Here is a 72089-nt window from a genome sequence, read left to right as displayed (position 1 = left end):
TTAGAAATTCCTTACACAGAGTAGGTGCTTAATGATCCTTTTTTATTGGTTATCAATTGTTTTTATCTCTACAAGAATTCAGTACAGAGCATGATCTTAAAATATATTGCCAAATCAATGGATAAATCTGGGTTAGGGGTGAGGCATTTTCAGTATGATTTGGGGGATATAAATGAGAGTCCTACTTATTTCAAAATCAAATGTTATTGCATTTAAACTAAGTATTAAATATTTTATATTCATATTATTACAATAATGCTAATTTGCCATAATGCTTAAAAATTCCACCACTGATATTACATTTTTTGCATGAAGAGGTGGATTATTAAATAGGCAGCCCCTTTCTCTCTTTTTTTTTCCTTCTTCCCATTTCCTTTTCCTTTCCCTTTCCTCTTTTCTCTTTCTTATCTAATCTCTTCCTCTCCAGGGAATGCCACTACAAAAATACTAATATCCTCTAACAACACAATTCATCTCTCTTATTATAGACAAGGGTCTATTTTGATGAACAGTACATATAAAATAAATTTGATTGAAATAAAATGAAAGAGAGAACTTCCACCGGGGCACTGGATGCTTGATAGGGAGAGTCAGAAAACTATAGCAAGGAGAGCATTGGAATAGTGGCAGGAAAGGCAAAAAAGACCAACTTTGACTGAGTCACAGTTTTTCCAAGAGCTAACACTGGGTAAAGATTATCAACACAGATGGTGCATCATGTAAAAGTCACAGGAAAAAATACTAGATTCCAGATTTAGTAAAGGAAAGTGAAATGAAAAATCGAGTATATTTTTAAACAGGAAAATGTGTTTTCCTATGTTCTTCTGACAAAATTGGCTAGTTAAAAAGTAAACCTACACTTATAACCTCTTTTATCAGCTTTACCAATAACTTCGTTAAAAGATAATCAAATTATATATAGTCATTTGTGAGTACACAAATCCATATTAACCACAAATCTCCCAGGTCTTTAATAAAGAAAAATAAAAGATGACCAAATTTAATTTAATAAAGGCATCAATAAATTTTCTATTGCCTGCCTTGGATTATAACAACATAAAAAATTATTATGCCTTATATTAGCCCAAGGTTGCCTAAAATGTAAATTACTAAATTACATAGAATATTTTGAAACAAAATCGTTTTTACTTGATTATCAAAAAATACCTCTAAGTCCTTTGCTGCAATTGCTTAAATCAAAACTTTAATAGCCCCATCTTAGAAATGTCCATAGGAAAAAAAATTAAAAAAAACTTCTTATAGACATAAAATAACATTTCATTGTTGAAAGATAGTACAGAAAAAAATACAGTAACATTTAATTTGTATTACTAAAACTCTTTGACAATGCATATCATATCTTCTGTATAGTAGAAATAACACAGTAAAATAATGTGATCATCCTTCCATCCTCCCTTTCTCCTTTTCCCTCATTTCTTTTCTTTTTCCTTCCCTCCCTCTCTATCACTGTCTCTCTGTCCATCTGTCTCGGTCTGTCTCTGTTGCCTATGGAACTAGAGTAAACCTGACTTAGCAATGGATACTGGAAAATTCAAATTATATTCTTATGTTTGCCATTTTTTCCCTGCGTGTCTGTAAGATATTTTATCCTTTTTTTAGACTGCTAATAAGATTATAAAATGCTTTTTAATCTTTAGAAAAAATGAGGTTTTCAGAAATAAAATATTTTAAAATAAAAAAATCTTTAAATTTTGAAAAGTACAAATTATTTCATATAACCCAGATTGAAATAATCAAGAAGCAGAAACAGGAATAAGGAATGTAACACAGGGTATTTGTGTGTGTGTCTGTGTCTGTGTGTCTGTGTGTGTGTCTGAGAGAGAGGTGGAAGAGAAAAAGGGGGGGGGAGTGGGATAGGGAGAGAGAGAGTTTACGTGTTAAATCACAAAGGAGTATGTAAAGAGAAATCTCATTCACTTGAGGACCCAAATTACAATGAAATTGGATATAACATTCTCAGGTGCCTACTTTCTATAGCAAATAATTTGGATCAAAACTAAATTTATTTTTTTTCACTTTGAGAAACTGATTTCTTCAATTATTTGTATCCCCTAAAATCTTATTGATGTCACAGGTTGTGTGAGAGAAACAAACAACTTTATGTTAGAACCCACCCCTAGAGCAGGAACTCACAAAGTTTTAAACTCTACCTACAAAGTCTCCTCACTCTTATCTGATCCTTCATAAAAAGTAAGAGATAGAAGAATGTAAGGGGAAATGTCTGAAACACTAAAGATTAAAGAGGAAGAATCCTTAATAAAAACACAAAGGACAAGTAGAAAAACTACCTAGAATCTACAAAGTGGAAGGAAGAATGACTACTAAATCATCAAAGATGTTATAACCTCTCTTAACAAATTATATAACACAAAGGAAATGAACCAAAGTACCTAATAAAACAGGGAATACTGTGGACTGACAAAAGAAGCATAGGACAACAAAAATGTTAAGAAAGGCTTAAAAGGAAAGTAAATACTTAAACGAGGAAATTAGAAATTAATGTATATTCAATTTCATGACTATCAAGGCAGAAATTAAAAGTGTAAACAGAGAAAATGAACTCACATTGGAAAATTGTCCTAAAGAAGTGAAAGGCAGAATAGTAGATAGAGAATACAAAAATATTGAATTTAAAGAAACCTGATAAAAGACAAAGAACCACAACATTAAAAGGACACATGACAAATTGATTCACCCTGCTGACAGTAGAACATGAAGAATTAAAAAAAAAAAAACCTTAATACCACAATGGAGGAATGCTTACAAGAACACTGCCCCAAACTTTGGATTAGAGAAAATAAAGCATTAAGAAAAAAAGCTAAACAAAACCAAAAGAATTGCTAGATTGTTTCTAGGGGAAACACACACACACATACACACACTTCAAATGTCAAGAAATAGTGGTTAAATTGTTAAATTTAATAATTCTGATGACAAAAATGTTTTAAAAAATTAGTCTGGAGAAAGACCTTCAAGTATAAAGGAAATCAAATTTGAATAGCACAAGACTATTCACGTCCACTAGAAACAATAAAAGGTAATAGAGTAGCACATTCCAAAAAGGAAAGGAGCTCAGACTGCAACCTGAACAGATATATCCTGAAAACCTGAACCTAATAAACAAAATAGAAACAATTTATGTTCAATGCAAGGGAAGTAGTTGCAATATTCCTGTAGAGGCCAGTGGGGAGGAGACATATAACAGTATTCAACTTGCAGACACCCAAAACAACCGAAACACAAGGAAGGTAAGTAAGTACAAGTATCCACAAAGGGGACAAATAATTAAGTAAATTCATGTTTAAAGACTTTTTTTTTTTAAAGAAAAAGAAGAGATGGATTTATGGGTTTTTTGGTTGTTTTTTTAAGGAAAAAAATGTGTGTGCAGTCTCAAAGCTGGAAGCTAGAAGAATAAAAAAAAAAAAAAGACTTGAATGTCCACTCAGAGGAGACTGAAGAGCTCTCCAATATCTTGCCACCAATGCTCCACCCCTCATGCAGGGCAGGGCACTGAATTCAACCAATAAGGAGGGAGCCCCTAATCAATGAGTTTGGGGTCTTGCATTATAGATGTAAGTAGAAGGAGCAGATGAGGCAGCTAGATGACTCAATAGATCTAGTTCTGAGTCTAGAATCAGAAAGACCTGAGTTCAAATCTGGCCTCAAACATTTACTAGATGTGTGACCTGGACAAGTCATTTAATCAGCGCCTCAATCCACTGGAAAGGAAATGGCAAACCATTCAAGGATCTGGCCAAGAAAACACAACTGGAGTCAAATGATGGAACAACCAAAGGAGGAGCAGAACTAAAGCACCACAGACTAAACCCCACTAGTGAATATAAATAATTAAATGCATTCAGTGGGACTAAACTGCAGAGGAAAAGGATGTATAAATGAGAATGAAGAGCAAATTGAGAGAGAAATGGTGATTTTTCCTTTTCAAGTCCAGGGGGAAAACAGCAAAGTAATCAGAACTCCTATAATCTCTCAAGGAAACATGGGACTACAGGAAACATCAGAGGCATCAGAAGGGAAAGCCTGAATTTCAGAGAAAAAAAGGGGAGATGTTAAATGCAGTGGTGGGGAGTATATTCCACTGATGAACATTCCCATTGTAGAAGGAATATGTATCTGTCATGAAAATTGGTACCTCATGATGGCTTTGAGTAGGGGAAATGGGAAATTACCTTCCCTGTGAGGGTTTTGCCTGCATAGACAACACTGTAGCACAGGGCAAATGACATGCAAATTGCTGGGGGCAGCTAGCACCCAAAAGGGTTGAGAAAAAACCTGGAAAGATAGATGAAATGAAAAGGCCAATAAGAATAAATATGATTGGGGGAAGAAATAGGGTATAAATAGGCACCATAACAGACCCCATAGAACATAATAAATAGAACCAAGAAATTTAGCTTTTTTTTATTAAGTTATTTATTTCTGGTTTTCAACAATAACTTCCATAAGTTGTAAATTTTCTCCCCCTCCCTCTCACTTCCCTCCCCAAGTTGGCTTGCATCTGATATGGGTTCTTATTAAACACATTTTTTATACATTCTTTTTAAACACATTTTCACATTAGTCATGTTGCATAGAAGAATTATAATGAATGGGGAAAACAAGAAAGAAAAGAAAAACAAAATAAAATAAAACAAAAAAAGGAAACAGTCTGCTTCATTCTGCCTTCCAACTCCATAATTCTTTCTCTGGATGTGACTAGCATTTTCTATCATGTGCTCTTTGGAATTGTTTTAAGTCATTACATTGCTGAGAAGGGCAAAGTTTATCAAAATCAGTCCTCATACACTGTGGCTGTTATTGTGTACAATGTTCTCTTGGTTCTGCTCCCCTCACTCAGCATCAGTTCATATAAGTCTTTACAGGTTTCTATGAAGTCTTCCTGTTCATCATTTCTTTTCTTTTTTTTTTTTTGCCTTTTGGAGGGCAATCAGGGTTAAGTAACTTGCCCAAGGTTACACAGCTAGTGTTTGTTTTTGTGTGCTAAGTGTCTGAGGAAGGAACCGAACTCTGGTCCTCCTGACTCCAGGGCCGGCACTTTACTCACTGCACCACCTAGCCACCCCTGTTTATCATTTCTTATAGTACAATAGTATTCCATTACATTCATATACCACAGCTTGTTTAGCCATTCCCCAATTGATTGACATTCCCTTGATTTCCAGTTCTTGGCCTCCACAAAAAGAGCTGCTATAAATATTTTTGTACATGTGGGTCCTCTCCCTATTTTTATGGTCTCTTTGGAATACATACTTAGAAGTGATATTGCTGGGTCAAAGGGAATGTACATTTTTATAACCCTTTGGGTATAGTTCCAAATTGCTCTCCAGAATGGTTAGATCAGCTCACAGCTCCACCAACAATGAATTAGTGTTCAAATATTCCCACATCCTCTCCAACATTTATATTTTCTATCTTGCCACTTTAGCCATTCTGATAGGTGTGATGTGGTTCCTGAGAGCTCTTTTGATCTGCATCTCTCTAGTCAGTAGTGATGCAGACCATTTTTATATGACTATAGATAGCTTTAATTTCTTCCTCTGAAAACTACCTGTTCATATCCTTTGACTATCAATTGGGGAATGACTTGCATTCTTATAAATTTGACTCAGATATATATATATTAGAAATGAGGCCTTTATCAGAGACATTGGTTGAAAAAATTATTTCCCAGTTTTCTGCTTCCCTCTTAATCTTGGTTGCATTGACTTTGTTTGTGCAAAAACTTTTCAATTTAATGTAATTGAAATTATCCATTTTGTATTTTATAATGTTCTCTATGTCTTATTTGGTCACAAATTCCTCCATAAATATGAAAGATAAACTATACCTTCCTCTTCAGATTTGTTTATAGTATCAGCCTTTATATATAAATCATGTTCCCATTTGGACTTTATACTGGTATATGCTGTCAGACCAGTCTATGCCCAGTTTCTGCCATACTTTTTTCCAGGTTTCCCAGCATATTTGTCAAATAATTAGTTCTTATCCCAGAATCTGGGGTCTATGGGTTTATGAAAAAATAGGTTGCTATAATCATTGACTTCTGTGTCTTGTGTAAGTAACTTATTCTACTGATCTACCCTTCTATTTCTTAGCCAGTACCAAGTGGTTTTGATGATTGCTGTTTTATAATACAATTTAAGATCTGGGATGGCTAGGCCACCTCATGAAGTATAGCTTTGATCCATCATCACTTACTTCATGCATTGATTCTTCTAAGACTGATGAATAACAGGGAAAAAAAAAGATGATAGGGCAAGATCTAGAAAGGTAATAAATAACATTGAGATTGATTAAAAGATGGTGGTCAAGCCTCAATTGTGGGATGGTGAAATAGTAATGGAATTTAAAGATCCCCCTGTATTGGCTTGGTTTTCAGATTTATTGTGTTAAAACCCAGAGCTTGTGAATCCCACTTGTGGGATGGACTTATTGACAGTGAAAAGAGAGGGCTAAACTGGGAGGAGCTGGTGATGTGAATTTAGAGAGACACAAGCAGAGAGAGAGGCAGAAGAATTTTTTTTGGAAGCAGCATCGTGGAGGCAGAAAGGGAGAGGATTGATGAGGGCCAGTTTGAACTGGCCAGGACTTTTGAGAGCTTCTACCCAGAGCTGCCAAGGACTGAGGAGACATGGCTGTTATGCTGGTACTTTGTCTGTTTTGATGTTGTTTTGCCAGATTCGTCCACTGATGAAGGACAATCCTGTTGTTGCAGAATGCCTGGAACCTTGCTGTTGGTTCAGAGCTCCTGACACTGTTCTGCAGACAGAGAGTGAATTGTGCCCACTGGTGAAAGCCAATGATGTTGTTGCAGAGGTTCTGTAAACTTGCTGTTGGTTCAGAAGCCCTGAAGAAGGATTTTCTTGTTGTATATTTCCAGAAATCTTGGAAGAGGGTTTTGCTAATGTTTTCAGGGGTCTTAGGACTGTTCTACATACAGAGAATGAATTAATGAGGACACTGGCAATGTATCTTGTGGCCTTGCTAAGCTTTGTCTCCCCAGGAACAAAGATTGCTGAGAACTTGCCTTGGGTCAAGATGAAGGAAAAACTTCTCTTTGGGTATTAAATGCTGTGCTTAAGCTTGTTGTAACTCTGGGATAGATGGCCTATTCAACTGTGATCCAAGGGTGGGGAACTTTTGACATTTTTGTGCTTTGTGATTGACTAAATGAATGTACTGACTAGGGGTGGAGTAGTACTTAGAAGAGAGTCTTTGGGATTGACTAAATGAATTATAATGTCCAGGGGTGGAGTAGTACTTGGAGATTATTGAATTACACTAGGGGAATGCTGTATTTTGAATTATGCTATATATTGATTTTCTCTGTTCTTAATTTGTCACTGAATAAAATGGAAGGCAGCTATGTTGGTATTTTGAACTTTGGGAAGTTGCCTTTGCTTGGCATTACAGATGGATCCAGAGATTAAAGAAGGAAAAAACAAGGATAGGGATGATGAGTCAGAAAATAGCATGCCAAGAATTAAGAAATAAAGAAAATTAATAATAATAATAAAAGAATAAAATAGTTTTAGCAAAAAAAATACAGAAAAAATGACACAAAAGAATCTGTAAATTTTTGTAATGTGGAGGTAGGGGGAAAAATTTAAGATAGCAAACTAGAGGAACTATTAAGGTTTAGCTCTCCAAATATTCCCCTCCAAATAACTTTAAAAATAAAGCCTCAAATCAAATTGTCGAGCAGCAGAGCAGTTTGGAGTGAGACATTTTTTTTCCACTGTAAGACAACTTAGGAGGTGAGAAGGAGAAATCTGTGACACCCAGGGTGGGGACTAGCCTAGAGGGCAAGTGGTGACATCAGCTGTTGAACTTGGCAGTGGTAACAACAGCAGTAACAGCACAAGCTCTAGCCCAGAGATGGCAATGGGACTGGGAAATAGTCAGAAAGAGATTACCAGGGATCCTAGGCATAGGACAGGGTGTCATTTAACACTCCATTGCCCATATTTGCTTCCTGGTTGCAGTTCCAAGGTAAAAAGAAGTGGGTTTTTTTTTTTGTTTGTTTGTTTCATTCTGTTTTGGTTTTGGGTTTTTTTTTTTAATCATAAGGGTGCAGGGACACTGAGGAAAACAGGGCTTTCAATCACAATGGTAAGGACCATAAAACAGACCAGGAGAACACTGAACACACCTCTTCCTTGATCATAACTCATTGGAAGAACTTAAAATTCCCAAAGCCTAGAACTAGAACTAAAAACAACAGTATAAAAAAGCCTGAAGCTTGGGACAGTATTGCCACACACACCCTTACCGTCACCCATGGTAATCTGAGCCCAACTTAAACATAAAGGTCAAAGTCAAGAAACTGGCTGGAAAAGAATTATCAAACAAAAAATAACTTGACCATAAAAAGTTATTATAGTAACAGGGAAGATCAAGACACAAAGTCAAAATAGACAAAACACCTAGAAGCACAGCCTCAAAAGAAAGAAAATTGTGAACTGAACACATGTCCAAACAGAATTCTTTACTCTCATCTAAACTGGGTCAAAGAGGGAAAAATATATTTATATGTAAATATTTAGATATAGAGACATATACATACATGTATGTGCATGTCTATACCGATATGAAGATATAGATATCAACACACACTCAGGTAAGTATAGAAATCTACCTTATTCAATAGGAGAAGAAGACAAAACATAAACAATAATAAAATAAAATACAAAAATTAAAAAAACAAAAGCATTCACAATTACATTATTATATCAATAGATGAGGGGAAGCTTTTGAAAAAGTAAAACAAACATTTATGCTAAAAAATTTTTTAAAAACTATGAAACAAAAGCTTAGAAATATTTTAACAGTATAAAAGCATCTATCTAAAACAGTGTTTCCAGTATGTGTAATCGGGAATGTTATAGGCCAGGGATGACCAGGGCATCTGGTAACTCAGTTTCAACAGTGGAACAAAATGGCATACTTACAGATCTGATGTTTATAAAAGTAGATGTCCTTAGCCACAGCTAAGATAGGATAGTAATCTGGGACATCACATTATTTCCTCTAAATTAAACTGCCCTTCTTTTGTGTTGCACATATTGGTCACCTGTGTAAATATCAGGAAGTAGACAGAGCGGATCATCACTTTTTTGTACTCCAGTAACCAGGAAGCATTTTTAAGGACTTGAGCCTTAATACCTTTTGCCAATTAAATCTTTAGGGCAGTAACTCAACTAAATAATTAATGGCAAAGCTTTAAACTAATGTCCACATCACAAGAAAACAAAACAAAGCAAAACAAGCAAAACTTATAGTTTTCCAAGTAAATACAACAGTAAAGCAAGAATGTCACACTTCCACACTAAGTGATGTAGTTCTAGAAATTATACAAATGACAATAAAGAAAAAAGAAAGAAACACAATCAATTGGTTAAGAAAAGATACATAGATATTCCTATTTTCTGATGACATAATGATTTCCTTACAAAAAAAAAACTTTAAGAGCCAATAGAGCAATGCATATTTATAATCCTTGCTATTGGGGACACTGAGGCTGTTGAGAAGATTTGAACTCAGGATTTCTGAAGTAGATGGGGTGGCCACACAAAATTCACCAAGATAGTGAGGCTCTGGGAGCAGAGGGCCAATAGGCTGCTTCAGAAGGGTACAAATGGATCCAGGTTGGAGATAAAATAAGTTGAAGCTTCTATGTCAATTGACAGGTGGGTTTGAGCCCATGAGTGGCTGGTATACAGTCGGTAAAAGATAAGGAGATGCAATTTGAAAAAAATTAAAAAATAAGAACTAAGAAATCAACAAGGAACTAATTAAGATGATTAATAGCTTCATTAAAGCTTAAGGTTAAACAAATGCAAAAAAATCCTTAAGAATTTACATGCGTGTCTAAAACAAGAAGGTAATAATAAAAAAAGATTTAAAATAACTACAAAAATGCATAACATATTTGAGAGTAAGCCAACCAAAGCAAACTCAATGTCTATATAGATATAATTTCAGAATACTTCTTTAAAAATATAGAACCTTTTTAAGTGGAACTTAAATTAAATAGTAGAGGAATAATCAGTGCTCTTAGCAGAATCACACCAATATAATAAAAATTGCAAAACTACTGAAATTAGTTTACATTTTGAGTGCTACGTAAATTTCTCAAAGGGAAACTTTACAAACTTTGATCAAATATAATGAAACTCATTTGGATAAAAAAAAATCTTTAAAAATAGGCAAATTGTGAGAGAAAAGGTACAAATGAAAGAAGAATGGTACTTCCAAACTTCAAATTATATGATAAAAAAGTAAACATCAAAAGAAAAGCAATGCAATGGACAAGGACTCAGACATAAACTAAACTCAACAATTCAGTGTTTTAGATATCCCCATACATAAATTATTTAGGAAATTCAGAGAGAGACAGAGAGAGAGAGACAGAGAGAGACAGAGACAGACAGACAGACAGACAGACAGACAGACAGACAGAGACAGACAGAGAGAGAGAGACAGAGACAGAGAGAGAGAGAGAGAAAGAGAGAGAAGGAGGGAGGGAGAGAGAGATTTCAGTTTGATAAGAACTGCAGGGAAAACTGGAAATAACTATCAGAAATTGAGTGTAAAGAAGCATCTTATACTATAAATTTGAAATGGGAAGATAAATGATCTGAATATTAAAACTTAAAATAAATTAAAAGTTATAAGAGAAGCAGCTAATGTACCTTTCTTCATAGTTACAGCTAAGAGGTAAATTCTTATACAAGCAAAGAAAAGAAATGATTGCAAAAGACAAATCAGAGAATTTAATTACATTACAATGAAAATCTTTGCATGAACAAAATTAAAGCAACTAAGATAAACCAGAAAAGAGGTTTCCTGAAGGGAAAAAATATATATATCAAATGTCTCTGGCAAGAGCCTGATGTGCAAGTCGTATAGGCAACTAGCAGAAACATATGGCCAAAACCCAGGTAAGTATAAGCATTTATTCTAATTTGCAAGAATCCAGAACACAAGCTTTAGCTGGAATCTGAAATAAAAGCTTTGGGTAGACCAAAAACTAGACCTGAGTGAGGTCTAAACTTTCCTTACAGGCTTCAGCCTTCCCTGAAGTTCCTCTGAGACCAATCTGACTGATACAGCAAGCTTTTGGGTTAGACAATTTCTGGTCACATAATCTAGGTTCAAACAATTTTAATAATTAATAAGGTATTCTGAAAAATATAATAAAATATTTTCTAATAATATATTATCAAATAATATTAATGAACTGTTTTATGCAAAGATTTGTTCAGCCATTTCCCAATTTTTGGGCATCCCTTCAATTTCCAATTCTTTTCTTTTTTTTTTTTTTAATTGTAGCTACCCTTTATTACTGCTGAGGAAACAAGATAAAAAATCCTGCTTTGAAGTCCAAAGCCAAACAGCTGATCTCTTTTTTGTTTGGTTGGTTTTTTTGTTTGTTTGTTTTTTCCATTTTTCAAATGCTTTATTAACTTCTGATATACATCATTGATTCATTTCCGCCAGATTTTGAGCTACAAATTTTCTTCCCGTGCCCCAAAATAGCAGTCCCACAGGATATCCCCTCCTCCAATCTGCTCTCTCCCATTTTTCCTCCCATACCCCTTTCAACTTTTCCTATAGGGCATAGTGGATCTCTTTGCCCCAGTGCCTGTATATCTTATTTCTCAATTACATGTAAAATAGTGTGTGTGTATACATATATATAATTTAAACATTTTATTTTAAGACTTTGAATTCCAGATTCATTCCCTTCCTCCCTTGTCACCCACCCTTACTGGGAAGATAAGCAGTTCAGAATAGGTTGTACATGTATAGCTAATGCAAAACAATAACATAGTAGATATATTGTAAAAGGCTGACTATATTTCCCTCCCTCCTCTCCAACCTCCCACTTGTTCTATTCTCTACTTTGATCCTGTCCCATTTCAAAAGTGGGTGCTTCCAACTTCCCTCCCACCCCAGCCTGCCCTCCCTTCCATCATCCCCCTTCTAATTCCCTTCCCTCCTACTCTCCTGTAGGGTGAGATACCCTATTTAGTGTGTATTTCATTCCCTTCCCAAGCCAAATTCAATGAGAATAAGGTTGACCCATTCCCTTTTGCCTTCCTATTCTTCCCCTCCATTGTAACCATTTTCCCTTGTCTCTTCTTTATGAGATAGTTTACCCCATTCTGTCTCTCCCCATCCCCTCTCATTATATTCCTCTCTCACCTTTTAATTATATCTTTTAAGTACCATCCCTTCCTATTAAATTGGTCCTATGCCCTCTATCTATGTATACCTGTAAACATATATACACACATTCACATATGTATTCATATGCCCATATATCCTCATATATATGTATATATATATATATATATATATATATATATACTTCTATTTCTTTCAACAATTTTCATACTGCCAAAAGTTTTATCAGTTACAATTATAGTTTTTCCATGTAGGAATGTTAATAGTTTAACTTTGATAAGTTCCTTATGATTTCTTTTCCCTGTTTACCTTCTCATGTTTCTCTTGCTTCTTGTATCTGAATGTGAAATTTTCTATTCAACTCTGGTTTTTTCATCAAGAATGCCTGAAAGTCCTCTATTCCACTGAATGACCATATTTTCCCCTAAAACATGATACTCAGTTTTTCTGGGTAGGTGATTCTTGGTTTTAATCCCAGCTCCTTTGACCTCCAGAATATCATATTCTAAGGCCTTCGATCCTTCAGCGTAGAAGCTGCCAGATCCTGGGTTATACTGATTGTGTTTCCACAATATTCAAATTATTTCTTCCTGGATCCTTATAATATTCTCTCCTTAATCTGGGAATTCCAGAACCTGGCTATACTATTCCTAGGAATTTTCTTTATGGGCTCTTTTTCAGGAGGTGATCACTGGATTCTTTCAACCTCTATTTTGCCCTCTGGCTCTAAGACAACAGGGCAGTTTTCTTTGATAACTTCCTGGAGGATGATTTCTATGTTCTTACTTTGATCATGACTTTCAAGTAGCCCAATATTTTTAAATTATCTCTCCTGGATCTATTTTCCAGGTCAGTGGTTTTTCCCATGAGATATTTCACCTTGCCTTCTATTCTTTCATTTGTTTGGATCAGTTTGACAGCATCTTGATTTCTGATAAAATCATTAGCTTCCATTTGCTCCAATGTAATTCTGAAGCAATGAATCTCCTCGTTGAGCTTTTGAGATTCTTTTTCCATCTGAGAAATTTGGCTTTTTAAGGCATTCTTCTCCTCATTGCCTTTTTGAGCCTCTTTCGCCCATTGAGTTAATCTATTTTTTAAGTTAGTATTTTCTTCAGTTAGGCTGTTGACTCTCATTTTGTAGTTTTCTTGCATCATTCTCATTTCTCTTCCCAGTTTTTCCTCCACTTCTCTTATCTGCTTCTTAAGGTCCTCTATGGCCTGTAACCAGGTCGTATTTTCCTTTGAAGCTTTTGGTGCAGGAATTCTGACTTCACTGTCTTCCTCCTGTTCCATGCTTTGCTACTTTTTGTCCCCAAAATAGGAGTCTAATGTTGGAATCTTCTGTCTCCTTTGTTTCCTTTGCCTAGTCATGTCATCCCTCAGTCACTTGACTCCTGGGCTTTTTGCTACAGTAGGACTCTGCCACTAGACAGGGGAGCTTTTTTCCCAAATACTGGAGTTTTCTCAGCTGCCGGAGGTATTAGATGGGTGTCCTCTCTGAGGCCTCCACATGCTCTGGCAAGCTGGACACATACCCCAGGACCTCCAGCCTAGACTGCCATCCAGATCCAAGCAGGTTAAAGCATGAGCGATTACCTCTCAGACTGGTTGCTTGGTCCCACTACACTCTGCAGGCCTGGAGCTGAAGCTGCCACATGGCACTGGCTGGCTGTGCCAGTGGCTCAGTGGCTTCTCGCCCAGGGGGCAAAAGCTGACACACTCCCACTTACTGGGTCCCAAAGTCCAGACTGCACTGACCTTTCACCTTGTCCTTTGCATTTATGTGTTGATAAATCTGGAAACGGCCACAGCTGCTGCTGATCTGGAGTCCCTCTGGCCAGCCGCTGGTCAGGCCCATCCTGGGGACAAAACCTCTATCTCATGCGGGCCTGGGCTCAGCTCCCAGAGTGCTGCACTGGCCAATTCCTGACAGGCTGCCAGGCTGTCCTTAGTTGGAGGTTAACTTCTCTGTGTCATTTTGTGGGTTCTGCAGCTCCAAAGTTTGTTCAGAGTCCCCTTTTTACATTGATTGGGGAAGGGGGAAACCGGAGCCACTCAGAGGTCGGGCTTCTACTCCGCCATCTTGAACACAGCTCCAATTTCCAATTCTTTGTCACCACAAAAAAAGCTGCTACAAATACCTTTGTACAAATAGATTATTTTCTCCTTTTTATCTCTTGGAGATACAGACCTAGCAGAGGTATTGCTATATCAAAAGGTATGCACAGTTTTATAGCTCTTAGGGCACAGTTCCAAATTGTTCTCCAGAATGGTTGAATCAATTCCCAACTCCACCAACAATGTATTAGTGTACCAATTTTCCCACATTCCCTTCAACATTTATAATTTTCTTTTTTTTTTTTTATCATATAAGTCAGTCTGATGGGTGTGAAGTGGTAGCTCGGAGTTCCTTTGATTACATTTTTCTAACTAATAGTGATTTGGAGCATTTTTTCATATGATTGTAGATAGCCTTTATTTGTCTTAAAACTACCTCTTCATATCCTTTGATCATTCATCAATTGGGGAATTATGTGTATTCCTACAAATTTGACTCAGTTCACCTTGTATCTGAGAAATGAGGTCTTTATCAGAAACACTTGCTGTAAATATATTTCCTAGCTTTCTGCTTTAATTCTAATCTTGGTTGTATTTGTTTTGTTTTTGCAAAAACTCTTTTAAGTTTTGCAAGTAATAGTCTTAAAGAGTTACATAGAGTACTAGTAAGTTAAGCCACCTGCCCAGGGCTACACAGTCAATAAGTGTCAGAAGAGTGACTTGAACCCAGGTCATAATTTTAAGGTCATTTCTCTATATATTATTCCACCTTAAGTCCTGAAAGTATAGTTTACCATGGCTATTCAGATAAGGAAATAATTAGCAACTTTAGCAAAGTTGCAAGAAACAAAGTAAACCCACATAAATCATCAGCATTTCTATATGTTATGAACAAACTCCAGAAGGAAGAAAGAGAAGAGAAATTCCATTTAAAATAACTGCAGATGAAATAAAATACTTGGAATTGTACCTGTCAAGACAAAGCCAGGAACTTTAAGAACACAATTATAGAACACTTTTCACAGAAATAAAGTCAGATCTAAATAATTGGAAAATATTAATCACTCATGGTAGGTCAAACCAAAAGAATAAATATGACAATTCTACCTAAATCAATCTGCTTATTCAGGATCATACCAATCAAACCACCAAAAATGTATAGAGCTAGAAAAAGAGGGATAACAAAGCTCACCTGGAAGAGTAAAACTGGGGGAACAGATTTACAGTAAATTTTAAAAAAGCTCAGTTCTCAAATATATAGGCACATTGTAGTTTTCCTGCCTTAAAATAGGCTCATTTTTGCTTTTGATTTGTCTGAGATTATGATTACTATATTTTCTTTTGTTTTTTGCTTTAGCTGATGCATAAGAGATTCTGCTCCAGATCCTTATTTTAACTCTCTGTCTCTTTGTTTCAAGTGTGTTTTTGGTAAACAACATATTGTTGTATTCTTGTTTCTGTTCTATTCTGTTATTCAATTCCATTTTATGGGTGAGTTCCTCCAAATCACATTTACTGTTTTGACTACTAAGAGTGTATTTTCTCTATTCTATTTTCTTCTGTTTATCCTACTTGCTCTCTCTTTTTTCCTCTGCACTTCATCTAATATCTGTTTGATATTATTGAATCCCTTATGATTTCTCTTTCATTTTTATCTCTTTATGCTTCTCTGAATTCCTGTATTTCAAAGTTTAATGTTCTATTTGACTCTGTTGTTGTTTTCATCAGCAATGCTTAAAGGTCCTCTATTTCATTAAATAACTATTTTCCATTGAAAGATTATACTAGGTTTTGCTGGGTAAGTTATTCTCAGTTCTAATGTCAGCTCCGTTGCCTTCCAGTTGATCATATAACAAGCTCTCTGCTCCTTTCTGGTATTAATGGTTAAATCTTGTGTGCTCCTGACTATGGACCCACAATATTTAAAATGTTTCTTCCTGAGTGCTTGAGGTGCCTTCTCCTTAACCTGGGAACTCTGGACTCCAGATGTTTGTATTTTTCATTATGGGATCTCCTTCAGGTTTTCAATGGAAACTTTCAATGTCTATTTTACCAAGGACATCTGCGCAGTTTGACAATTTCTTGAAAAATGATGTCAGGATCTTTCTTTAATCATGGTTTTCAGCAGTCCAATAATGCTTAAATTATCTCTCCTAGATATTTTTTTCAAGGTCATTTGGTTTACTTATACTTTCCAGTTTCTTCTTTTATTAATTCTTTTGACACCTTTTTGTTGTTTCTTGATGTCTCATGTAGTTACCTACTTCCACTTGTCCAATTGTAGTTTTTAAGGAAATATTTTCTTCAGTTAATTTTTTTAACCTTTTGTGACAAATGGAAAATTTTTACCATTGTTTCCATTTGTACCAAGTGGGAAAAAGGGCCAATTCTGTTTTTTAATTAGTTATTTTCTTCAGTATTTTTTGTCTCATTTTCGAAGCCATTTTTTTTTATAAATTTCATCATTTCCTTTAATTTCTTTGGATAATTTTCCTCAACAACTCTATTCTGATTTTGAAGATTGTTTTTTTTCCCAATTCACATTGTTCTTTGAGGCTTTGCTTGTAGATTTTTTTTTTTACTTCATTGTCTTCAGAGTCTATGTCCTGATCTTTTCTGTCACCATAGTAAATTTTTGGTCAGGTTCTTCTTTTTGTTGTTTTTTGATCATTTTCCCACCCTATAGCTTGACTTGGAACTTGATGTTAAAGTTCAGCTTATTCTTTTTTTGGGGGGGGGGAGGGACAGTGTCTCAAGCTTTAGGGTTTTTTGCTAGTTTATTTTGTTTTGTTTACACTGATGATTTCAAAGTTAGTTTGAGGGAAGGGTGAGAAGTTTTCAGTGCTTCCAATGTGGTGTGATTTGAGTCACTGCTATCTTGGTCTACACTCTAGCCCCAACCCAGCAAGGACCCCTGATCTCTAGGGATTGCAATCAATACTGCTTCTCTGGGTCCCTGATCCCTTTGGACTGTAAGTTCTACTGCCCCTTTGGGTTTCCACTCCTTCTTAACCAAAAGTGCTCCTCTCTGCCTTTAAACTATGACCCAGAAGTAGTTATAGGCAATGGAGATGTCAAACATCTAGTCTTATGTCCTATCTTTTGCTTTTTTTACCAGTTGCCAGGTCCACTATTATCTTTGGCTTGAAAGCACCCAAAGTGGCTGCTGCTTCTGTAGTCACAACCACTCCCACCTCTGCTGTTTCATTCATGTGGGTTCCGGGCCAACCTTCAATCTCTCATCACAGATCACTCTTTCTGGTCTCCTATGTTGTCTTGGCCTGGAAGAATATCTCCCTCTCATCTTTTGTTCACTCTGCCACTCTAAAATTCAATTTGATGTGTTATTTTAAAGTTATTTGGTGGGGCGGCCAGGTGGCTCAGTGAGTAAGAGCACCGGCTCCAGTGTCGGGATGACCTGGATCAAAATCCGGGCTCAGATATTCAGCACCACACCCAGAAATAACTGGCCGTGTAACCTTGAGCAAGTTACTTAACCCCGATTGCTTTAAAAAAAAAGTTATTTGTAAGAAAATGCTGGGATGCTTTCTCTAATCCACCACTTTGTCTCCACTCCTGGAAGTCCTAGGCTTTTAACTTTTTTTATTTTAATTTTAACTTCTATAATTCAAATATCTTGAAACACAATTTTTTTTATTTTCCATTTTTCATTAAATAACTAATTTAACTGAATATTCTTGCTTTTTCATATATACATATACATATATACATGCATATATCTATCTATCTGTATATATGGGAGTATACACACACAGCATATATATTTGAATTTAATTTCTTCATACCTTCCTTGGAAGAAGTGAGTATATTGTCCAGTTCTTAATTCTGAATATTGATTTTGTCATAAGTAATTCCACAGGGTCGCCTATGCAGTATGTAAAGGAACTAATCTGGAATACATCATTTTCCACTGAGAAATAATTTTGTCACATAATTATTGATCAAATGGCTATGATTTAACTTGCTCAATAGGCAGAAAATTTATATACTGATAATCATGACACAGCATTTGACTAATAAATTCTCAAACATACCACTGTGGTTTCCTATTTCTTAATGAACTTATTCTCTAAGATTGTATTTGAAAATAAATTTCTGGGAACATAGTGAACATTTGAAAACCTGTTATTTGCAACTTGATTATGTCAGATCTTCAAATTATCTATTTCCTAAATGTATAAAATGAATCCTTTAACATGCACAAAGAATTTTGTTTCAGGGTTCAGACCTCTGATTTTTGCTAGTGTTGTGAATTTCCAGTGAAGCAATATATTCTACAAATACATATCAACACTTCTTTAACTGACCGTTACAAAAGCTGCTATCAGCCCTGTGAGGGACTTGCCCAGGGTCAGAAAGCAATGTATTAGAAATGGCACTTGAACTCAGATCTTTCTGATGCTCAGGCTGGTTCTCTATACACTATGCAGAATTTTTTTTTGCTTGTTTTTATAATGTTCTTTTGTTGATGGGAATGTAAGCACTTGTGAGAAGGTAGTAAATGAATTTATGACATTAATTTTAAGTATTATTCTGTAATTTTAACATTAACTTATTAGCTTTTTTCAAGTATAACTAAAAATTTAAATACCACATTTTATACTGTGGATTTTGAAGATGGCTGCATTATGACTGACTTTATTCTGTTTCTCTCAGCCATATTTTAGAAGAGTTATTTTCTTTTATAATTAATAATTATTATGTGATATCAAGGATAGTAGAAATAAATCTATTTCCCTGGCTCTAAGAGCAAAGAGCTGTATACTTAAAGCAAAGAGCTATTGTTAGGTTTAGTGAGCAGTGGAAAATGTATTCTCTATCCAAAGAGAACAACATTTGTTAAGTGCCAACTATGTGCCAGTCAATGAGTTGTCTTTTGCAAATATTATCTCATTGGAACATCTGAATAACCCTGTGAAGTAGGTGTTATTATTATCTCCATTTTATAATTAAGGAAATCAAGGCAGGCTGAGGTTAAGTGACATGCCCGGGATCATACAACTAGTAAGTATCTGAAGTAGGGCTTAAATTAGGGTCTTCCTGACTATAGGCCCAGTACTCCATCCACTGTACCAACCAGTTGCCAAGTATAATTGATCTTATGCTCAGATCCCCCTCTCATACATTTCTAGGGACATGTAGGCTTGTCTGGGATCATGACCTGGAGAGGTCAAAGGGCAGGAAAGATAGAATACTATTTGCTCCTTATTTATATAGCACTCTGAGGCTTGACAAGCACTTTGCATGTATTTTTTATTTGATCCTTCACATGAGAATTTTTATTATTATTGTTCTCATTTTTAGAGAAAACCAAACTGAGCCTTAAAGAATTGAAATTACTTGAGTTATCTGGTGTCAGAGGTGAGATTCAAATGAAGGTCTTTCTGATACTTGGTCTAGTTCTCTTTCTGCTCTATCAAATTGCTTCCAAATTTCTTTCTGCCAGCAAAAGAGGATCTATGGTACTTACTGGTGTGATAGAATTTTGAAAATGTTCTTCCTAGCATGATTAATGTAGACTAGGTAACTCAGTCAGGCAACAAGCAAAATCATGAGCCAGGCATTGTGCTAAGTGCTGGGAATAAAAATAAAAGTAAAGGAAAAGACAGTTTGCTTTCAGGGAGCTTACATTCTAATAGGAGAAGACAATACATAAAAGGAAGCTGAAGGGGAGGTGAGGAGAAAGAAACTGGCTAAAGGAAACATGATGAAGTGAACTGCTTCACCTGAAAGGTGAGCAAGTTAGAATCAATGGTAGCTTCATACTCAGGTTCAATAATGCTAATATTTGTTGAACATCAGTGCTCAAAAGTAGCATAACTTGTGAAATCATTTATTGTATTTAAATAGTCCATGTTTAGCTCAATGTTCATTCTTATACAGATATTTTCCCTTGATGTGTGAGATTGCTCTTACTCATTCCGATTCATCTTTGGATGTGTCACAGTTAAATCTCCTGAGAACCCTACTGCATCCAATCTGAGCATAGCTTGATAATATAACCTGATCTTTCTCTAATGAACATCCACAGATATGCTGTTGCATGCTCACTCTTCAGGGAAAGTGTACTATTTTAAGCTGCTGAAGTTCAATAAAAATGTGCTCACTGTCAGCCAGAGGAAACAGGGTACTTCAGAAAAGCCATTAATATGCTTTCCTTTCAGAAATTACTTGAATAAACACTTAATAGACTAGAAAAACAATACCCAATTATAAATCATTCAAAAAAAACCCCTACAATTTAAATGAACATAAAGTTTTTTGGTTTGGACTTGGTATTTTAGGTTATCAACTTTTCTGAACTTGGAGTTTTAGACAGTAACTTAAGGCAATGGAAGGATAAATGACTTTAGTGGTTAAAAACCCTTAGTTTGTGTCAGTGACAGAATTTGAACTCAAGATTTCCTGACTCCACGGCCAACACATATGATATTGACTATGATAAGTTATATCACACACATTAAAAACATTAACATGGATTAATGTTTTCCACATACTTCTGAATTTTTTCCAATTCACCAATAAATAATTTAATTATACCCATATTCAGTTCATAAATAAGTAAAATGCTTGTGTCCACCATATAGAATTAAGTATTTGTTATGTAACAGAGACTGTGCTTGACACTAGATATACAGAGTCAAAAACACTAGTTTACATTCAACTGGATGTTGGGGGAAGGGCACCACATATGTAGATAAATAATGCAAGGTAAATACCAAGTAATTTGAGGGACAGGTAAAAGGAGGGCACTAATCACTGGGATAGGGGAACAAGAAATGCCTTCTGTAAAAAACGGGCCTACAAATCTAGTAAGAGGCAACAATTCCAAGAGGTAGAAGTGAGGAGAGATTTCCAGATATGAGACAAAGGTTATCATATAATCAATCTCATGTCAAATACATTATGTCAAATATCTATATCTAGTTTATTATCTTTCTCCATATATATAGACTCAGATATATATTTGTGTATATATATATGCTCATATATATATATACCTATGCTTATATATTAAGTAAATATATGTACATACATATATATGTATAGATATGATTTTAATGAACCTACTTCTGAATGCATTTTATCCCATTAAAATGCAATTAGAATGCATTATTAATAATTCAGCTCATGATTTGCTTAATCTATTGCTATCTTGAAGCATTTTGAAATACTAAAAATAGAGTGATCGTTGAAATGAAAAGGGCTCTTCACTCTGACACTTAATTATTAATTGTGTGAAAACCTTTCTCTGCTTCAGCTTTTCTCATCTGTAAAATGGGGGCAACATTAGAAGTCCTGTCTCACAGGATTATTGTTGGCTTTGCCAACCTTTACACAGTAGATAGACATGAACTGTGGCTGTTCAGTAATTAGTATAGAGTAACTTTCTTCAAGAAACTCCCTGTTACTGATGGTCATGACAACTGGCACAAAATGTGTTGATAAAAATTGACAAGGTGGGTCAGTGCTTAAAAAGGTATTGCTCTAGGTGGAAGGAAAAAATAATTGGAAAAAGATTTGGGAGAACAGCTGTGACTGGCCCAAAGTTACCCAGAGTAACCAAAGAGGCAGTGAAATAAAATAAATAAGCAAAGACTTTTAGGAGAAGACCAAACAAACAAATTTCCTAATACTTTTGGTATCTATACAGTCAACTAAGGTTCCATTCTTTTTCCATTATTTAGGATAATTGATCACCTGCTGGAAATCTTTTCCTCTTAAATTGCAGATTCATGCTAAGCAAATAAAATGAGCATTTGCCTAATCCCCTCCTATTTTTGTTCTTTTGCATGGAGAGCCTAGCTTTTACTTGTGTTTAGGACAATGCAATCACCTGTAACATGCTGAATCAACTATTAGATAAACAAGACAAGTTGCTAATTGAGGTATATAAGATTCCCAAGCAAAATTATTAGTTTCAATTGTAATGGAAATATAATGATGATAAACCACAAATCTCTTAAGAGCCCACGTTTGGCATCAGAGAACCCAACACTATGACTATAAAATCTGGCACTGTAATTTACCTGTATTGACTTCATCCTCCAGGCCTCAGTTTCCTTTTCTGTAAAATGAAGGGATTAAATTAAATGACCTTAACATTCTCTTCCAGCTTTAAATCTTTGATCCCACAATCATTTGAAAGATACCTCTTGGCATTATGAGACCTCTGAACTGGTGCCTCAGGTGGATTTGTTTCCCAGTAATAGAACCATCACAACCTTCAGGAATTTACTAGTGAATCTTTCACTGGAGAAACCAGCCATAAAATTGCTTTTCCGTACTCTCAGGTAACAAACAACATTGATTTACAATGGTGGCTAAGTTCCACTGGACATAGTTCCCTAGAAATAAACACATTGTGGTCACATCTACGCTTGCTAAATTAAATATAAAATATAAAATAAGCCAAAATCAATTACATTTTGCAATGCCCTAATAGTATAGCTTATTTGAAAATGCTTTTGACAATACCTTTTAACCCCAAACACAAATTACTTTGGGAGGAGGAAGAATGAACACTACACCTACTGCATACACACACACACACACACACACACACACACACACACACACACACACACATAGACACAGACTCACACATACAATTTTACAGATTACTTTTTGTTCTTCATGCACCAACTGGCAAGAAGTTTATAAAATTGTTACTGAAATTATCAAAATTTGAGCAAAAATAAAATAACAGACTTTTAAAAAAATCTGTGTTCTAGGGAACTCTTTCCTCTACCTTTCTAAGGAATTTCATATAGACCATCACTTTTGAAAAGTATTTTCTCTTTTCAAATACATTTATTCCTTTGCTCACAAGTCTCTAACAAACACTAGCATATCCAAGCAAAATGTGAAATACTTAGCTCAACTGATTTTTTCTGAACAATTTCAAATACTAGATATTTAAATAGTGACCTAGAATCTTGAGTGTTTCCAGTTATTAGAAGTCTTACAGGGGTGACTCAATGATTACCACCAATAGAATACATTATTATTCTGGTTCTAGAAACTGAGGACTCCAGTTCAAATTCTACTATCTCTGTGACTTTGGGGAAGTCATTCAAGCTCCACTGGCCTCAGTTCCTTAACATGCAAAATGAAGAGATTGGACTGGACCAATAACCTCTGTGGTCCTTTTTAACTCTAGATCTATTGTCACAATGCTGTATGATGGCCTGTCAGGGCTACACTGGAAATTGGATTCATGCTTTGGGCAGGGGTTGACAATGACCTCTGAAGTTCATTGCAAGTCTGTCAGTACATATGGCTGAAATCCCCTTTGTTATTAAGCTACTTAATAACAAAGGGGATTGTACTGTTTACAATAACAAAGAGTAATGTGCTGTTACTAGTATACCTTTAATCAAATTCAGTTCTTCAGCAGCATAATGCAGCAATATGGAGTGAGGATATGGGGTCAAAGCCTGCCTCTCATTCACTATCTATGTAATCTTAAGCCAGGTCATTCAACCTTCATCAGTAAAATGAGGACTGAGCTCCCATCTAGATCAATCCTTCTAATATGAGTAATCAACTTCAATATTTTACTTAGCAATGAGAATTATAACTCAGCTCTCACCTATATGGTGAAAGATAATAATGATGATAATCATAACCATTTATCTAATAATTCAAATTTTCAAGGCATTTCCTTAAAAACCCTGTGAAATAGGTGCTGTTATCTTCATTTTATGGATGAGGAAAATGAGTCAGCCCGAGATTAAGTGACTTGCCCATGGGTCCATGGCTAGAATCTCAGATAGGAGTTGAACTCAGGTCTTCCTCACTGCAGTGCTCTACCCACTTCACCACCTATGTTCCTTAGTCATAGATGTTAGTTTCCACCAAAGGCAACACTAGCATATAACAGATATTTTAAAAATCCCTGGAAGAAGGAAGGTTAAACCTTGCCCAGGAGAGACTGAAGACAGGCTTGGGATATGAGAAGAGCAGATGAATGTCAAGGTTTAGCAGAAGGAAGTCAGTGTGCCAATATCCTAGGGTTGTGAGGAGAAAGGGAATTGGAACAGATTAAAAAATACAAAGCTGAGATGGATCTTACCAAGTTTTAGGGAAGGGATGTATGGAGAGTACAACAATATGCCTAATCCAGGCCCAGAAGGTGTGGCACAGAGCCAGGCCCTGAAGGGGCCTGATTAACTTAGAGGGGAAGTCATCCCACCAACACAAGGGCCACTACCAGGCCTATCACCAAAGGGCTAGGACTGGAAAGAGCAAGGTAAGAACCAAATACAGGGGGCCATGTCCTGGACAGCAAAATACTCCTGGGGCTACCACTTCATAGCCCAGAAATTAAAAAAAAAAAAAGCCCCTATCAGAACCTCCAAAGACAAGGATGACAGAGTGAACCCCCCGCCCCCTTCTGACCCTGAAAACATAGTAACTCTTGACCCAGGGCAAAATCCTCTACAGTAAAGGCTTGGGAACCCTAGAGGAAGGGCGTGGCTAGGGCCCTGCCTCAAAATGGGTAGAAAGCAGACTACAAAGACAAAGACTCTGGAGTCCTACTATCCTCAAAGGGAGGAACCAAATTCAGAGGGAGACAATGTGGACTCCACACCTACAGCTGAAACATCAACAGGGAATGGGTCCCAAGCACAGAAAGCTCTCCTAGATGAGATCAAAAGGAACTTTGAAAACTGAATGAGAGAGATAGAAGACAAAATGAATAACTCTCTCAAAACCAAAATAGCAGAATTAGAAAAACATTATAATGAAGAAAACATCTCTCTAAAAAGAAAAGTATATGATATGGAAAAGGAGCTCCCAAAATTAACAAAGGAAAATCATTTGCTAAAAACTAGAATCAACCAAATTGAAACAAATAGCTCTATGAGGAACCAAGAATTAGTCAAAAAAAACAACAAGAATGAAAAATTAGAAAAAGAGGTAAAATAACTCAAAGAAAAAATAACTGACCTGGAAAACAGAGCCAGGAGAGATAATCTGAGAATCATAGTCCTACCAGAAAATCATGATGAAAAAATGAGCCTGGACAACATTCTCTAAGAGCTCATTAAGGAAAACTGCCCTGAGATACTAGAACCTGAGGGTAAAATAGAAATCGAGAGAATCCACCAGACACCTGCTGAAAGAGATCCCAAACTGAAAAGTCCTCGAAATATTGTGGCCAAACTCCAGGACTACCAGATAAAAGAGGAAATACTTCAAGTGGCCAGAAAGAAACAATTCAAATATTGAGGGTCCACAGTGAGGATCGCACAGGATTTGGCAGTCTCTACACTGAAAGATCAGAGGCAGTGGAATACAATTTTCTGGAAGGCAAAAGAGCTTGGGTTACAACCAAAGATCACATACCCAGCGAGACTGAGCATATTCTTCCAGGCAAAGAGATGGTCTTTCAATGATATAATAGAGTTCCAGACCTTCCTGATAAAAAAGCCAGAACTCAATGGAAAATTCAACCTCCAATTATGAGATGCAACAGTGATGTAGAAAGGTAAACAAGGATAATTCACACACACCCTGCTATTCGATAAGAGCAAACTGGTTATAGACAAGTAGAAGGTATGACTATAAAATACACAATGATGATTGAAAAAAATATCTTATTAAGGGCTACAAAGGGACTGCAATAGAAGAAAGGGAATGAATGAAGTGGAAAGGGGTAAATTATGCCCCACAAAGAGGCATAAAAACTGTAGAGCAGAGGAAAAGAAGAGAGGGAGATGGGATCATATGAGATTTTCCCTCATTGGTTCTGGTGCAAGGAGGGAATAACAACCAGTTAAGCATAGGATTCTATGGAGAAGAAACACAAAAAGTATCATTTTAGAGGGAAAGAGGGGAGGGAGAGGAGCTTCGCATGATATTTGTTCCTGTCACTCTTGGTATGAAGAAGAAATAACATACTTCATTAAGTATAAAAATATCCCACAGGCAGTAGGAGGGGGAAAGGGCTATGAAGGGGGGGGGAGTGGTTTTTAGGGAGGGAAGATGTGAGAGGAAAGGGGAGGAAAAGGGAGGGGGGCTTATAAGGGAATACAGAGGGAGATAGTGGTCAAAAGGAAAACTATTAAGGGGGAAAGGGAGAAGGGGGGAAAATATGAACATTAACAGTGGTGGGAATAGGATGGAGGGAAAGAAACAGATAACAATCATAACTGTAAATGTGAATGGAATGAACTCTCCCATAAAACGGAGATGGATAGCAGAATGGATTAGAAATCATAATCCTAAAATATGCTATTTACAAGAAATACATCTGAAACAGAGGGATACACACAGGGTAAAGGTAAAAGGCTGGAGTAAAATATATCATGCCTCAGCTAAAGTAAAAAAAAAAAGCAGGGGTAGCAATCTTTATCTCAGATAAAGCAAAAGCAAAAATTGACCTATTTAAAAGAGATAAGGAAGGAAACTATATCCTGTTAAAAGGCACCATCGAGAATGAAGCAATATCATTACTTAACATATATGCACCAAGTGGTATAGCATCCAAATTCCTAGAGGAGAAGGTAAAGGAATTAGAGGAAGAAATAGCAAAACTATACTAGTGGGAGACCTTAATCTCTCCATCTCTGAACTTCATAAATCTAACCTCAAAATAAACAAGAAAGAGGTTAAGGAGGTGAACAGGATTTTAGAGAAGATAGGTATGATAGAGCTCTGGAGAAAACTGAATGGGGATAAAAAGAAATCTACTTTCTTCTCAGCGGTTCATGGCACATACTCAAAAATTGACCACATTCTAGGGCATAAAAACCTCACAATTCTATGCAGTAAGGCAGAAATATTAAATGCATCCTTTTCAGATCATGATGCAATAAAAATGATGTGCAATAAAGAGCCATGGAACAGAGTAAAAATTAATTGGAAATTAAACAATATAATCCTAAAGAATGAGTGGGTCAAACAAGAAATTATAGAAACAATCAGTAATTTCATTCAAGAGAATGATAATAATGAGACAACATACCAAAATTTGTGGGATGCGTTAAAGGCAGTTCTTAGGGGAAGTCTTATATCCCTGAGTGCATACATGATTAAATTAGAGAAAAGGGAGGTCAATGAATTGGGCATGCAATTGAAAAATGTAGAAAAAGAACAAATTCAAAATCCCCAATTAAATACTAAATTAGAAATATTGAAAACCAAAGGAGAGATTAATAAAACTGAAATTAAGAAAACTATTAATTTAATAAATAAAACTAAGAGCTGGTTTTATGAAAAACCAACAAATTTGATAGACCCTTAGTCAATATGATAAAAAAAAGAAAGAAGAAAACCAAATTATGAGTATCAAAAATGAAAAGGGGGGATCTACCTCCAGTGAAGAGGAAATCAAAACAATAATTAGGAATTATTTTTCCCAATTGTATGCACATAAATTTGACAATCTTAGAGAAATGGATGAATATTTACAAAAATACAAGTTGCCCAAATTAACTGAAGAGGAAGAAAATTACTTGAATAACCCCATCTCAGAAAAAAAGAAATTGAACAAGCCATCAGTCAAAAGGAAAAAAAAATTTTTCCCCAGGAAAAAATCTCCACGGCCAGATGGATTTACTAGGGAATTCTATCAAACATTTAAAGAACAATTGATTCCAATACTCTACAAACTATTTGGGAAAATTAGTAAAGAAGGAATCCTACCAAATTCTTTTTATGACACAAATATGGTACTGATACCTAAGTCAGGAGGAGATAAAACAGAAAGAAAATTATAGACCAATCTCCCTCATGAATATAGACACAAAAATTCTAAATAAAATACTAGCAAAAAGACTACAGCAATTTATCTCAAGAATAATACACTTTGATCAGGTAGGATTTATTCCAGGAATGCAAGGATGGTTTAATATTAGGAAAACCATCAGTATAATTGATCATATCAATGATAAAACTAGCAGAAACCACAAGAGCATCTCAATAGATGCAGTAAAGGCTTTTGACTAAATACAACATCCATTCCTATTAAAAACAATAGAAAGTATAGGAATAAATGGAGCCTTCCTTAAAATAATAGGTAGCATCTATTTAAAGCCATCATCAAGTATTATATGTAATGGGGAGAAGCTAGAAGCATTTCCCATAAGATCAGGGGTGAAACAAGGGTGTCCACTATCACCCCTCTTATTCAACTTGGTACTAGAAATGTTAGCAGTAGCAATTAGAGAAGAAAAAGAAATCAAAGGAATCAAATTAGGCAAAGAAGAAACTGAGCTATCACTCTTTGCAGATAATATGATGATATACTTAGAGAATCCTAGAGAATCAAGTAAAAAACTACTTGAGACAATAAATAAATTTGGCAAAGTTGCAGGATATAAAATAAACCCACATAAATCCTCAGCATTCCCATATATTTCCAATGAAATTCAAGAGCAAGAGATAGAAAGATAAATCCCATTTAAAGTTACATTTAAAGACATTATAAAATATTTGGAAATCTACCTGCCAAAACAAATCCAGGACCTATATGACCACAACTACAAAACACTTTTCACACAAATAAAGTCAGATCTAACTAATTGGAAAAATATCAATTGCTCATGGCTGGGTTGAGCTGATATAATGACAAATTTACCTAAATTAAATTATATATTTATTGCCATGCCAATTAATTTACCAAAAAACTACTTTATAGAGCTAGAAAAAAATAGTAACAAAATTCATATGGAAGAATAAATGGTCCAGAATATCAAGGGAATTAATGAAAACTGCTTGGGAAGGTGGACTAGCTATACCAGATTTCAATCTGTATTATAAAGCAGCAGTCATCAAAACTACTTGGTACTGCCTGAGGAATAGAGGAGTGGATCAATGGAATAGATTAGGTACATGAGATTCAGAAGTCAATGATTATAGTAATCTATTGTTTGATATACCCCAAGACCCTGGTTTTTGGGATAAGAACTCACTATTTGACAAAAAACTGCTGGGAAAACTGGAATATAGTATGGCAGAAACTGGGCATAGACCATTATCTAACACCATATACCAAAATCAAGTCTAAATGGGTGCATGATCTAGGTATAAAGGTTGATACTGTAAGCAGTCTGCTAAAACAAGGAATAGTTTACCTGTCAGACACCTGGAGAGGGAAAGACTTTATGACTAAACAAGAATTAGAGAACATTATAAAATGTAAAATGGATAATTTTGACTACATGAAATTGAAAAGCTTCTGTACAAACAAAGCCAATTCAACCAAGATTAAGAGGGAGGTGGGAAATTGGGAAAGAATCTTTACAACCTATGTCTCTGACAAAGGACTCATTTCTAAAATATACAGAGAATTGAGTCAAATTTATAAGACAACAAGTCATTCCCCAATTGATAAATGGTCAAAGGATATGAACAGGCAATTTTCAGAGAAAGAAATTAAAGATATCTATAAGCACATGAAGAAATGCTCTAAATCACTACTGATTAGAGAAATGCAAATTAAAACAACACTGAGGTACCACATCTCACCAGTCAGATTGGCTAAGATGACAAAACAGGAAAATGTCAAATGCTGGAGAGGATGTGGGCAAATTGGAACACTAATGCATTACTGGTGGAGTCGCGAACTGATCCAGCCTTTCTGGAGAGCAATCTGGAATTATGCACAAAGGGCACTAAATACTTTCATATCCTTTTTCCCAGCAATACCACTCCTAGGGTTATATCCCAAAGAGATCATAGAAGTGGGAGGAAGACCCACATGTACAAAAATATTTATAGCAGCTCTTTTTGTGGTGGCAAAGAATTGGAAATTAAGGGGTTGATCATCAATTGGGGAATGGCTGAACAAGTTGTTGTATATGCATGTTATGGAATACTATTGTGCTATAAGAAATGAGGAGCAGACGGTCTTCATATTTACCTGGAGAGGCTTATACGAACTGATGCTGAGTGAGAAGAGTAGAACCAGGAGAAATTTGTACACAATTACAGACACAACATATGTGTGATGACCAACTTTGATAGACTGGACTCTTCTCAGAAATGCAGTGATATAAGTCAATCCCAAAAGACTCATGATGGAGAGAAATGTGTGCATCCAGAGAAAGAACTAGAAAGAACTGAGTTTATATCCAGATGGAAGCAAAATACCTGATATTTTTCCTTTTCTTGTTTGGTTTTATGTGCTCTTTACCACTTTTCATTCCATCTGATACAATCCATCTTTATAACCTGATTAATGTATGATGTGAAAGTATTTACAGATCCTATACTTGACTATGTGCCGCCATGGGGGGGAGGGGAGAGAGGGAGACAAAATGTGAAACTCAAGAAATTGTGGAGTTGAATCCTGTAAACTAAAAGGAAACAAACAAATTAATTAAAAATTAAATTAAATTAAATAAAAAAGAATATGCCTAATCCTCAGCAAGTGTTCATAGCACATTTTGATCCCAAAAGGACCTTGTTGCTTTCCATTCACTTAGCTACTCCTGCTATGCCAAAGGCTCAGAGAAAAGGGCAGAGAAGAGGCTATCCCATCAAGACCCTGATGAGCTACCAAGATTCTAAAGACTTTCATTCATATTTAAGGCAATGAGAGGAGGAAGAGCAGAGATCTTATCAAGAATTCAGCCTGCAGCACCAAGCCAGAGGTAAAGACACTCAGGAACACCTAATTCTATTTATCTGTTCTTTTTTAACAGAAGGGAATTCCCACCCTTTCTTTCCTTCCCTGTCTATTGTGCACTATTTGGCTCTAGAGAGGAAGTTTTATGATAGCTAGAATTCACACACCAGCAACAGAAAGCCTGCTTTTCCTTACTTAAATGTGTTGGCTAAAAACAACTCCAACATAGACACATGGATGTGTCTTCAGGGCTATTCAACACATCTGATTACTATTCCTCTCCCCACTCCCCTCCCAGCTTGTTCCACCTTCCCATTTTCATCTGTCTTCCATCTCTGTTCTTTCTGAGCCTATCCTTCTTTCCCCAATCCTACCAATACAGTTTACAGGAAGACACAAGCTGGTATTCTATGTAATTAAGATAAAACTTCTATATTAAAGTCTACAAAAATAGCAGGGTAGACTCCACAGCAAAATCATTCAAGAACTTTTTTTATTAAATTGGCACTCAGTGGTGAGTGAGAGTGAGAACTACTCCACTTTTGGAGAAAGGGGCCTGGTTAATATAAAAGCATTTTATGTAATAAAAATAAAACCAAACCAACAACAGAAATTATTATATTGATGTGATACTCTATATCTAATCACATCCACATAACAATCTCTCCTCTTTGTATACATAGCTATATATGTGTATATACGTTTGTATAGAGATAGTTCACATATATAGATACATATCTAAACATACACATACATACACATATATGTACTATGTGTGTATATATGTATACTCACAGAATTAGAAAATATAATCTAATGTATGTAGTGGCTCCCAAACTATTATCTACAGACCATTCCCAAGACCCATTCAGACAGTGAGAAAGGATAAAACTATTTTCATAACAATACTAAAATATTATTTGCCCTTTATACTCCTCCTTCTTCTAACTACATATGTTTGTGAAGCTGGATTTTCATTATATACTTCAACCAAAACAATACAGCACAACAAATTGAATGTAGAAGCAGATATCTAGCTGTTTTCTATTAAGCCAGACATTGAAGTGATTTGCAAAAATGTAAAACAATGCCACTCTTCTCACTGAGTTTTTGTTGTTGTGGAAAATAGATTATCTTTTATAAAGTCATGTCACTTATATTAACATGTAATGGGTTTGTTTTAATTTTAATGAATTTGATAGCTTAAAAATTTATCAGTTTTTATCTCTATTATGCTAAATATTGATAGATATACCTCACATGAACAAAAGGTCTTTGAGGTCCTCAATAATTTTAAGGATGTAAAGGGATTTTGAGACCAAAAATTTTCAGAATGGCTTATCTAGTGAATCCTCTACAATATTTCCTGCAAGTTGCAATTCTCCTTTTGCTGGACATCTGTCTGCCCTTCGAAGGCAGCACATTCTACTCTGGGGTACCTCTCATTGCTTGTTGGTTTTTTCCTTAAGCTGAACCTAAACCTGACCCTTTTCATCCTCTAGTCGCTGCCCCTGGTATTACCCGCTAATATCAAATAGAACATGTCCAACTCTTCTTTGTATGAGCCTTTCAAACCTTTAAAGATAGCTAGTATTACTGTCAACTACATCCTCAAGTCCTTTCTTGTCTAAGCTAAATATCCCCAATTCTTTTCAGCAATTCTTGTGAAGCAATCAGTGGTATGCTGGTGCCAACTCATACTGGCACTGGAGAGCTAACTGCTAAATTTTCAGTGTGAGCATTTAACTCATTTACAACTTATAACACACTATGAATCAGGGTTTGATTTACTGTTTTGTTTATTCCCTAGACCTTAGAAAGAATGTTAGGGGAAATGTTAATAATTCATATTAAAAATGTGAGAGCCAGTTGTTAAACATTTACCAGCACACTCCTGCATGCTCCTGATGCTTGACTGGTTCCCTTTACAGACAATCACACGCAGCTCTCCTGAGGACTGCTGCTGTGAATAACTTTAAGGATATAATCACATAGTATAGTGAACTCTATATTTATTCAGCAATAAACTAAAGCAAAACATTCAAGAAACTAAAACACAAAATTCACAATATAACATAACAACTTATTACTAAGGTGACCACATAATCTTAAACAAAACATATCATTCAGTAAGTCACAATCTCCTCAATCAATATAGAGTACCCAAATCAAGTCTCCTTTCATCTTGACTTCAGGCTAACTTCCAATCATCTTTAAACTAATCATCCTTTAGGGGGAGCAGAAAGTACATACAACATCCACCCCTAGGTCACAGTAAGTTATGATATCATCAGTCAGCAATGAGTATCCAAGTAAAGTATTCTTTCATCTTACCTCAAGGTTGACTTCTAAACCCTATGGCTCCTCTTCCAGGCTCCCAGCTCTTGCCTGGATTCACAGGTAGTCAGCACTACCAGTTCTTGCTTGGATTTACAGGCAGGCAGTTCTCCACTCCTGTTCCACATCACAGCTCATGGGGACTACTCCACTCCAAGTTCTTCACAGTTTCTATTTCTCAGAAAACAAAGCTCAACAGGACTACAACAATATTTACACACATTACTGGCACTATAATCTCAATTCATTTAATGTCTGAGAAACCAATGCAAAACAACAGACAGGATTTCTGTCTGAGAAATCAACACAGAAAGACAGAGTGCCAACATCACAAATATTCTCTCTCTCAGTACTGCTTGATTCCAGCTCCTGCACAGGCTTTTATTTGCTCTTCCTTTCTGTTCCACCCTTCCTGTTTTACCCTTCAAATAGATGATTAATGAGCCTACAGGAAAGGAAGTGGTGATAACTAAGAGGCATCATGTCCTCATCAAGGAAAAGACATACTAAACTAACTTTATCCCTTTTTTGCCAGTAGGTCAGAGAAAGACATAAAGCTTTCCTAGATTTTAGTAATGCATTTGATAATGTAATTTTATGGAAACAAAAGAGACTGGTCTAGATAGAGGCATAGTTAAATGTATTTGGACTAGATTAGATTGCCTTCATCAGAGTAATTAATGGTCCAATATTAATTTGTTAAGAGCCTTTTTGTGTAGGGCATCTGTGCAAGGTCTTATGCTGTTTAACCTTTTCATTAATAACTTGGGAAAAGTTGTGGAAGGTATTCAAATTTGAGCTCCAGACCAACATTTCTAACTGCATGTAGAACATCTTTACAAAGTACCTCAAACTCACAACTCTCTCCCTCAACTCTCACAATTAATTAGTTGCCAAGTCCTATCAGTTCTATTTCTGGATTATTATCCAATCTGCTCTGTCTTCACTATCATCACCTTTGTAGATGTTTCATTACCACTTGTCTTCAGCAGACTCATAAAATACCTATGTCCTATCTCCTTGCCAATCCATCCTTCATACTGTTGTGAGATTATTTCACTCCCCTGATCAAAAATATGTAATGATTCCCTATTGCTTTCTGAATAAAATTTAGACTTCATTCCTTAGAACTAAAGACCTGCTGTGTCATGCTATGATCTTCCATTTCAAGTCTCATTTCTCTCTGTTTTATATACCCTATATCCAAATAAACTGCATGACTATTTGTTCTACAATGTCCTCATGGCTTTCATTTATGTTTTGTTTCTCAATTTGGGACCCCTTCCTTCCTCTTTACCTCCTGAATTCTTACCTACACTTTAATAACTAATTCAGATAATATTTCCTCCTTGAAGTCTTTCTTGATTCTTTCTGCTGGTAATTGCCTTTTTCTGTGTGCTGTACAGAGCACTTTGTATTGTATCTCTCTAAAGTGCTTTTTAATATATCATGTCTTTTATTTTGCTGGTTTTGTGTCTAATCCTTCTATTGCACTTCAAGCTTCATGAGTAAATGAATAAATGGATAAATGAAAAAGAAATTACTAAGCACTTACTATGGGCCAATGTCTGTACTATGTCCTGGGCACACAAATCTAAAAGCAAGACAGTCCCTACTCTCAAGGATTTCACATTCTAATAGAAGAGATAACTCATACAGGAGGATTCAGCTACAGGCCCTGTCCTTAACAGTGCAGAAGCAAGGCATATGATTATTCATCTCCTTTAGCTTCATTTCCCTTTGTAATGTAGTGCTGCTACAAAGGCAGAGTACTTTGGTTAGCATTTCTCTGTGTGGAGAGGCTAAAATCCTGCCTCTGGTAGAGCTGTGATGACATGTAAGGGAAGTGTCTTAGAGAGATTAGGAAACATATTACTGGTTCCAATCTACTCACCACATGGTTAATGGGAGAATCTTTGCCTTCTGATGCATTCAAAAGGCCTTGGCCAGATTCTACCAGTTCTCTTTTATCTTGGTAATATTAGGTAGTCATTTTTGTATGGTATTCACATTTTATATGGTTTAGAGACCATACTGTAAGGGAGAGAGGCATTAGAGCCTTCTCTCTTAGGCCTTGTGTCCAGAAAAGTGGGTCTTGGTCTTTGACCTCCAAATTTATTCTTTTTCCATTCTGAAGGGAATAGAGTTACTATGACATTTGGATTTTCTAAAGGTCCTAAAGGTATTTAACATCCTGGCATTTTGAGTGGTGGAGAAGGAGGACTTTGATGTCCCATCATTTCAGATTAGGTTTTGATGCCAGGCCAGCATCCATGCTCTAAGGGACCTTCTAGACCCAGGTCAGTTGAAGCTGATAAAAAGATTTATCTGGGAGTCATGCTTTATCTGGACACGAACTTTGTAGTACCAATGCATGAAGAAACTGAGTGCAAATTGGTCTACTGGACCCTTGGGACTGGAGTAATAGAGGAGAAAGTATGCCCCAATCATGCTGGAAATTTCAAAAATAATTTTTTCATTCCGTGTATTTGAAGTTAATATCCCTTTGTGAAAGCCAATTGATTTTAAATGGAATTGGAATGCTAATCACTGGTCCTTAACAATAGAGAGACAGAGTAAGTGGGGACTTGAGCCAATGGCAATACAGAAAAGATGCTCCAAAAATGCAATAACTTTCTAAAAAGAGAAAAGAAAAACCTAATTCATTGAAACTGATCAACATGTTAACCAAGTTGGACAACACACAAAATAACGTATTTCCATAGTTTACCACTTCAGCAAAAATGGCATGGAGGTACTATCTCCTTTCTTTTCTTCTGGACCAAGCTTGGTCATTTGAAATACGTGACATTCTGTTTTGAATTTTTGTGTCTGCTACTTCCTTTATTATATTCATTGTATATACTATTTTCCTGGTTTTGTTTATTTCAATTTGTTAGTTCATATTTTTCCTATATTTGCCTATGTTCTCCATATTTATCATTTCTTTATAATTTTTAAAAATAAAAACCTACCTTTCTTTTTTCCCACCCTGAGAGCAAACAAAATCAAACCTCTGTTACAAACATGTATACTCAAGCAAAGCAAATTCTTAAGTTGAATGCAGAAAAAAAAAAATATCTTAATCTGAACTTTAACTTCCATCACTTCTCTATAAGAATGCATACTTCATCATTAATCCTCTGGAACTGTCGTTGGTCACTGTGTTATTAATGTGCCAGAATTTGTTTAGTCATTTCCCATCCATTGGCCATCTATTTTGTTCATGATTCTCTGCTACCAGAAAAAGTGTTGTACATATTTTAGTGTATATTTGACTTTTCTTTATATATCTGACCTTCTTGGGTTATATGCCAAGCAAGATGATCCTTTGGGTCAAGGGCATTTTAATCACTTTTTTTAACATAATTGCAAATTGTTTTCCAGAATAGTAGAATCAATTCATGGAATAGTGTATTAGTGTGCTTATTTTCCAACAATTACTTCAAAATTGTTTATTCCCATCTTTCCTCATCTTTGCAAGGTTGAAATTGTTTATTCCCATCTTTCCTCATCTTTGCTAGTTTGGTGAATGAATCTAACTCTTCCCTAAACACTTTCCTTACAAAAAAGAGACACTGCTGGTAAGAGATTCATTGGAAAAGAGAATTAAACAATTATATTTGCTAGGGGACACAAACGTTAAAGTGAGATACTCCTATACTCAATTGTCTTGCATTTTTACAAGAGGAAATAACTACACTTTGTAAGATTAAAAATGTTTGTGATGAAATAATATTGTTACAATCCCTATTTCTAGCTATTGAATCTTGTCAATATTCTTAATACATCCAAATCACATTGTTGATGTACAAAAGAACATTGTTCTAGAACATTGACACATTTTGCCAAATACTACATACTAGTCTTGTATATTTAAGTAAATTAATTTCTCTTCAAAGATATATCACAAGAAAGATATAAAAATAGAGAAAGGGGAACCAACAACACATAAAATGAAGTAGCTTTTATCATCCTTATTAAAAAATTAAATTTGGCTCCTTCTTCTAAACCTAATAAATTATTCATCTCTGTTCTCCCCTTGAAGCCCAGAAAAGAGCTAAGAGGAAATACAATGCCTTACCTCTCCTTAATCCCCTGTCTTGCTTCTCTTTGCTGTATAGATTTATCACAGGAATACTTTAAAAAGTTTGTAGGCCCTCAAAACATTGCAGTGACCATCATTTTTCCCTTAGAGAAGAAAAAATTCAAGCAGAGTTGACCAATTAAAAGGTTGTCTTTCTTCCCAAAGTGATAGGACAAAGAGTTCTCTGTTAAAATATAAATGTTTTGTCTTAAGCATTTCAAATATTGCAATACAAGACAATGACAATTTTTAAGGATAGATTGAAGATTGATTTCAATGCTTAAATGTGTATTGTGAAGGCCTAAACTATTATGGGAAGGGTCTGAATCCATACTTCTTAGGAGTAAGGAAGAAGCAGAAAACAAGGGCTCTGATGATTGAATGGCAAAAGCACTTATTAAGCACTTGCTATGTGTTAGACATTATGTTAAGTGCTGGGCATACAAATGTAACCAGCAAGACAATCCTTGTGAACAAAGAACAACGTATTCTAATAAAGGAAGACAATGCAAATAGGGAAGGAGTAGAAGAGACAGGTTTTGGTCTAGATGGTAAATGGAGCCATTTTGCATTTGATATAATCTTTCCAGGAATCATAATGGATTTGATTACTCTTTCCTAAGTGGAAAGTTAGGGTGGGATTAAGTCCATGAAGATGGAAATGCAACAATATGTGAGATATAGGACAAACTTAATGTAAAGAACTCTCAGTGACCAGAGCTTCAGAACGCCTGGGTGGGAGCCAGAGTGCAGGTTCAAGATGAATGTTGTTTTGTCCTTCATTTTCAAAGAGGATCAATGATATCATGAGGTGATGTCTTAAGTCTTAAGCTGGATTTAAGTGAGGTAAGTTTGTGCAAAATCCTTAGCCTCACTCTCTCTTTTAGAGTCGCTGAAGTCCAGTGGCAAGACAAAAGTCAAAGTGAGTAGCAATGACCTGGGATATAGCATATGAACTTGACATCATTGATGCCTAACCAACTTCTAAGGGCCCCAAAGCGCCTGTTTCAGCCACCTTCATGGCTATTGGAACAACTTATTCTTCTCTGCTTATTACATCAGGGGGAATCTTTACTTACGTTTAAGAAATTTAGTTGGAGGTTAGTGTCAGAGACAGAACTTAAAATCAGATTTTTCTGACTTTGAGGCCAGCCAGCTATCTATTCACTATATCATGCTGTTTTGTTTGGAAATTTGTAAAAAATCAATAAAAATGTAGACTAGACTAACTCTGTTAATAGGAGACAAGTAAAGAACTCAACTGGCTCTCTCAAACATAACCCAAGGTTGATGTGATGGAATAAAAAAGCAACTAATTTCTTCATTAAAAATATAAACCAGATTGTCTCAGGAAGACCATATTATAATAGATTCACCAATGCTGAAAAAAAAATGAAGCAAGACACATGACAGAAAACACCTGAAGGGAAAGTATGGGCACACTGGAGGGCAGAAAAACTGACACAATGCACTTGGCCTTTTTCCATGGGTGACTACTGAAAGAGATGTACAGATCACCTACATCATATCAACATCCTAAGCATAGCAGACAATAATGCCATTTCCTTCCTGAGCTCTTCCTTCTAGCCCCTGAACCCTATGGCTTATTTGGAGTTGTATTTCCCTACACAAATAACAACATATTAAACATTTAACTGTATTTAAAAAAAAAAACGGTTCATAGCTGTGGTCAGTCCAGTTTACTACCAATATTTCAACTTTTCATCTTCCTCTTCCTGTATGCCAGTCATATGGGCATTTTGCAGTCTGCTTGCATCCACTGTATTGCTCTTCACAGACTCAGTACGACTGCTTCCCTTAGTTCTAATGATGACAAGGTACCCTCTTGTCTGCCTTTCTTTCTATCATTCAGGGAAGGTAGCCTTTCAACACTTCTGGTAAAGATCCCAGTCAGGTCAGTAAAATCAAATTTCCTGTTTTCCACACAGTAAGCATTTATTAAGTACCTACTATGTGCCAGGCACTGGAAATACAGAGAGACAAAAGGTAGTCCCTGACCTGGAGGAGCTCACACTCTCATGCTTGTCTCTGAATCCCAAACACAAAGGGATAGTTATTCTTTCTGTTGCCATGAGGATTCAGGAAACATAAATATGAGGTAAACATATAAACATGAAAAATGAAAGACTAATAAAATCTTTCAAGTTTGTTGTAACCCAAGGCTACAAATCACTCAGTTTTGTTACCAATTTCCGGAGAATTAGCTTGAATATCTGTTACTTAAAGATTAGGTGTCTGCCTATCAGAAAAGGTATATAATTGATGCAGCCTAATATCCAATAGTCAATAACTATTTATTAAGCACCTATCATGTACTATGCTAAGTGCTGGGGATACAAAGCCCCTAAGAAACTCACACTCTAGTGGGGAAGACAGTAAAAGAAGAGAAGCCAAAAATGTTACCTGGTAATAGCAGGAAAAATCCTACAGTCAGGGTGGGAAATGATCTGAGAAGGTCTAGGTTTCAGAAATGATTTCATCATGAAAAATGATGAGTTTTTTTGAGATTATGTAATATGGGAGGTCAGCAGGTGGTGGGGGAATAATGAGGTAAATTCCCTGGTTGTCTTCCTCAAACAGAGGGTCTGTGAGGAGCTCTCACATTCTACCTCGCACCCTCTCCAACCAGAGGAAGGAAGGGATGCCAAGGGCAGGGGAAAGCTGAGATGATCTTCTCAGAGTTGATTTCACCTTATAAAATTAGCAGTTTTGGAGATCATGAGATCAATATCAATTAGTGAGAAATGAATGTTGCTACAATAGAGTCTTTGCCTTGCTTACTCTAACCTCTGCTTCAATGTTTCCTTGTCCTCGTTAGGACCAAGTTATCTTTAGTGTTGGCCTAATTTCATTATAGGTGGCATATGCTCTAGTGATATGAGAAGGTTCCATAAGCAATACACAAAGGTGAACTTCTGGGGACAGAATGTATTACATTATTCTTTTCAAATCATTCCATTGGCAGGAACCAGTTTTATTCCAATTATAGCTATGTGGCATATCATTGTACAAAATATTTGAACACAATATATGTACACTGGCTTTTGGGTGGTTGTATCTGGTAAAGCAATGGTTGAAGTCTTCTCCAAACTTGACAAAAAAATTTTGAGCCCTGAGATGACCTGTATCAGAAACCCATGCAGGTGAATGACTTATAGAAAATGCCACAGTGAATGGTAGCTTGGGACATGAGATCAAGTTAATGATAAATTATTCAGTGCCATGAAGATAGTAGTGTTCTTCCAAAAAAAGCAACATATTCGTTGTCAAATAAGGATGACCTAATGTCATAGTCAAGGAGCTATTACTATGGTCTCAAGTTGGCACTAGCCATAGCCTTATGGACAATGGTGGATGCCCCATGCCCCATCACACCACTAATTATTTAGAGATTAAATCTTTGTCTCTTATTTGTTCTAGATATTTGTCTTATAGGCCATCATACAATAAATCTACAAGAAGACATCTAATTTATAAGATGATAAAACTGAATTGCTCCTGAAAGAACTTTTACTGGGGCACCTCTCTTTTTTATTATGCTACTTCTTATAGCATGTGAATTAATATCATACACAAAGGGGCACATCATTCTTTTTGTTACCATGTTAATTCAGAGAACATATAAGTTTGGGCTATAAAATATGAAAGATTGGATACATATTCCAAGCTTGTGGTAATCCATGTTCATAATTCAATAGATTCAATTGCCAAGTCCTAGAGAATGAATCTGCATATCTGCTATTAAAGACAAAGAGATTATGTATTCCAGGTTGTATCTATGAAATAGCAAAGTTCTCAATTTTGAGACAGTTTATTAGCTGAGATATTTCTACAGGATATGAAATTTCTTTAAGCAAATTACTTGTTAGGGTATAAGAAAAAGTTCTATATAATAATGCCCATTAGGCATGATGTCCCCATAATATCCCTGAAATCAACTAAGTACTCATGGTCCATTAAGTTGAAACAGATTGCTTAGTTCCCTGTAAGTAGTGTCCCCAATCTAAGTGATGCCTCTAAATCTCCAGGACACTTTTGACAGCTAACTGTTTCCTATCACATCTGGTCCATCTTTACTTCCAACATTAATGGGGAGGTATAATATACAACTGAGAAGCAAATCATTTATGATTTTGATTTAAGTCCCCTTTTCAACAAAATTTAATCAGAGCCCTTTCAGTAACTACCCCTGAGTAATCTAATACTACCAAAAAAAAGGTAAATCTAATTTTGGATGCCCACTGACTAGCATACTAGCCAAGTACACAACTATCTAAAAATGCTTGTTGACTGGCTGATACACAGAGCATGACTCCAAGGGCCCTCTTCAACACCAAGAAGACCCCTTTCTTCTTGATATTTCTCTTGTACAACATTACTATCTCATTTTACTGGCTATCAGTATCCTGGAATAACCTGCCTATAAAAGTTCACTGCCCCTAACAAAAGTTTCAGGACCTCAATACCTTCTAGAAGAACCTAGTCCAAAAAATGGTTACCTAGCTTTGTGAAAAATCTACTGATGAGATTTACAATAGAATCTATGAGGGAGTGACTAGGTAAATACTTCTTAAACCTGAATTATCTGAATAACATTCTAATTTTTCCCCATGTTGTGAACAGGAGTATGTCATAGGAGGAAGAGAAAGAAATCAAGGGATTGATATATACAAAATATACAAGGGTCTTGTATATTTTTTGCTCCTAACTAAAGCTGTATATATGTCATCACCTTTAACAATTCAGTTAGAGTGTCCCTGGCATTTCTCTTCAGAATTTTCTCCTTCTCTTCTCTGTAGTTCAGGTTCTTAGGCTTTACTTATAAGCTATTTCCCAGAGCCTTAGAATTCTGTTTTGCTACATCCCATATTTTCCCTATCCTTAATCTTCCATGTACTGTCAATACCACAGCTAGGATAAGAAACAGAGCTTATAGTTTTAAGCTTTCGTCCACACTAAGAAAAAATTAAAATTGTGTCCAAATAGGATATGATATAGCAATCAAGGAGATAGCCAAAATTTCTTTTATCAAATGCTGTAAGGTTTTGGACACATCAGCCAACTCAAAAGTCACAATGTATTCATGATGCTTAATGAATGAAACATATACAAAAGGCTGTCTTTCACTAATCTCAAGCCTTAATCCTGATGAGGTATTATACCTCTCTCAGAAGACAAGGATCTGAACTCCCTGAGCTGTAGCCAAAATACAAATGGTAGATATTATGTATTATTATTTCATTTAACCACAGGTACTTGATTCAAGGATCCAACTCTTCTTCCTTTTGTGAGACTTAAAAAAAATGTCCATGCTTAATTTATCGATTCAGTGACCAGTAAGTACCTGTGGATACCTTCTAAACACTTATTTGAATGTATTCCAAGGTTTTCTCATAAGCTTCCTTTTCATTAAGCCCTTTCTCTTGGTGATCTTATCATATGTTCCATGGTATGCCTCTCATATCTATATATTTATGGTTAATGCTGATGTATTTTGAGTTTAAATAACTCTACTGAATAATTTTTCCCAGATTGTGCAAAAACATATTAAGGTATACTGTATTTAGTGCTGAGAATATGAATAAAAACAAACTACAAAAGACCTAACATTGTAAAAGGTGAGACAACACATATGGAGAAGTGGTCATCAGGGAACGATGTCTGGGAAATCACAGAGATGGTGAGTAGCATTCAACTGACCCACCCTTCCAGTTTTATCGTGTCTCTGTACTACCTCAATCTACTATCATACCTCATATATAGAAGGCCTTTAATAAATACTTGTTGAATAGAACTGAATTAATTTGAATTGAATGTCTAAGACCTGTATATTTCACTAATTTAACATACATATTCCTCCACATACCAAATATAGCAGTCTGTGAAATCATTATAGATACTAAACAGAGGCAACTGCTCAGGCCTATTCAAGTACAAAAAACTCCTACAAGGATTAACCCTTCCCTGCTTCCATGGACAGAAGCAAACATAACTAGGTGAAGCCTTAAATATGTTCTGGTATCTTTTGAAACTCTTTACATCAGCCATGGGAGTTCCAATACCAAGGCATGTCTTTTTTCACTACTGCCTCTCCCTCACTATTGACTGAGGAAGGGGGTTTCACAAACACTACGTTTAATTGTGGGAATACAAAAGTTCATGACCTTGAGGATCTTATATTCTAACAAAAAAGCGTAAACTACTAGGGAATGATCACCAGGAAAGAGAGTTATGGTTTGGGAAATCATACAGCAGAATGATCAACAGGGCAATCGATTGATACATGCTTTCTAGAGGCAATGGTAGTGTTGTTTTGATGACAGCTCCTACAGCAAAAGGTTGAAAAAGATGGGATGGGATGGGGGAGTTAAGTTTGCATTTTACAGCAGCAGCAACAACATAGGGAGAGAAAAGGACTTGAAAATGATGCTCCTTAGTCCAGGGGAAGTCTTTTGTCCTGTGGCCTAATAAATGTGGCATGTAGTTGGGATTTTGTACCATATACACCCACATATATCTGGGGAAGATCTTCCCCAGGTCTCTTAGTACTCCTTATTTTCTGAGCTGACTCCCAGAAAATATTATTACCTGAAGCTCTATAGACAATATGCCCTTGAACCCGTCTTTTTTGTCCTGAATAGAAGTCTGACCATCACACTCAAAGGCGATCATCATAAAAGATGCAGTCCTCCTTCCCTCTTCTTGTGCCTCTCTAAGGCCTTTTACTCTTGAATAGAAATTGCCTCCTCATTCCTAGTTCATTTCAGTAGCTCTTAATAATAGAAGTATAAATAAGATGGCTTTCTCTTACTGAACATGGGGATTAGGGGCGCCACAATGGAAGTAAATACCACTGAGTACTTCAATGTTCCAATAGTCTTGATATTGTGCTCTCCTGTTATCCCCTTTGGCACAGAGTCGAGACTTGTTTCTTCATTTCTCACCAGGTTTCAATCCAGACTTCTCCACTATCCCCTAGAAACCACTTCATCCTAGAAGATCACTTTAGTTCCAGAATTCATATCGAGGAATCACCCTATCCCCTTGTTCTCTCCCCTGATTGAACACCTCCTCTTAGAAACTCTTCCTAAAGGAAGGTAACCCAAGTCCATACCATCTCTTCATTTCTCACCAGGCTGTTTTACGGAATACTCCAGCATGCCTTGTTACTAAACAAATTCACCCCCAGTCTCAGCTTAGTTTTATGTTGTCTTCTCCCATTATAATGCAAACACATTGACAGCAGGGACTTTCTTTTCCATTGTATTTGTATTCCTAGCATGTAGCATATTACCTAAGTCTGGCAAACCAATGTTAAGTGACTTATCCAGGGTCACATAACTAGTAGGTATCTGAGGCCAGATGTGAACTTAGGTCTTCTTGACTGTAGGTCTGGTGCTCTATCTACTGAACTACTTGGCTGCTGCTTAGCTCATAATGAGAGCTTCATAAATGATTGCTGACTGAATCACTTATGCTTCCAAATCTAATTAGGTAACCTTTGTCCTGCTGATCACTGAGCAGAACTGTTAAATGCTATATGTACAGTCAGACCTATAGGAACAAAATCAAATCTTTAGATTTTTATGTAATAAATTCCTAAATATTTCTACTAAAAATATCTTTTCCTAGCCTTAAATCACTTGTACCTACAAAAATTCTTTGATATAAACCAATGGTTTCCAATTTTGAGTAGGAAGGGGGATAAAAAATAATTTAGTAAATGCACTGTGTTAAGTGTTTTACAAAGAAATCTTATTGAAACATCAGTGCTATTAGTATCCCCGCTTTACAGATGAGGAAACTAAGATAGAGACCCTTTAGCTGGACTTTGAAGGAAATGATGATATGAGATGTGGGGAGAATTTACATTCTAGATATGGGTGACAGATACCTTGTGCAATAGCATGGGAATAGAGGACAAAGTGTCTTCTGGGGAATTAACAAGAAGCCCAGAAAAGGAGAGAATTCTGGGAAGATGGTGGAGTAGGTCAGAAAATTCCAAGCTCTCAAGATTTTCCTCCACAATAGAGATAAGAAAGCACCTCGAGGCAACCATAGAGTGTTAAAAATAAATAAGAGAAGGGGAATAACAGAGGTACCCCTGAGATGAACTGAGAAGATCCCAAGAAAATCTCAGGATGAGATGTGGTCCCTGTAAAGAGTAAACACCTGGAGGCTAGGGACCTCTTAAAGAACAAGTGACAAGACTTGGGGTTAGCTGTGTTGGGAGGCTATCTTTGCCCTAGTCAAAGGAACTTTTACCCCCGGCACAGTGAGGGAAGCTGCATGTCTGAGCCAGGAAAGATTGAGGAAATTTCTTTTGAAAAGGAATGCCAGACCCAGCTGTGCTGCGGAGATGTGGCAGGGGGTGAGAAGAAACCAAAGCATGTCTTCCTGGTGAGTACATAAGCATTGGGGTGGGGATGCTGCTGGCTGTAGGCACTTAAAGGAGGCCAGAGGCCTTGATTTGGGGTCAAGGTCAGAGAGGAGAACTGAATGAGGATTTGAGTCCAAAGGCATAACCTCCATACACCAGGACTAGATGTGATCACAAAAGTTAAGCTATTTTAAAAATGCACAAGCAAAGGAGAAGGAATACAACCATAGAGAGTTATTATGGGAATAAAGAAGATGGAATTCATCTTCAGAGGAGGATATTAGAGCAAAGAAATCCTCTTCTACCCCAAAGAGAAATGCCAGTCACCTACCCAAAAATAATTCATGGAAAAACTTAAAAGACTTTAAAAATCAAATGAGAGAAACTGAGAAAAAACTAAAAAAAGAAAAATAAGAACAATCCAAGAAAAACGATATTATGAAAAAAAAAGTCAAGCAACTAGAAAAGGTGATACAGAATCTTAAGGAAGAAAATGACTCCTTAAAAATCAGAATTGGGCAAGGAGAAGCCAGTGAAGTTATAAGAGATCAAGAAATAATTAATCAAAATATAAAGAATATAAAAAATAGAATGGAAAATATCTCATAAGAAAAATAATTGATGTGAAGAACAGAGCAAAAGGAGAAAGCATAAGAATAACCAGACTACCTAAAAGTTATGATAAAAAAAAAAGAAGCTTGATACGATAATACAAGAAATAATTAAAGAAATTTTTCAGAGATTCCGGCAGCCAAAACAGCAGAGTAAGCATGTAACTCTAGGTAGGAAGGCATCTTCCAATAGCCAAGCTTCCCCATGTGTTAGTACTCTGGACAGGGAGGCATCCTCCAGCAGCTGAACCCCCACATGCATCAGTACAGCCCTGGCTGAATAGGTGTCCACCAGTGCTTCAGGGAAGCTGTGAGTGATCAGACAGCCTCCAATGGCCAGACCACCCCCTAACCTCAAAAGCTTCAGTTTAGGTCCAAAGAAATGCAGAAAAATCTCACCTGGCCTCAGGACATACCAGCTACCATGACTAGGACCCCAGCTCAGCACCAGATAAACTACCAGAACCTACAGCATCTAGCTTCCAGCACCTGAGGCCCCAGCACACAAACCCAGTGACCATACCCCAGGACCCCAGCACAAGAAGCTTGTGATAGTGTCTCCTGAGCTCCAGCAGGAAAGCTCATATTTAAGAGCCTGGAAATAGTCAAACAAAATGAGCAAAAGACAGAAAAGAACACTGACCACAGATTCTTTCTATGGGGACAGGGAAGATCAAAACACAAATTCAGAAGAGGAAAACATTGTAGATATACCTACATCTGAAACTACAAAGATAAATATGAACTGGTCTCCAGTTCAAGAAGCCTTCTTGGAAGAGCTCAAGATTGATTTAAAAAGTCAAATAAGAGAGGTGGAGACAAGATGGCAGAGTAGAAGCAGGGACTTGCTTGAGATCTCCCCTAAACCCCTCCAAATATCTGTAAAAATGACTCTAAGAAAATTATAGAGCTAGAGAATTCACAAAATGACTGAATGAAGTAGATCTCCAGCCCAAGCCAGCCTGGAAGATCAACAGGAAGGGATCTATCGCACTGGGCTAGGAGTGGAGCACAGTCCAGCATGGGCCACACAGGCACAGACAGGGCCAGGGAAATCTTAAAGGGCCTCAATCACTGGCAGCTGTGGTTTCTCTGATAAAGGCCTCATTTCTCTAACATATAGAGAACTGTGTCAAATTTATAAAAATAAGAGCCATTTCCCAACTCATAATCAAAAGATAGAACCAGTTTTTAAATGAAGTAATTAAAACTAGCTATAGCTATATTTAAAAAAAAAATTCTAATTCCCTATTGATTGAAGAAATGGAAGTTAAAACAATTCTGAGGTACTACCTTATACTTTTAGATTAGATAACAGGAGATAAAAGGTAAATGAAAAATGTTAGAGGGGATATGAGGGAAAATGAGATAATAATGTACTATCATTAGAGTTGTGAATTGATTAAACCATTCTATAGAGAAATTTGGAATTATGTACAAAGCGCCATAATACCATGCATTCCCTTTTACATAGGAATACCACTACTAGGTCAGTATAAAAAAGAGATTTAAAAAAAGCAAAAATGAAAAAGACTTATATGTAACAAAAATATTTATAGCAGCTGTTTTCTGGGTACAAAGAACTGGAATTTGAGAGGATTCACATCAGTTGGGGAATAGCTGACTAAGTTATGCATATAATTGTGGTGGAATACTATTGTGCTATAAGAAATGATGAGCAAGGTATTCTCAGAAAAACCTGGAAAGATGGGATTGATATAAAGTGAGATGTAATTCAGACAAAGTAACAGCAATATTATAGAATGATCAGCTGTGAATGACTTAGCTATTCTCAGCAATACAATGATCTATGGTAACTCTGACTTAGGACTTAGAATCAAAAATGCTATTCTTCCCCAGAGAAAGAACCGATGGTGTCTGAATACAGATTGAAGCAACTTTTTTTTTCATTTTATTTTTTTTTACTTCCTATTTCTTGAGGTTTTTTCTAATCCATGTTTTCTTCCACAACATGACTATTATGTATGGGGAGCCAAAGAGGACTGATTCAGGACTCAGACTATGTGCCCTATAAAAGGCCCTTTGCTATGTGGCTTTTTGTTAAGCTTGCTCCTTGGATCTTTTGATATGGGTTACACTTAAAAGAATGTTGTTTGAGTTCTGAGACCAATGGGCTCTAACCCAAGACTTTAGTTGTTCAAAGCCAAAATATTTGATTCTTAGGTGGTCAGCTCCTTTGCAAATGTCCTCGATGATCACGGCTTTGGCTTCAGCCTTGAAGCCAGCTCTAGAGAGCATCCTTTGTAATGTGACTGCATATGAAAGGAGTTAACTGACTTTTCCTAAGACTTTTTGGTGCCTAGAGAACAAAAGTCTTATTGCCATGCTACTTACAGGATATGACAGACTAAGATAATGATAAGAATACTCGAGTCTTTTTTGTCTCATTGCTCTATAAAAACCTTGTCCTAAGAATCAATAAATGGAGTTCATGGTTCTTCCTTGTACTACCCACATGGTCTGGTCATTTCTTATTTACATCTCTAACAATGCTTAGTGCTAGACACAGCAGCCCACGGCAATTATGGGTATTTTACATGACTACACATATATAACCTATGTGAAATTGCTTGCCTTCTCAATGTGGTGGGGTGAAGAGGGAGGAAGGAAGAGAATTTGGAATTCAAAATATAAAATAAATGTTAAAAATTGTTGTTTACATGTAACTCGGGGAAATAAATTCTAAATGAATACAAAAAAGAATATAAATCATAAATAATAATAAAACAAAAAAAGAAGAAAACCAAATTAACAGCATCAAAAATGAAAAAAATGTGAATTTCCACCAATGAAGAGTAAATTAAAACAATAATTAGGAGCTATTTTACCCAACTGTAAGCTAAATAAATTAGACAATATTAGTGAAATGGATGAATATTTACAAAAATATAAATTGTCCAAATTAATAGAAGTGGAAATAAAATACTTAACCCTATTTCAGAAAAAAAAGAAATTGAACAAGCCATAAATGAATTCCTTAAGAAAAAATCTCCAGGGTCAGATGGATATACAAGTGAATTCTATTAAACATTTAAAGAACAATTAATTTCAATATTATATAAACTATTTGAGCAAATAGATGTATTCCTATCAAAATTATTTTTTATGACACAAATATGGTGTAGATACCTAAACTGTGAAGAGCCAAAACAAAGAAAAAAAAATTATAGACCAATTTGCCTAATGGATACAGATGCAAAAATTTTAAATAAAATATTGGCAAAGAGATTATAGCAACTTATCGTGAGGATAATACACTATGACCAGGTGGGATTTATACCTAATAATGGTTCAATTTATACCAGACTGGTACAATATTAGGAAAACCATCAGCATAACTGAGCATATCAATAACAAAACTAACAGAAATCATATGATTATCTGAATAGATGCAGAACTTTCAACCAAATACAACACCCATTCCTATTAAAAACACTGGAGAGCATAGGAATGGAGTCTTCCTAGAAGCATTTCCAGTAAGATCAAAGGTGAAACAAGGATGTCCATTATCACTCTTGTTATATATTGTACTAGAAATGTTAGCTTTAGTAATGAGACAAGAAATTGAAGGAATTGCAATAGACAAAAAAGAAATAAAGCTATCACTCTTTGCCAATGATATGATGGTTTACCTAGAGAATCCTAGAAAATCAAATAAAAAAAAAACTACTTGAAATAGTAAACAACTTTAGCAAGTTCGCAGGATATAAAATAAACTCACATAAATCATCAGCATTTCTATATATCACTAACAAAGGTCAACAACAAGAGAAAGAAAGAGAAATTCCATTTAAAGTTACTGTAGGCAATGTAAAATATTTGGGAATTTACCTGCCAAAACAAACCCAGAACAAATTTCAAAATACTTTTCACAGAAATGAAGTGAGATCTAAATAATTGGATAATATCAGTTGCTCGTGGGGAGGTGGAGCTAATATTCTACCTAAATTGATTTATTTATTCAGTCCCATATCAATAAAAAATTACCAAAAAATATTTTATAGAGTTAGAAAAATTAAAAAAAATTATTCTGGAAGAACAAAAGGTCCAGAACACCAAGGGAATTAATTAAAAGAAATGCCAGGGAAGGTGTCCTAGCCATACCAGATCTTCAATTGTGTTATAAAGCAGTAATCATCAAAATTACTTGGTACTGGCTAAGAAATAGAGGGGTAGATCAGTGGAATAGTTTAGGTACACTTTGTACAATAGTCAATGACCATAGTAATCAACTGTTTGATAAAACCAAAGACTCCAATTTCTGGGGTAGGATCTCCCTATTTCATAAAAACTACTGGAAAAAATTGGAAAATAGAATGGCAAAAACTATGCATAATCTAACATCTTACACTGTGTACCAAGAAAAATCAAAATGAATACATAATTTAGATAAAAAAGCTGATTCTATAAGCAAATTAGGAGAGCAAGAAATAGATTGCCTGCCAGATTTATGTAGAAGGGAAGATTTTATAACCAAATAAGAGACAGAGAACATTATGAAATGCAAAATGGATATTTTGATTACATTAAATTGAAAAGATTTTGCACAAACAAAGCCAATGCAGCCAAGATTAAAAGGTAAACAGAAAGCTGGGAATCTATTTTACAACCAGTGTCTTGGATAAAGGTCTCATTTCTCAAATTTACAGAGAACTGAGTCAAATTTATAAGAATACAAATCATTTCCCAAATGATAAATGGTCAAAGGATATGAACAGGCAGTTTTCAGAGGAAGAAATTAAAGATATCTATAAGCATATGAAAAAAATGCTCTAAATCACTATTGGTTAGAGAAATGCAAATCAAAACAACTCTGAGGTACCACATCATACCTGTCAGATTGGACAACATGACAAAACAAGAAAATGATAAATGTTGGAGAAAATATGGGAAAATTGAAACGCTAATGTATTGTTGGTGGAGTTGTGAACTAATCCAAACATTCTGGAGAGCAATTTGGAACCATGCTCAAAGGGCTATAAAACTGACTGTGCATACCCTTTGACCCAGTAATACCACTTTGAGGTCTATATCCCAAAGATATTATTAAAAAAATGGAAAAATGACCCACATGTACAAAAAATATTTATTTTAGTGGTGGCCAAGAATTGGAAATTGAGGGGATCCACTCCAATTGAGGAATGGTTGAACAAGTGGTATATGAATATAACCTAATATTATTTTTCCATAAGAAAAGATGAGCAAGCAGATTTCAGAAAAACCTGGAAAGACTTACATGAATTGATGCTGAGTGAAATGAGCAGAACCAGGAGGACATTGTACACAATAACAGCAGTACTGTATGAGGATTAACTTTGATAGACTTAGCTCATCTCAGCAATAAGATGACTCCAGAAACTCATGATGGAAAATGCTATCCACATCCAGAAAAAGAACTACAGAGTCTGAATGCAGAGAGAAGCAGGCTATTTGTTCTTTTTGCTTTGTTTTGTTATTCTTTCTTTTGGTTTCTCCCATTGGTTCTAATTCTTCTTTACAACATGACTAATGTGAAAATATGTCTAATATGAATGCATATGTATAGCCTGTATTGGAATGCATGCCATCTTGGGGATGGGGAAGGAAAAGGGAGAAAATTTTGAACTCAAAATCTTATAGAAGTGAATACTGAAAACTAAAAATAAATAAACAATAAAAATACTATCATAGGTTAAAAAAAAAAACCTGAGGCCCTTCTAAAAATGCATGTAACTGCAAAATGGAAACATTGGCAAAGTTTACCTGAAAAATGATTTTTATTTTCTTTTGCATTCATTATAATTAAAGTGTACATCTATAAGAGTAAAGATTATTTTAAAAGATATCGATATTGTTTCAAATTTGATTAGCACGACTGTGCAACTACAATAAATAAGAATTAATTGTCAAAAAAAGAAAAGCAAATTGTCCTGAAGTATTAGAACAAGAAAAGAAATTAGAAATAGAAAAAATCCACTGATCACCACCTGAAACAGGTCCTACAAGGAAAACCCACAGGAATATTATAGTCAAATTCTATGAACTGCAGTTCAGGATAAAATATTACACACAACAATATATAAGCAAAAAATAATTTACATATGGCAGTGCCACAATTAGAATCACACAAGACCTACCAGTGGTAACACTAAAAGACCATAGATCTTGGAACACTATATATTGAAAAGCAAAAGAACTAGGTTTCCAGCCAAAAATATCATACCCAGAAAATCTAAGCATAATTTTGGATGAAAAAAATGGATATTTAGTGAATTGTCAGACTCACAGAACTTTGTTAAAAAAAAAACAAAACCTGAATTTAATGGAAGATTTGACACATAAGAGCCAATAGAAACATAAGGTACATACCAAAGACCAATTACAGGGTACTCAATAAGGACAGATTGTTTACCTTTTATGTATGTAAAATGCAAAAGGTATGTCCAAGATTATTAGTAATTAGGTAGTTCATAAGAAAGACTGGGGTAGATATGAGTATTATATGACTTCAAAAAGGAATAGCTAAAAAGAATAATTATCTTGTACAAATGAGATGTGAGAGGAAGAACTAATACAGAGGAATTAGATGGGGGAGGAGGGATGTTAGTTCTGTAAACCTATTTTCATCAAGGATGGGTTCAAGAAGGAACAATACATATACATCCAGAAGAGTACAGAAGTCTTCTAAATTTAGAAAGAATAAAACACTAAGCAGAGAGCGAGGGGGGAGAGGAAAGGCAGGGATCTTTAGAGGGGAGGATAAGGGAACAGGTACAAGGGAGATATAGAAGGGTGTTCAGATTTATATGAATATGAGGATAAGGAAGTGATCCTTGGAGAGGGGCTAAATAGTCTGGAGAGTCCCTGCAGCAAGATATCTATGAATGGGTATACCAACACAGAGGGTGTAATTCAGTATAAAAATTGGATAAACATACTTCCTCTAGATTGAATAAAGATCATATACATGTATTACTAGTTTAATATATGTAAATACTGTTGCACATACCAAATGCCAATTCATTTAAGTAATAGGAGGGCAAGGTAGTGGGGAGAATTAAAGTAGAGAAGTCAGGAGGGACAGGAAATAAGATATGAATAAATATAGAAAACAAAGATAAGGAGTAGAATCTCTTAGGAAAAGTATATGTTTATATAAATATATATGGATGTGTGTATATATATATGTTTATATATACATATATGTGTATATACATATACATATATAATATGTGTGTGTGTGTGTGTGTGTGTATATATATATAAAAATAACATATCTGCCCTTAAATTGTAGCCTGGGGGAGGAAGGGGATAAAAGAATAAAGTAAAATGTACAATGTAGAGAACAAAAGCAAACCTACATGTAAGCAAAGAAAAGATGGACAGCTTTCAACACAACACTTAGTTTTTAATATATAGGTTTTCTTGAAATGGAAGCTTATCACTATATATTTTGAATCCTTACATTCTACTGCACATGAGATTTTTTCTTTTCCTATTTTATATTTGTTAATAATGTTTCTTTTTCTTTTTTCATTATATATTTAAGTTTTAGCATTTGTCTTAAATTTTAAAAAAAGATTGAAAAAAAGAACCTCAGAATAATATTGAGAGTCCTTGCAGCAAGATCTCTGTGAATACATGTGTGCACCAACATAGAGGGTATAATTCAGTGTAAAAATAGATAAACATACTTTCTCTAGACTGAATAAATATCATATACATGTATTACTATTTTCAATGTATATAAATACTGTTGCAAATACCAAATGCCAATTCATTTAACACCATTAATGAACTAATAATGGGGTTTTCCCATAATTGTGTATGTATATATTTTTAAACAGATACTAATAGTGCAACTATCATCCTGGATTCTGAAAATTTTTCGGACATAAAAAGAGCTTCTCATACTTCATTTTCTACCCAACTGCTTTCCTAGACTCCATGATCCTCCTGAAACTCATCATTATGCAAGATAAAATCAAGTCTGAAACTCTGTCCTCCTCACATCATCACCCTTTCTGGCTGCAGGACTTCATAACATCACTGAATTAAGTAACCTCCCATCTCCTGCAACTTTTCACCCGCTTTTCACCTCCTTTCTGTGTGTTCCTTCCTTCATTAATTAGATTGTGAGGTCAGTGAGGGCAGGGACTATCGTTTGCCTTTCTTTGTATTCCCAGCACTTAGCACAGTTTCTGGTATACAGTGTGCACTTAATAAATGTTAAGACTGTTAAGACTTGAAAAGTCTGGCAACCATTAACATAGGCTACTAACAATCAGGGTCCTTTTTGCATTTCTAAAGCTATGATTAATGCATTAAATTTCTGATAGGAATACTAGGAGACTACTAAGAATTTATCCTTAAACTACCTACATAAAAACTCTGAGAGTAACTGTCAAATCAAAGGAAGAGTTGTTTAATTTTTCTGTAACTAGCATTGTTTCTGATACATCCATTGTGCCTGATCCATCATGAAAGTGCAAAGATATCTTAAATACTTAATGACATTGACCCCAAAAGGCCTAAGTTTGCTTTCCTTTTTTTCCCAACTTCCTGGTAAATCCCTTCTGATGCAGGCCCTTTCCCCAAACCCCAGACAAATGCCCTTTGCAAACTACATTCCATTTGACCCCTCTCCCCAGCAGTTCATTTACAAGTTGTTAATATAAAGGAGAGTTGTGTCTGTTGACTCTGACAGTATAGCCTGAAGGTTGAACTGAGTTGTGTTGCTTCTCAATATTCACGCTATTTTTATTGTAGTAATCATCATACATGATGCTCTTTTGAAAGCCTAGCCTTCTAAATTTTTTTTTATTTTTATTTGACTTCTTCATATTTCTAACTCCTTAAAGTACTGTAATAATCTTATACATCAAGAGTTGGCAAACAACAGAGTTGTCAACTGGATACATGCAGCCCACGACATTCTCAGGTGTGGCCTGAACCTGATTAAAATGTAGTTCCTATCTGATTTTAATGTGTTGATGTATTAATTTTTAAAAGATACAATTACATGAATATCAACTGAGTTCCCCAAACCACTGGTATAGGACTCTATCCACAGTGGTGGTGATCAATGCCCCATAGCTCTGTGAGGGTAAAGAAGGAGTTGGTGAGAGCGGGAGAGAGAAAAGTGCCAGAATCTTTCAGTCTCTTAAATCTTTTTACTTTCTTAAAAATCTCTTAAACTTCTTTGGGTTCTTCAGTCTCTCTTCCAGTTTCAAGGGAGAAGATGGAAGATATCTATCACACTTCAGATTGCAGAAAGAAAAGACCTTTTTAAAAAGCCAACATACAAAAAGGCAACATGAGAAGAGTAAGCAGTATCTATCATTCCCCTTCTCCCAACTTGCTACACTAGAACCTTCAGAGAACATCCTCCTGGATAAGACATAGGATTTTCTTGGTTGAGCTGAGTTACCTTGCTTCCAGGGGGAGAGCTCCTTCACTCCCTATTATCCGACAGAAATTCTCTCACGTATACTTTCTCTGACATCTGTTTTGCTACTAATTTGGACAAAAGGATTTCTTGATTAAGTGTTATCTGTGTTCATTGTGGAACTAGTATTTGGTAGGTATGGAGTCATGCCTTGGATATAAAACTGGGTTCTTGCTTCCCCCACTAAGAAGCAGCAATCAGAAGTTTATATTGAACTTGAAAACAGCCCCTAGACTAACGTTATTTAAGGGAGCAGAGAGATATAATTCTAGCACAGTACCCCCTCTCTTTAAAGAAAGCAGAGTGGTCATCAGACTCTTGTTTCCCCTCCTAGCAAAAATGAAAGTCTCCATTAGAGAAGCATGGGGAAGAAGAGACTAGACATGTCTATTCTCCCTCCCTTGTAGCCACACACTGATACCCTCATGATATATGTGAGGGAACAACCCTTGTTATATAACCATGTGTGGCTATCTAAGTCAACATGCAGCCTACAGGTGTCCTTTTGTATGGTTTAGTTGCCTCTTTTTCTATTTGAGTTTGACACTATTGTGTTATGTCACTAGATAATATTTATTCATCTATTCCCCAACTGTTGGACACACTTGTCTCCTGTTTTCTATTTTAACAAAAAGTGCTTCTACAAATGTTTTGGTATATAAACATGTTTTCTTCCTGCCCTTAAATCTGTTGGGCTATAGTTCCATAAGTGAAATCTCTGTTAAAGGATATGAACAAGGTAATAGTTTTTCTTGTATATTTGAGATGGTAGGATTTTACAAAAATATCTACTCTCAAAATATCATTCAATTTCACCCCCAACCTCCACCTTAAAATCCCATTTTATGGAATAGAGGGAATATTTCAAGTTATAAAAGAAATCTACATCATGTTATTTGTTGTTTTCTGCTTCTTTGTCTGAAGAAACATGAATGAACTAAGAAGGGCACAGCATTTGCTCCACCAGAGGGGCAGTAAAGTTGACAAGAATGAATTGCTGGAAGTTTTTGTGGATCTGAAATTCTTTCTGCAACAACTGAATATTCTAAAAGGCTTCACAGTGGTGGGTGGCCTATCTATCCATAGTTGACATTGCTTTTCTTCCTGGCACAGTAGAGTGTGTTGGCTCCAGTGAGAAGACCTGTGTTTAAATACTGCCTCTGACAATACCTGTGTGACCTTAGAAAAGTCCCTTACCTTTGTGCACTTCAGATTTCTCATCTGTAAATTGAGGAAATAAGGGAGATATATTGAATGACCTCTGAGGTCCCTTTTAGCTCTGAATCTGTGAGCCCATCATCCACATTAGTTTCTCAGGACATCCAACTCCAAACATCAGAAATGGCTGTGAAATATAATACAGAAAAGCTGCAATCTAGTGTCATTGCCCCACATCAATAACGCTGACAAAACTAGTCTACATCAACAATTCTCATTGTAGTGCTGGTCAAATCATACAGAAAGAAAGTAAATGCAGGTTGTGTTATTTAGAGAGATGTGTAAAGAAAAGAGAGAAAGGGGGAGGGAGAAAGGAAGCCTTCCAGTGCTACTCTGAGTTAGTGACGGGGATGACTGTATAGACAGTTTTACTCAGAGGACCAAAGGTACCCAATCAAAACAGTTCCATAATCCTCCTGAAGCTTGAAGAACCTTAGCAAAAAATAGTGCTTCCTGCAACTGAAGGTAGAAAGTGCAAGTACCAGCATGAAGTACCAGCAAAAAGAAACTCAGAGTTAAGAACTAGAGGAAGTGCTTTTTATATAGATCATTCATTCATTCAACTAGCATTTTTAAAAATCCTATTATGCGCCAGATATTATTAGGGGTCTCAAGGAGGTTACATAGAAAAATGAAAACAAAATATAATCAAAGTAGGTACAAATTATTATATTTTTGGGGGAAGGGGACCAGAAGTCATAAGGTTCAAGGCACACTTCCTTAAGGAATTGCACTATGATGTAAAGAAGCACCCAGACATCATTATTTAATTATTTAAACCTGTATCAGGCTAAGTAACATCATCATCCGAATACCAACAATACTAATAAAGCCATAATACCTAACACTTCAAGGTTTGTAAAGTTCTTTACAAATATTATCTCACCTGATCCCCACAATAACTCTGGAAGGTCGGGTAATATTATCCTAATTTTACAGATGAAGAAACCAAGGCAAACTGGGGTCACAGAACTAGTGGCTAAGGCTGTGTCTGAACTGAGGTCTCCCTGAATCTAAGTCCAATCCTCTTTCTGCTCCTCCATTTCTTTTTTTTTATGCTTTATTAACTTCTGATTTACATCATTTGTTTCCGCCAGATTTTGAGTTACAAATTTTCTCCCCGTTTTCCCCCTACCCACCGCCCCAAAAACAGCAGTCCCACAGGATATCCCCTCCTCCAATCTGCTCTCCCATATTTTCTCCCATACCCCTTTCTACTTTTCCAGTGGATCTGTATGCCTCAGTGACTGTATACCTTATTTCCCAATTACATGTAAGATGGTATTAATAATAGTATATATATATATATATATATATATTTGAATATTTGATTTTAAAACTTTCAATTCCAGATTCATTCTCTTCCTTCCTTCCTTGTCACCACCCTTACTGGGAAGATAAGCAGTTCAGTATAGGTTGTACATGTGTGGCTAATGCAAAACAATAACATAGTAGATATATTGTAAAAGACTGACTATATTTCCCTCCCCCGTATCCCACCTCCCACTTGTTCTATCCTCTACTTTGATCCTGTACCTTTTCAAAAGTGGGTGCTTCCAACATCCCTCCTCCCCAGCCTGCCCTCCCTTCCATCAACCCCCCTCTCATCCCCTTCGCCCCTACTCTCCTGGAGGGTGAGATACCCAATTTAGTGTGTATTTCACTCCCTCCTCAAGCCAGATTCAATGGGAATAAGGTTGACTGACCCATTCCCTTTTGCCTTGCTATTCTTCCCCTCCATTGTAATCATTTTCCCTTGCCTCTTCTTTATGAGATAGTTTACCCCATTCTGTCTCTCCCCATCTCCTCTCATTATATTCCTCTCACCTCTTAATTTCACCTTTTAAGTATCATACTTTCCTGTTAAATTGGTCCTGTGCCCTCTATCTATGTATACCTGTAAACATATATACACACATTCACATATATATTCATATGACCATATACCCTCATATATAGACATATATATATATATATATATATATGTTTCTAATCCCTTCAACTACTGAGACAAGTTTCATAAGTTACAATTATTGTTTTTCCATGTAGGAATGTTAATAATTCAACTTTGATAAGTTCCTTAAGATTTCTTTTCCCTGTTTACCTTCTCATGCTTCTTGTATATGAATGTCAAATTTTCTATTCAACTCTGGTTTTTTCAGCAAGAATGCTTGAAAGTCCTCTATTCCACTGAATGACCATATTTCCCCCTGAAACATGATACTCAGTTTTGCTGGGTAGGTGACTCTTGGTTTTAATCACAGCTCATTTGACCTCCAGAATATCATATTCCAAGCCCTTTGATCCCTTAGTGTAGAAGCTGCCAGATCCTGGGTTATCCTGATTGTGTTTCCACAATATTCAAATTGTTTCTTCCTGGCTGGTTGTAATATTCTCTCCTTAATCTGGGAATTCTGGAACCTGGCTATAACATTCCTAGGAGTTTTCTTTTTGGGTTCTTTTTCAGGAGGTGATCAGTGGATTCTTTCAACCTCTATTTTGCCCTCTGAAACTAAAACATCAGGGCAGTTTTCTTTGAGAACTTCCTGGAGGATGATTTCTAGGTTCTTACTTTGATCATGGCTTTCAGGTAGTCCAATAATTTTTAAATTATCTCTCCTGGATCTATTTTCCAGGTCAGTGGTTTTTCCCATGAGATATTTCACATTGCCTGCTATTCTTTCATTTGTTTGGATCTGTTTAACAGCATCTTGATTTCTCATAAAGTCATTAGCTTCCATGTGCTCCAATCTAATTCTGAAGCAATGATTCTCCTCAGTGAGCTTTTGAGATTCTTTTTCCATCTGGCAAATTTGGCTTTTAAGGCATTCTTCTCCTCATTGCCTTTTTGAGCCTCCTTTGCCATTTGAGTCAGTCTGTTTTTTAAGGTATTATTTTCCTCAGTCAGGCTGTTGACTCTCATTTCATAATTTTCTTGCATCCTTCTCATTTCTCTTCCCAATTTTTCCTCCACTTCTCTTATCTGCTTCTTAAGGTCCTCTATGGCCTGTAACCAGCTTGAATTTTCCTTTGAAGCTTTTGGTGCAGGAGTTCTGACTTCACTGTTTTCCTCCTGTTTCATGCCTTACTCCTTCTTATCCCCAAAATAGGAATGTAACGTTGGAATCTTCTGTCTGCTTTGTTTCCTTTGCCTGCTCATTTTGCCACTCAATTACTTGACTTTTGGGCTTTTTGCCACAGTAGGACTCTGCCACCAGACAGGGGTTTTTTCCCAAATGCTGGGGTTTTCTCAGCTGCCAGAGGTATTAGATGGGTGCCCTCTCTGAGGTCTCCACAGGCTCTGGCAAGCTGGACACACACCCCAGTACCTCCACCCTAGACTGCAATCCAGATCCAAGCAGGTTAAAGCAAGAGCAATTACCCCTCAGGCTGATGCTTGGTCCCCCTAAACTCTGCAGGCCAAGAGCTGAAGCTGCCATGTGGTGCTGGCTGGCTGTACAGGCATCTCAGCGGCTTTTCGCCCTGGGGGTTAAAGCCATGCACTCCCACTTACTGGTCCCAAAGTCCAGACTGCACTGACCTCTCACTTTGTCCTTTGTGTCTATGTTTTGAAAAATCTGGAAATGGCCACAGCTGCTGCTGATCTGGAGTCCCTCTGGCAGGCGGCTGGTCAGGCCCGCCCTGGGGCTAAAGCCTCGGTGTGGGGCTGGGCTCGGCTCCCAGAGCCCTGAGCTGGATTCCTGCTGGCCTGCCAGGCTGTCCTCAGGGGGAGGTTAGCTTCTCTGTGTCATTTTGTGGGTTCTGCAGCTCCAAAGTTTGTTTAGAGTCCCCTTTTTACATGGATTGAGGAAAGTAGAAGCCGGAGCCGCGGGAAGGTTGTGCTTCTACTCCGCCATCTTGGCTCCGCCCCTCCTCTTCTCCTCCATTTCGCTGGCATGACCCTATACTTGTGGTTTACCTCAACTGTAAATAGCTTGTGACCTCAAATTTCCTTAGACTGCAGTAATGCTTTCTTGTGTACTTGAATTGCTGGTTCTCTGAACTTTCTATATCATTCATCTCTACTACAGTGGACAGAGTTAAAATGAGAAAAGTAAAAGAGGAGAGAGATTTGGGAGAACCTGGAGCCGATGGCTGCAGTCTTTCATAGAACTATCTCCTTCCTGTCTCATTCCTGTAGAGTTGCATCAAATTAGAGTGAGAAAATGGAGTCCGTTAACAAATAATTGTTCTTCATTACTCCATTTAGCATTTGAATTGATGATGGAGGTCATGTACATGTACAAAAAAAGTTATTTCTCTTACATGTCTTCTTGCTAAACCCTACTTCTTTCCTTATAACATCTTAGGGAAAAAAAAGTGGATAGTTGACAGCAATATAGGCTCAATCTTCCTGTGTTTTTTTTTAAAACTATATAAGTGCATTACATAAAATTCACTATATAAATGCTAAAAATATCCAACTACCATACAAAATAAGTAGGATAAAGTAAACTAATTAAATTTACTGGCATTCAATAAACTTCAAATTATTTGCATCTATGTAAATCTTTTAATATGTAACATGCATTCCTTTTGCTATAATCATCTGTTTGTCCTTGTTTGGTAATAACCTCATACAGTTTTGCTAGGTAGATTTTAATTCTTCTCATCAAACCACACTGTAAGCATTCATTTATTGAACAACTCATTTTTCCCAAGTCAAGCTTTAATATATTTTTCAATAGGATTTAAATCAGTCAGTTTACCAGGTCAATAAATGATATTTATCTGTGGCTCTTCAAAAAATTTCTTAACCTTTCATGACATATGAAATATACAAGGTCCATTTGGGAATTTAGATAAATACAAAACAATTCTACTTCTTAGTATTTTAATATATTTATTAGTGTTCAACTCTCTCTCAGTGGTTATCATACTTCTATGACCACTGGAAGCAAAAGAAATCTCCCCAAAATATGTTTTGAATATATGTCTTACAGCCTTATGAAGAAGTCCAAATGTTTTCTTTATTGAAACTGAGTGTCCCTTTCTCAGTTAATGCCTCTTTAGGCAGTCTGGTGGTTGCCCAATCCTGGGGGTTCACAGTATTGATGCCAGCCTCAGGGTGGATTGGCATTCACCCTAGTATAGCTCCAACCTTCTGAGTTCAACAACTCATCACTTTCCACTTTGAGTAGCAGAGATTACAGATATGTGCCATCATACTAAATGAAAATGCCCAAATTGTATAGATTCATTTGGATTCTTCTGACAATCTGGCTTAATGTTGAATTAAGTGAATTTCATCATTAAAAAATAACTTCTTTCTAATCTTCACTCCTTTCATATTTATATTGCCTTGCTCATGCTCATGACAAGCATATTTTCCCCAAAGGTCTGCTAATTCCTACCTTTCCAAGCTTCTTACACCTTACTCCACTCCACATATTCTACCACCTAGTGACACTGGCCTTCTTATTCACCCTTTCACAAGTGACTCCATTTCCCAACTCTGCTTTTTCACTGGTTAGTTGACATGGTTGGAATGATCTCTCTCCCCTCCACCTCCTGAATTCACTGGCTTTCTTCAAATCTCAGCTAAAATCCCACCTTTTGCAAAAACTCTTTCCAAGTCCCTTTAATGTTAGTGCCTGTCTTCTGAAATTATTTCTCCATCATCTTTCACATACTGTGTTTACACATAGTTATTTGCTTGCTTTCTCCTCCATCTCATTGTTAGGTCTGTAAGGGTAGGGTCTAGACCAAAGTGATTAAAAAATGAATGTCGATTTGTTGACATAGAGGCTTTTAGTACTTTGTTCTTACTGTAGCACAGTTGATAGAGTGCTGGATGATCTACTGTTTCTTGACTCTAAAGTCAAGAAAATCTGAGTTTAAATCCCCCATTTGATATTTAATACAGTGTGGTTCTTGTTTCATTTAATCTCTGTTTCTCTGTCTCCTGCTATGTTAAATGAGCACAATAATAACACCTACCTCCCAGAGCTTTGCAACCTTAAACTTCTATATAAATGCTAATCATCATCATCATCATCATTAATATTATTATTACAGCTTGAAAAAGCCCACACTAAACTGCAGAAGAATCACTAATAGTCGTTCCAAGTACCAGGTGGTTCTTTGCTCTTGAGGTCTTGTTTTCTGAGGACTAATTAGGCTGTGTTGAAGTAATAAATTGTCAGTTCTTACCTTTACTTTTCATCTTCAACAATACTTTCGATTGTGCATTGGTATACTGATTCAATTTTAATATGGGTTTAAATGATGCTTAGAATGCTAGAATTATCCATACCAACAAGTGCTAACAGTATCTCTGATAGTCATATAAGTGGATTTTTAAAGTTATAACACTTTAATACACCAAAAAGGAAAATGAAAAATGCTGGAGGATATGTGGGAAAATTAAAATACTAATATACTATTAGTGAAGTTGTATACTGATTCAACCATTCTGGAGAGTAATTTGAAACTATGAACAAAGGGATTTAAAATCATACACACCCTTTGACCAAGCAATACTACTATTAGGTCTGTATACCAAAGGGATTAAAAACAAAAAAGAAAAGGACCTATGTGTACAAAAGTATAGCAGCTCTTTTAGTGGTGGCAGAGAACTGGAAACTGGGGGAAGTCCATCAATTGGGGAATGGCTGAACAAGGTGCTGAATATGATTGTGATGGAATACTATTGTTCTTTAAGAAACAATGAGCAAGGGGCAGCCAGGTAGCACATCGAGTAAGAGCACCGGCTTCAGTGTCAGGATGACCTGGGGATCAAATCCAGGCTCAGACACTTAGCACCCACCCAGAAACACCTGGCCATGTAACCTTGAGCAAGTTACTTAACCCCAATTGCTTAGGGGTGGCCAGGTGGCTCAGCAAGTAAGAGCACCAGCTCCAGTGTCGGGATGACCTGGGGATCAAATCCAGGCTCAGACACCTAGCACCACACGCAGAAATAACTGGCCTTGTAACCTTGAGCAAGTTACTTAACGCCGATTGCTTAAAAAAAAAAAAAAAAGAAACAATGAGCAAGATGCTATCAGAAAAACATGGAAAGACTTACATGAACTGATGCAAAGTGAAATGAGCAAAACCAAGAAAGCATTATAGACAATAACAGCAATATTGTATGATGATCTACTATGAATAACTTAGCTATTCTCAACAATAGAATGATCCAAGACAATTCTGTAGGACTTCCAATGAAAGGTACGGTCTCCAGAGAAAGAACTGGTAGAGCCTGAATGCATATCAAAGATAAGTTTTCTTTACTTTCTTTATTTTTCTTGTTTTTTTTTTTTTTGTCTGTGCTTTCTTTCATAGAATGACTTACATGGAAATGTGGTTTTCATGACTCCACATATATAAACTATGTCAAACTGCTTGCCTTCTTAATGGAGGGAGGAAAGGGAGAGAATGTACAACTCAAAATAAAAAAAAAAACGAATGTTAATATATTTACATGTCAATTAGAAAAAATAACATATTAAATAAGATTTTTTTTAAAGTTAAAAGATTTTTTTATTAGAGCAATATATATTCTTAAGAACCACAGAATTGGAACATGTCTGTGCATGAAATCTAAAATTCAACTATAATAATAATAATAATAATGACAATAACAACAATAGAATTTTCTAGGTACACATTATTGCCTAACACTTTTTGAGGTCTCCATGCTGAGGTTGAACCCCTAGAGATGTTTATATCCTACCAGAACTCATTCCTCAATTATTAACAAAATTCTACACTATAATGCTCTCCATGTTCAAATGACTCTGAACCCCTTATTGTCATTATTCAAACACTATTATCTATTTCACACTGTTGGTTCCCTTAGTCCAAATCTCTTCTTCCCAACCCATCCAATATCCCATTCTGAAACTCTTAGGAAAGCCAGCAATCTTGCTTTCATCCTAAACCTTTGACTTGTTATTCCTTTCATAATTTTGCACTCACTAAAACCTGTTTCCCTACTGATGACAGTTTCCCTGACCATTCTTTCAAACACTAATTACAAGTCACAGGGAGGGAGTTGGAATAGTTTCTGCTCCTTTTTGTTATTTCTAGGTAGAGGGAAAGTACCACCCATCACTTGGTAATCTCTCTTGCTCTGAGATTTATTTACTTATTTATTTTGTTCGTTCATTCATTCATTCATTTTATTTATTTTATTATATATTTATTTATTATTTATTTATATATATTTTATTATATATTCATTCATTTATTCATTTATTTATTTACAACCCAAATCATGATCATGGGGTCTTCAAGAAAACTCTGCCAGTTTCCAGAAAACTCTCCTTCCATTTTTCAATGAGGTCAGTCCCTGGATCATAGTCTTTCCTTCCTCCCCAACTCCTGCCATCACAGTAGGAGACTTTAACATACATATTGATACTCCCCCCCCCCAACACTCTCCCAGTTCCCCAATTTAAACATATCATATGACTTAGAATTCTACCTCACCTTACCTACACAAAAAGATAGTGCAAGGGCAAGCACAGAAGTAGTTCACACCTTGTTTCAGCTATGGAATTAACATCTTGTTTCAGTTAAACTTTCTTTTAAGCCTTGTATCAAGTATGCTAAGAAACAGAACATGTGAACCCCACAACTTGTGAACCCTAGAACTCATGAACTCCTGCAACAGGAAGGAGAGAAGCTAATGACCACATATAAGGAGAATTTCCAGGCTAGTGATGGCAAGAACTGAGAAGAGGACTCTTGTGGTGGCATAGTCAAGAAGGAGAAAACTTGTGATAACCCAGTACTCTGTTCTGTCTGTGTTGATGTTTGTTTATGATACTTTGTACAGAAACCTTGGGACCTTACTGGAAGCCCTGCAAGAAGATTTTCTGGTTGTATGTTTACAGAAGTCCTGGAGGTCCTGGGACTTTACTGATGATTTGTGTTGACCTCTTGGACCTTGTTTGTGGGTCTGGGTTGATTTCTATGTTGATGATTTGTGTTGAGTACTTAGACCTTGTTGGTGAGTTTGAGTTGATTTCACAAGCAGATAGTGAATTGATGATGATGCCAGCAATGTGTATGAGTATTATTGTGGCTCTGTCAAGCTTTGTATTCCCAGAAACAGGAACTGTGAAGGACTTGAGGTGGATTGGAAACTGTGAACTTCAAGATGGAATGGGAACTGGATGAAGAACTGGACAAGGAGCTGGACAAGGAACTGGGAGCTGTCTGCCTTTGAACCCAGGTGACAGTTGGAGCTGGGTCCATGGAAGAGGGACCATGGAAGCTGAGAGCCAGTCTTGAGTCAAGCTGAAAGAAGACTTTACTTAGATAGTGTGTACTGACTGAGAAGATTATGCTTTACTGTGACCTAGGGGTGGAGAACTTTGACTTTTGTACTTTGTGAATGAACTAAAGATTTTATTATTGAATACATGAATGTACTTTGTTTAAAACTATGTAAACAGTTTGGTGAAAACTATGTGACTATTTTAATCATAAGTTATTTAGTTGTGACATATAAATGCTGTATTTTTATTTTCTGTGATAAGTTGTAACATTGTGAATGCTGTACCTTGATTTTTTTGTGAATGTTTTGCTCTGATTTGTTCTTGAATAAATAGAGTTCACTATACTATGTAATCAGAACCTTGAAAGCTGTTCACAGCTGCAGTCCCCTGGAAAGCTGCTCATGCTTGGTTTTACAGATAGTCACACCCTTGATTTTGCCATCACCACCAAATGTATAATTTTCATGATCATGAACCCTGAAATTTCTTTATATGATAACAATTTATTGTAAACCCACCTGTTCCTCTTCCTTGAAATCCCCCAAACCTACTTTTCACCCCTGATTACAGTTCTTCTGCAGGTCATCACCCTTGCACCAGTTATCTTCTGTCATCCCCAGTTTGACTCTTTACTTTCTTCTTCTCTAAGGTCCCTTACCCCCTTTTCCTAACACTGATTTTGCCCTATCAAGTTTCACCCTTGTATGACTTCCACCATCCTCTATTTGTTGCTGGAGGAAAAAGGAGGAAATCACAAAACTGTTAAGTGGGACCACTACAAATTTATGTTAGAGTATCTCTACTGGGCCCTAACGGTGACCAGGTCATCTTTTTATACTTCTCTAATTTTTTTTGCTTGTTTTGGAGGGCAATTGGGGTTAAGTGACTTGCCCAAAGTCACATGGCTAGTAAGTGTGCCGTGTCTGAGACTGGATTTGAACTCAGGTCCTCCTGACTCTAGGGCTGGTGTTCTATTCACTGCACCACCTAGCTGCCCCTACTTCTCTAATTGTTATACCATCCTACTCACCACAGAAGTTTTTCCAAACTTTTTATCCTTACTCAAACTCCCATGGCCCTCCCTTTCCTCTACCCTCTTAGATGAGAGTCTTACCTTATATATCCCTGAAAAAAAAACTGAAAGTATTAGCTGAGAGTTTCTTCTCATACTCTCTTCCTCTTCTCATATTCTCAGATACCTTCTATACTATTTCCTCCATTACTCCTATCTCATGTGTAAAGGTGGCATCTCACCTTGACAGAGCTAATTTTTCTAAAATCATAAATAATCCCATTCTATCTAGCAGATTGCTTTACCCCATCCTCCCTAACCAATCTTTAATCTTTAATTTCTCCCTGCCTACTGGTAGGTTCTCTACCTACAATATAGTCATGTCTCTCCTATCCTCAAATAGTCCTTACTTTATCCATCTTATTGATTTTTTAGTAACCTTTCTGTGTATCCCCAGAACTTAGCCCAGTCCCTGGTACATATACATATGTCCCTGGTACACAGTCCATGCTTAATCATTTCCTGTTGACTAATATTAATAGCAATTTAATGTTCGTGAAGCACTTTACAAATATTACCGCATTTGATTCTCACAACACCAAGAAGTAGGTGTTATCATTACCTTCATTTTTATAGATAAGAAAACTGAAGCTAATCAAAGTTGTGACTTTAACAAGATCTAATTCAAGATCTGACTTCCAAGTTGGCCCTTTTGTCAGTAGACCCATGACCATTATTATTTCAAAATAAAACTATATCAAAATTATTTTTTGCATAAGACTAAGTTTTTATTTTCCCCAACTTAATTTCATAGATAATATCAATTTAATAACAACCCATGAAAGAAAGGCCTTTCAAAATGAGGAAATAGATTAAGATAATATTAAATATAGACGCCCACCTAAATATCAGATTATTCAGGAAAATATTTAAAGCAATAATGATTTCATTTATTTTACTTTGTAGAGTAACTAAGAATTATTGCTTGGAAAGGTTAAGTAGAATGCAGGAGTTCTAGAACTTAGGAAAAACTTAAACATCAACAGATGCAATGTCAATTTTACATAGAAGGAAAATGAGGCCAGAAGGACAGAGGAGAAAAGCAAAAGTCAGAGAAGAAGAAAAAAAATACCTTGCCAAAAATCACATATCTTTTTAACTGTGCTCATATTAATAGGTATAACATAGGCTGACCACTGCAGAGTTGGGAGTAGCAGCCTAGTCTCCTAATACTGAGAACAGTGGTTTGTTGGTTTGTCTTTCCACTATGCCAGAAAAATTTGCGTTTGTTTTTATAGCCACTAGGTTATTATTCTCCTTTAATGATATTAAAATAGCGCCAAAGCATGACTTGTTCAATGGAACAGAGCAATTGATATGCTAGAATTATGATATTAGCATATTACTTCTTCCTGTTCAGTTGTTTTTCTGTCACATCCGACTCTTTGTAACTCCACTAGGGATTTTCTTGGAAGAGATATTGGAGTAGTTTGCCATTTCCTTCTCTAGCTCATTTTACAGATGACCAAACTGAGGCAAACAAGGTACAGTGATTTGCCCAGGGTCACACAGTTAGGAATTGTCTGAGGCCAGATTTAACCCAAGAAGATGAATCTTCCTGACTTTGGCCCAATACTCTATCAAGCACATCACCTAGCTTCCCCTGTATAAACATATGTTATGCCTGTATAAAAGCAATTATCTGTATCCTGGCATAGCAGATCAGGTATTATAAGTTACTTTAATAATCAAATAAGACAGCCACATGACTGACATGCATGACTGCTTACAAAGATGAATGAAATCAATTCATCAACATGCTGTTGCTGATTTTTCATTCAGTCACAGTATGTGAATTGCAAAGGATCATGTAGGATTTAGGGCTACAAAGGGCCCTTAGAAATTAGAATTCAAATCTCTCACTTTACAGCACAGAAAATTTAGGATTAGAGAGGATCAGTGATTTACACAAGGCTACTGCAATTCACAAACCAACTAGTCAGTTGCAGAGACCTCACTACAACCCAGATTCCTAGTTTCTTAAGTAAGTTCTTTCACCATTGGACTGCCTCCCTAACAGCACTAGAGTTTGCAAAGCATAGGCCCTGTTCTTTGTATGATTTCACTTTCCTTTCTAACACTTAAGATAAAGGTGTTCCGTGTCTGAATGTGAATTTATTTATTTAACTTACTGGGATAAACTTTGTAACTTTGTCCTTATAAATATGTATAACATCAGTTTATGAATCATCTGTCGACCATGGATCATGTCCCTGGTTTCCTTTATTATATCCTATAAGAATTATAACACCCAAGAGTATTGTATCATTGTATCTTTTTAAAGGTTCAATATTTTCGTGCAGTTTTTTTTTTCTAAAATGTCATCATTGACCTGTAAGACATCTAACAAAAGACTCCCTATTTTTTTCTCCAGGGGTAAAAAATCAAATCTTCCCAAAGTTATTTAAATAGATATTTCAACCTTCACAGGCTTTTCTGCTAAGGTCTATCAAGATTTTTCATTGTCCTTGGTTGAGAACTCTCACTGCAATAAATCCTTTTGTAATGTATTCTCCATTTAACATAAAATTGAAGTCTCCATAACAACCTGTGGCTAGTATACTCAATAGAACTTCATGTATATTCCTTTATAGAGGACACCTTGTCAGCTAAACAGTCCAAAATAGTCATAGGTCACAATGTTTTGTGGAGTAACAAATTTAGAATCATCCCTCTGGGTGTGTGGGCAGAGGCATTCACATACCCAAATGGGCTTGTGGTGTCATGAATTCAGGATTTTTATTCTTTGACATATCCCTTCCCCCCCTCCCCAACCCCACCTTTCTTATGTGACTTTCTTTTATGTTCTATTAAAAGTTCAACACAAAGGGTCCACCCAGCATCCTGGAGGCCTTCCTTGCTTTCACCAAACTTTTTCACTGATGTTGTGTTCCATGAGAGAGCCTACCAACATTTTCTATTTCCTTGCCACAGACACAGCAGGGAAAATAAACAGAGTAAGCATTACAACCATATAAGACATTTCTCCCCTGGAGACAGGAAGTGGTGGGGTTTGGGGGAAAAAACCCACTGCAGTATTATGCCTTTAGAAATACCTAGATGGAGCTGCCAATTTGGCAGATGCTACAAGCAAAGGATCAGTATAATCTGATATAGGCTAGGATGGCAGAAACTTTAGTCTTTGTAGAAAGGGGATTCACCCTAGACTATGATCTTGTGTATGTGAGCATGGAGCAAGAAAAAGAAAGAGGTTGCTAATGCCTCAAAAAACCCCAGGCAGATTTCTCAACTGTTAGTGGCCCAGTAAATAGAGTTCTGTGCCTGGAATGAGAAAGACCTGAGTTCAAATCTTTCTTCAGTTACTTACTAGCTATGTGATCCTGGGCAAGTCACTTAACCCTGTTTGCCTCAGTTTCTTCAACTGTAAAGTGAGCTGGAAAAGTAAATGGCAAATCACTCCATGTGGTCATGAAGTAAAATATAACTGAAAAACAACAACAGTGCTGCTACCAGAAAAGAGAGAGAAGCAATTTATGTCAGGCATGATATTTGAGATAAGGCATTTAAATGAAAAAACAATATTGAGAGACACATAGAGAAATAAATGCAATCAACAAATACTTATTTTAAAGCAATTAGAATTTTCTTTCTGCCACCCCTCCCTATCACCACCAATCTTGTTTATGATTCCTTACAATAAGGATTTATTATTTCAATGGCATTAAATATAGTTATTAAGTATCCAGTGTGTGAATTAGACTGTGATATGCTTAGGGTATATACAGAATATAGATAAGACATGATATCTGCTGTATGGGACCATATAATTCAGTATAATAACAGTAGCTCATTTTAAAAAAAATACTTTAAGATTTACAAAATACTTCCATGAAAACTATTCGGTGAGGAAGGCAGTGTGAATTTTTTTAAATCTATTTTCAAGTTCAGAAAACCAAGGTTCAGAGAAGGGTCATGACTTGGCCAGTGTCACACATCTAGTAAAAGTCAGAGTTACCAACTAGACCTAAGTCTCCAGATTATAAGTGGAGTATTAATTTCACTATTAAATGGAAAGTTTTATTTAAGTGTCATAGAGATATAGAATTTGCACAGTTACTTAAGTAAAAAGATAGTTAACACCAACAACAAAACACTAAAATGTTTCCTTTCCTTTCTTCTTTCCCTCCTATCTTACCAATTTTTTTTTCCTTTCCCTGTCCCTTCCTTTCTGTAAGGCAACAAATACTGGCTCTAAATTCCCATTTCACAATTAGGCAATATGTGAATGTTAAAAGAATGTAACTTTCATTCCTATATATGATATTTCATATATAACATGATAAAATAAATATGCATACATATGTGTAGTTTCCTAAGTACTACAAAGACTAAAGTCACTAATTATCTTCCTGAAACCCATTACTGAATATATAATAGACATGTCACTATACAACTATAATGAAAGTTCAATGATGGATTTTCTAATTAAAGAATAATACTCTGAGATACAAACCCACCTCTACTCCCACTTTTCACATGAAAATGCTTTCATTAAAATTATTTATATAGTTTGCTTAGATGCAATGCTAAAACCCAAAGGCCCTTATAAAGTACTTTGCCCACAAATAATATAGCAAAACATTTAATATTAATAATTGATGGATATTACACGACCCTTTACACTTTTATAGTTAATTAAGAGAAAGGAAAAGTTCTTTAATTTTGCTAGTATTGAGATGTTTATTTTTTGCCTCCCTATGTTATCTACATTTTCATTATTGTTGCTATTGTTTAGATTATTTTTCAACTTTCTTCATTATGAA

This window comes from Petaurus breviceps, unplaced genomic scaffold (assembly GCF_028583685.1).
Source record: "Petaurus breviceps papuanus isolate PSGF00001 unplaced genomic scaffold, PetGlider_PUasm1.0 79, whole genome shotgun sequence".
NCBI lineage: Eukaryota > Metazoa > Chordata > Mammalia > Diprotodontia > Petauridae > Petaurus > Petaurus breviceps.
This window is presented reverse-complemented; position numbering follows the sequence as displayed.